The 60,948-nt window shown below is 38.7% G+C and overlaps 1 protein-coding gene across 2 annotated transcripts; it reads left to right on the forward strand.

Annotated features, from left to right (window-relative positions):
- The first annotated feature begins 9,174 nt into the window (after positions 1-9,174).
- On the forward strand, positions 9,175-59,709 carry ARHGAP29 (Rho GTPase activating protein 29). Of its 2 annotated transcripts, none has more exons than XM_050901209.1 (23): positions 9,175-9,504; positions 31,813-31,956; positions 40,718-40,814; positions 41,168-41,240; positions 45,140-45,200; positions 45,682-45,819; positions 46,096-46,160; positions 46,655-46,765; positions 46,894-46,974; positions 47,273-47,461; positions 47,710-47,847; positions 49,175-49,365; positions 50,978-51,144; positions 51,689-51,817; positions 51,989-52,087; positions 53,607-53,770; positions 54,018-54,206; positions 54,359-54,496; positions 56,029-56,261; positions 57,064-57,370; positions 57,544-57,652; positions 58,015-58,134; positions 58,665-59,709. In XM_050901209.1, the coding sequence occupies exons 1-23, from the start codon at positions 9,243-9,245 to the stop codon at positions 59,564-59,566; spliced, it is 4,107 nt and encodes a 1,368-aa protein (XP_050757166.1). In that variant the 5' UTR covers positions 9,175-9,242; the 3' UTR covers positions 59,567-59,709. The 2 variants fall into 2 exon arrangements, with proteins under 2 accessions (XP_050757166.1, XP_050757167.1); XM_050901210.1 differs by having other exon boundaries at positions 51,989-52,084.
- The last annotated feature ends 1,239 nt before the right edge of the window (positions 59,710-60,948 follow it).

Here is a 60,948-nt window from a genome sequence, read left to right on the forward strand (position 1 = left end):
TCAAACTATTACACTTAGGTTTGCCAGCATCAAGGCAAGCATCAAGGCAAGCATACTGGCTCTCTTGGCAAAATGATCCCAGTGAACTGCAAGACCTTTAACCATAGGGGTTCTTTTAACCTGGATCATTTTGTCAGGACTGGAGTTGGACAATCATGCCACAACATCAGAGGCAGGAGAAGGAAGGAAGAGGCAAAAGCATAGATCTGGAAGTAGAAACCACTTAATCACATGTGGTGCATTTAATTGCTGCTTAAGGACCTTACCTGCTCTCCCAACCTGAAATACACTGTTCTCTCTGGCAAAGAAATACTTACACTCTATTTTTCTCTAACAATAGTTATGAAACTATGGAGAATTAGGGGGTTTATTTGCTACACTTGACTTACTGTTGTGTTAGTAATTATGCAAATGGGGGGAAGGAAAAGTTTCTAGCCACACATTTTTTTTTGTTTTTCATCTGATTTATCAAACACTTAAGCTACTAAAAACTGTTAAGAACATATAAAGGAATTTTTGCTTTACAGCTGAGAGCAGCAATGGTCAGTGCTTTCAGAAGGATTTTGGCATGCTCCAGAGCAGCACAAAATCCAGCGACAGCAGGAGCCCCCGCAGCACCCCACAGGCCTGGTATCCTGAGGACTTTCAGAAACTGAGTAACACTGTCTCTGCATCTTATAATCTACTTCCAACCCTTAATTCAAAACACAAAGCCAACAGAAGCTACATCGCAACCCCCTTCTCCTGCAAGGCAAATCCAGCACCAACAGCTTTGCTTACCACCTCTCTCTCAGCTGGCAGGCAGTAATCCTGCTACCCAGAGCACATGAAACCAACAGCCCGGCTGACAGCCTTTGGCAAGATACCACCTACAAGCAGTTACCAGCCAAACCTCCTGTTCCGTGTAGAAACAGCCTGTTTCTCTGCTAACCCTTAATTGCTGGGCTTTCTCTCCCTTAAATCCAGCTGGTACCGGTACAGCAGGTGGGGCTAACTGAACCAGGGTGGTTAGCTTCAGGCCTCCTGGCTCCCAAAGCAGCAGGTCTCTGTGCCGTAATTACTGTTGGTTAATAGTGCATTTGGCAAGCTGCAAAGGTTCTGGAAGTTGTTTCCTTCATGCAGACTTTCCTCTCATTCCTCACCACCCACTGTCCTCCTTGGCATTTGCTAGTTAAGGTGGAAGTTTTTTAAGAAACTGCTTGTTAAAAGTTAGGAAATGGGGTGCTGCCTGTGGCAGTGGCAATCCTTTTCCCTGTAGGATTAGCTAATGGAGTTGTTCTGTGTCCAGTTGCATTTCTCACATCACACTTCCAGCCTTGCATCATTTTGGGGGAATAGTTTATGATGGTATGTAGCTCATCCTGAGCAGGGCAGATTGTTACATAAAAAGAGGAGAGACCAGGGAAAGAGTTTTAAATTAGATCAGTTGATATAACTGAAAAGAAAAAGCCATCAAGTTTTGGGGCATCAGATTTGAGAATAACTGAGAATAACTGTTGTGCTTTACGCTAAGTATCAGCTAGATCATCTGAGAGAAAAAACAGGCAATAATTGTGAAATAGAGGAGAGATTAGTGGACAAGAGGACTATTAGCAGGGGGAGAGGTGATTAAGTGATTATCTTCTATATAAAAGAGAGAGGCCTCGTTCATCACGTTAAAAAGCATGGAGCGATTATCTTGGGGGTGAATTGTAATGAGCCGATAAACAAAAAATACAGTTTTTAATACCTACTAAAGCTATGAATTTCATTTCCCTTGCTCATCTTTTGAAGTGTTTTGTGGTCTGCCTTGAAGAGCAGGACTAAGAAGAGATAGATGGCTGATCCCTGGGTGAGAAGCATGTCTGCAGGAGGTGGGGTGCTTCTCTTCTCTATCAGTTGGCTCTGCAGGTTCATTCCAGTGCATAGTGGCTGCTGCAGTTTCACCCACGTAGCTCCCCCAAGGGCATTTGGTGCACTGGCTGAAATGTAGGATGTTCTAGGAAGTGCGTATGAATCTAGGTATCTTGATGGGTTCTCAGGTAGGTGGGTGGCATTTATTACAGCCAAAATGGAGATCTCACGAGAGAAAAAATAAATTCTTTTGTAAACCAGCAGTAGATGCAATGGGGCTGGGGGAACAATTTTCTGAGTTTTCTCAGACTTTATAGAAATAATTTTCAGGTTTGAGTTCTCGCTGTTCTTCATTGACTGTTCATTAAAACTTAAAATGTAGCTGTGGGCAAGGGGTTTTTGTACCAAAAATGTCATATTATTTCCTTTAACAGGAGCTGAGTCTTGAACTGTTTTCTGATATACAAATGATGTTGGCCTTTTGCAGGAGCCTATATATAAGATTCTTGGAAAGAAATGGTTTATGGAAATACTTCTTGAGAGCAGAATTCTGCTCGCTGGAATGTAAGCAGAAGGTGGAAACTTCTACCAAGTTATCTTTCTAAGTAATTTGTTTAAAATTATTTATAGTGATGCTCAGTGTGTGGCTAGAATTGGATTCCCTTCTCAGCTGTTGCTTCCCTTGATGACTGGGCAGTTAACAATAGTAACAAATATCCAGCTCTATATTGAACTCTTATTGCTCACAGTAAGCTATATACTCATAATTTATGTCTTCCAACTAGTCTAGAATATTTGGCACTTCTGCAGATACATAGAATAGAGACAGTATTTTGAAACTGATTTCTTAACAAATGTCACTTTCCCAGTTCGAGTTACATTAATGCTGCTACCTAGAAATGTTTCTTCTCTTAACAGTGATTGGAAGGTGCAGTGTAGAGCCACTTTCATCAGGCAGGCTTTTCCTTGGATTTCAAAGGGACTTTGTGTGAGTAAAGTAGTGTTCAACACTGAGAAGGGAGAAGCAGATACTTGGAGTTTACTCCATAGATTGGCTTTTTTGTTTGGGGTTGGGTTTTTTTTGGTAAAAGAGGTGTGCTGTAGCTTTTATTTCACTGTGTACACATGCTCTATCAGGAAGAAAAACCTGTTAAAAGAATCACACAAGTGGCTCTTAATAAGTTAGAGATTTCAGTGGCTGCTCACAGGAAAATTCAGCATTTTTAATGAAAACAAATTTGATTTGGTGTCTTTTCTTGGAGAATATATTATTGAGACACTGTACTATTTTTATTGCCCCAGTCATCACTATTTGCCTAATAACTTGATTGTTCGTTCCAAGCAAACTATGATAGTTGGATGAGGTGCAGAAAAAAGATGACTTTAAAGAACCTTTCACCTGCTCAACTTCTGTTGCTTCCCTGAAGCCTGCATTAGTGATGTTGTAGGTTGTACTAGTCTAAAAAGGGGCATTAGCCCTGTAGACTAGCAAAGGATGACCACCATACAGCAGCTGTCAGACCCTTAATCCTCCTTCCAGTTTATCAGCTGCAGCAAAAGTTGCAAGCTGCGATGTACACCTGGCCTTTTATGCAAGCCATATTTTCTTGAAGGTAGATCTGTTATTTCCATTTCTCTTTCATGTAATATTTTCCAAGGCAATTTAGGAGGTAATCAGCACTGTACAATCTGGGACACGGTTGGAGCTGTTTTGTGCTAGTCTTGATTCAGGGGAAATGCAGAGGACTATGTATTCAATTTGGCAGCCAAACGCAAAATGGGGAGGAAAGAAGCTCTGAACAACTAAAATGAAAAAGGACAATTGTTTGTTGTTTTATTTTGAGGAAAACCCAAACCTTCACTTAACATTCACATAATGTGGCAGATGTGGGCTCAAATCCTTTTTTCAAAAGATGTTTGAAGCTAGACCTCCCACAATGTAGAACACTTTTATGTTTTAAATCAAAAGTGCCTGAAAAAAAATATTTCAGAAGCATAAAAACATGTAATCCTAGTATTTCTATTTTTTGTTACTTTCACTTTGACCTCTGGATCTGATTTTTTTTGCAAATAAATGATTCACCAAATAAAATTTGCTGAATTCTTGTGTGGACACAGGTTAGCCTATGTGGGAGCCAAGATGAGAGAGAGGACTAGCGCATGGAGGGGTTGAAGCATAACAAAACGTACGTCTACTTCAGAAACAGGGAAAGGACTAGACCTGGGTATGTATTCTGAACAGCTGAGTTTATTCTTCCTTGCATTTTCTAAAATGTGCCTGGGAATGGTGTGATTATGGCAAGATGAAGCCACTTCTGTTTTCAAAGAGTGTCTGTAAGAGAGAGAGTCTGCTGTGGCTATGTGCTTTTCTTTCTCATGAAGGTTTGGCAGACCAAACAGTATCCGTTGCTTTGTATTCTATCTATGGATAAGTATAGGTGGAATTTCTTGTTTATCTTTTTTATTGCTACTGGACACTTATCTAATGGTTTCAATGACTTTTCCCACAATAAACCTTTAATACTTTTTCTGATGATGTGATTGTTGATTGTACTATTTAACTTGCATTCCCTACCATAGTTCCTTGCCTTCACGTTAAATTAGTTTACAATTGTTTACTCTAGCCTGATTTTGACATCTGCTGGATCAATCACCTGAATGATCAAAATCTTTTTGAAGCTCCGGGCATTGTTTTCTTTGTTTGCTTTTCTCCATACTTAGAAGACTTGAAGAATTTATAACCATTTGCTGGATTTCTAAATTTACATCATATTTTATTTAGGATTTCTTTTAAGGTAAAGAAAAGTTATTGAACAGTGCTTAATATTGACACTAGAGATAAGTAATGTCACAACTTGTTTTAGTTTGGTTGCTTAGTTTCAGGCTTTATAAATTCCAATGGAATTATAGAAATGGAATAAATTTCTTCCAATAGAAGAAATTATGGCATATATGGAGAGGAAGAGTGGTCCAAAGAGAAGGTTGGTGCTCTGACACAAAATCCTGAATGGGTAGTGTGCTGGAGTGGCTGGGGAAGGAGACTGGAGCCAAGGATGGGGAATTTCAAGATGTAAAGCCTGAAACTGCTAGGGTTGAGGACCTGGGCTAAGAATCAGATGCTGAGGACTTTGACAGGTTATCAAAAGTATGTCCCATACCAGAGCTTGGTCATCGGATCTAAGATTGCTGAATTTAAATGGCCTTTTATTAGTGAGGAATAAAGTGTGGGTTTGTAGTCCCTGCCTCTAGAAGATGGAAAAACCACTGCTGCCATCAGTCACTGTGAGCTGACATAACAAAAGTCTGTACAGAGGTCTAAAGGTCCTGATGCTGCTGGGAACTATTTGAGTTTCTGTATGATGCTGCAGATTTCTGCTTTTCCAACTTCTTTTTCTTCTTAACCAGAAAAATGTGCACATATGTGCACATGCAACTAAATTTAGAAGCTAAATTATGCCAAAATTTGGGCCGTCTGGGTAGCTGAATCCGCTGCCATCCCGGGGGTATAGTCTGATGATGTTACATTTTGATTTTGTTACTGCTTTTATTTTCCCTAAGTAGCCAACAGAGCCCATCCAGAAATAAAAGCAAGCTGAGTATAGTAGAAAGGAAAGTGTGTGTGTGTGTGTGTGCACATGCACATCTTACTCATAATGATACTGGAAGCTGTACAATGAATTACATACTAGATTCAGGAGTAGAAAGCGTGGGAGGTTGAGTATGAGAAATACATTCTCCCCTTTGCCACTGTGTTTTTGTTTCTTGTTGGGCAAATCACTTAAAAGTAAATCCTGTTTGCTAAACACCACGTAGTCTGAATTTGGACTTTTCCTCACTTCTGAAGCTTGTTTTGTGTACATCATTTATTCCTGTGCAGCATGCTCCCCCTCTCTCCTTTCCCTGAGCCTTGCATGCACACACGCTAAACGCCCGGCAGTTGTGAGCTCCTTTCAGGAGGAGGTACGGGCTGTGCCTTGCACTGAAGCGGCGGCGGCTGAGCGGGCGTTGTTCGGCGGGGCTGCTGCCGCGCGGTGCTCCTCGGCCGGCTGGCTGTCGGCGCAGCGAAGACGATGCGGCGGGAGCGGGAGGGCGAATCCTCCCTTCCCGTGTCCCACCGGCCATTGTTCGGCTTATCGGCCCGATCTCGCCTCTCCGCTCCCCAGCGCCCGGTCGCGCTGCACGTTGGCCTGGCCGCGCACCGGGCGAGCGGCCACTCCCCCCGGGCCGCGGCGCTCCCCGGGGCTCGCTGCGCGCCCGCGGGAGGGAGGGCGGGTCCCCGGCCACCGCCCCCGGGCGGGGCACGCGCAGAGCCCCGCCCCCTGGCGCGCGGCCGGCCAACGGCGGGCCGCGAGCGTGAGGGGGCGGTGCCGGGAGCGGCGGCCACCGCGGGGGCGGCGGCGGCGGCGTGGGCCGCCCTGTGGGGAGGGAGCTCCATGGGCAGCGGGGCGGGAGTGCGAAGGGCCCGCGGCGGCTCGGCCGTCGCTCTCCGGTAAGGGCCGTCGCCGGGGGAGGTGGGACGCGCCGGGGCGGGAGGGTGGGGAGCGTCGCCTGTCGCCGCCGGGAGGAGCCGCGGGTGAGCGCGGGGCAGGGCGGCGGCGAGTGGCCGGTGGAGCGGGTGCGGCTGGAGGGGCCCGGCGCCGCTCTTCCGCTCCCGTCGGGTCCCCGGTGCGAGTCTCGCCCCTCCGAGCCCACCTCCCCGCCGGGCGGTTCCCCGGAGCGGCACCGGGCGGGGGCTGAGGGCCCACCCCCGCCCTGCCCCGCACCTCACGCGGTCTCCCGGCGGCGCCCCCGCGGCCTCTGCCCGCTACCTGCCGCGCCGCCGCTCCCCCCGCGGCCGGGTGGCTGTGGGGAAATCCCTGGCCGCGGAGGACGTGCGGTCTGGCGGCGGCGGCGGGCCGCCAGGAATGCGCGGCGGGGGCAGGGCGGAGCGCCGACCCCCGCCCGGGGCACGGGGAGCGGTTCTGCCCTCGGCCGGGGGCTGGCAGCCGCCGAGCGACGTGGCCCCTTCGGGAGCGTCTTCTCTCTTTTTTTTTTTTTTTTTTTTTTTCCTTCCCCCCCCCCCCCCCCCCGCCGGGGAAATTGTGCTGGGAGAGCAAATTTCTGAAATATCTGGCGCTTTATTTTTTTTTCCTTTTTCCGCCGGGACTGGCAATGGCTCACTCTCAACCAGCGGAGTCTGGAGGCGTTTATAGAAAAGCTGGTGGACGCTTTTCGTTTTCAAAGCCAGAATCTCCTGAAGAAATATGAAACACTTCTCAGTAATGAAAGGCATGTGTTCTGTGAGGGAAAGTTTTCCCCATCTGTCTTGTAACGCAGGAGGAGCAGACGTAAGGGCTAATATTTACGAGGAAAAGGTGGCTGTTGTACTAAACTGTTCAGTTTTGGTTCTGCTGCTACTTTACAGCAGAAGTTTCTCTCAAGTTTTTCCCATTCAGAAACACTTTGTCATCACTTTTACAATTTCGAAGTGGTGGCATTATTGTACTACTTGTTGCTCGTCTGAATAAAAAAAATGCAACATATCTCTAAAAGAACACAGCTTTAAAAGCATGGACCTGCTACGGGAGCAGGTCTAACACATCATGCTACTTAAAGTTGACTCTGAACCTGGCCAGACTTAAAAGAGGCATGTCTTTTAAATAATATGAAAATCTCTGTCTCGATATAAATAGATATCACGCTTGTTGAAAGGAGAGAAAGTTATGTGGCTTTTTTTTTCTGTAATTGCAAGGCAGAATTGCAAAGTAGCTTTGTAGCCATGAGAATTATATGTGGGAACAGAGAAACTTGCTTAAACATTGTTTAATGTAAACCTCACTTCAATCTACTTGAGGTGTTTGGAATTGCTTAATTATCTGCATTATTTGTATAGTCTCATGTGTACTCTTATAGGTACTGACTTTAAACAGTAAACAGAAATTAGAGCAGTTAATTTGTGTTAAATTCTGAAGTTTTCTTCCCCCTCCCCCCAGCACACGCTCCCTGGAAGGCCTGCCAGATTAATTACAAAAACAACTGCTTTGACCACACTTCCTCTGATATTTTTAAATTGCAAAGAGAAATAAAGCAGAAATAATGGAAAAATAATTGAAGTGCATTATAATAACGCCTGTTGAAATACCTAGTGGGAGTGTTCAAAATGTTAAAGGTGCTACTTCTTCAGTTGGTGTAACCAAATACAAACATACGCAGGATAACCCGTCTCAACATGCATTTTTAGATCGTAATAACTTTTATTTTTAGCTAAAAATAGTTGAATTTGAGATTTGGCTGCAGATATGTCTGCAACCCACGTTAACTTTTTAGCTGTCATGTTCAAATCTGGGTTTTTTTCCCTGCAGTGTTTACCATATAGTGTAAACATTGAGAATTTCTCCTGGTGTTGAGAGAATAATAGCAGACATTGTGCGAGCTGCTGGAACCATACCTGACTCCGCCACCTGGAGTTTGCTGCTTTGAAATGAATTGCTTAACCTGACTTGGGGAAATTTGCAGTAGCATTCCGTTTTTCCTAAACGAAAGGAATGCAGTTGCTTAGTTATACCAATATAATCTCCCTCTAATTTGTGCATTTTTATGGTGGAACTTTTAAGGAGAACTGAAGTAGAGCAACACCCTTCAAGATAACTGCGCTAAGATTTGCAGATAAACTTTGAAACTAAAATATTTTTAAATCTCTTCACTTTTCTATGTCTTTCCTTTGATTGCCTTTCGTATTAAAAGATAGCACGCTGAAAAGCCCACATAACTTCTTTCAGGATGTTTTCCTTTCTGAGATGAACTGTGGTAGGCCACGGTTTCTTGCTTGGCACAATCTACACAAAGAAAATTCATCCTATCAGATCAAGGCTGTCTATTATCTTAAGAGACAGGATGCTGAATGCAGCTTGGTGGTTGATGCAAGTGGGGATGTTGCTCATGGTCTATATCACATCGAGTGTTTTTGCAATTGTATTCAGTTGTAGTAACATTTCACAGTAAATAACAGGTCTCAGGGTAATGTAAAGAACTTGATTCTTAAGGTTTCCAGAATATATATTCAGGGAAGAAACTTTTCTCATGAAATAAGATGCATCATAATTAGGTTTTTGAAATAATTTTTGCATACCATTGATTTTTATGCAACACTGTATCTGCTGTACAAATTAAAATAACTTCAAACAGTTAAAAACCTTTAGAATACTTCAGTTAAGCATTGTAATGTAAAGCAGTATCATCTTGAAAGACGTTTTCGATCTTGTCAGTACAAAAGTATTACTTCACATACATTTCTATACTAATCAGCATTTTTCCTTCTCCACCTCCCTCCCCCCTGAATTTTTAAGGGTTTCATCTTTGACTTGTCAAATGGACATTAAGCGACAGCGAGTGTTAACTGCGAGAGCTCCATAAGCACAGCGGCTGCTGGGATGTTGCGACAGAACGCTGGAAGTAACAAGCGTGGTTTGGGATTAGCCCGACTGTCTACCTCCAACTTCTTCACCATCTCTAATTCAGGAAATTGGGGAATGGGGCGCAGCACCAAGAGCAGCTCTCTGAGCAGCATTAGCTCCAACTCTGACTGCTATGATAATCCTGTTGTGGATCCAGAATATATCATGCAACTGGTGAATGATGTCAGAAAATTTGCAGATGTGCTACTCTATTTGAAGGAAGCCGTTCTTTCAGAAGGTGTGTCAGTTGTTTTTTATTCTTAATTCTTAGATTTTCTGAAACTCCCACAACTCCACTCGTATGTTTTTAACTAGTCTTTACTGTGGTTATTCTCCCTTGCCCTTTACCTTCCCCGTTTATCCCCCCCCTCCTCCCCCCTACCCTCCCCCAGCATGATGATTACGGGAAATGGTGGTTGTTAGTTTGGGTTCTGTATTTCCTCATCAGAACACTGTGCAATCTGTTTCATAATCATAACAAGGGAAAACAGGCTTTTAGTAGGCTGTCTAGGCTGACACTAAAAGTTAGCGAGACCATCAAGTGATTATTTTTTAATCACCTGAATGTTTTTTGTAATTCCAAAGAATTCTGTTAATATTTTGGTGATGTTTCAGTTTTCTAGGCTGTTTTGGATTGGTTTTTGAAAGTCTTATACGCTAGTAGTTTGAGTTTTAAGGTAGAATGTAACTCTTTGCACTTTCTTCCTCTACAAGATAGGTATTTACCATCTTTTGCCAGCAGGTGGAAACTGCAAATTTTCCTGCTTATGGGGAGTGTGCATTATTGTGTGTACCTGTTCCTTTAGGGAAATGGTATTAGTCCATTTTTGGTCATCAGCAGGAAAGCTTTTATCTAACTTCTGCAGAAATGTTATCATGTTAATAGCTGAAATGACATCCAGAGCAGTAAGATGTCCTGAGTGCTAAGCATTTGCAGTCACCTCTGTGTTTCAAGTGAGTCTGCACACAGCTGAAATACCTCTGCCAAAAGCTGTGAACAAATTTTAACAGAACAATAATTTGAGACTAGTGATCACTTCATGTCTACAGTGTTTTTGCTGAGCACGTAGGATAAATGTAGTTATTTGTGAGGTGGGATGTCTGATGCCTACTGACGCTGAAATGGGCATCCTGTGGGAAAGGACTATTAAAATACTGAAGTGTTCCAGTTGCCACGCAGCAGTTGTTCATTAATGTTCAGTTTAAAATTTTGGACTCAGAAGATCCAAAAAACTAACATGGAAGACGGGAGTTGTCTTGGTTTATACTACATTGTGGAATTAATTTGTGAAACAGTGTTGTCCATTTAAAGGATTGTTAATTTATAAAGGAGACGTGTTTCTTTACCACAGTTCTTTACCAGAACACTCCTGTGTTCTTTTTGACCTCTGTCCCCAAAATCTCATAATATGGCGAGTTCTGTAGTATTGGGCTTGCTTACTGCTGGCTGGAGACAACCTCCTGGAAGCTGTGTAGTTTGGATTGCATTTCTCCATCTTATTTATCTTTGGAAATGTTTACAGTTGTCTGTCCAAAAATTAACAAAAACTTACTAAGGTGATTGAACAGACTTCTTACACATAAAGTTCTGGCTCGTAATGCTTGCAACTTACCACCATCCTGAAATTAATTACATGAATTATGCCAGGGATTGGGATCCCAATTGCAGGGATAGGAAATTAATTTCTTCCTTTTTGGATAGCATTCATCTATTGACTTGATGTAGATTTTGTTGGATAGTAAAACTTTGCTCTACAGTTTATGAAATAAGAACTAAAAATAAATTCTGCTACTAGCTACAGAAGAAATATTATTTTGATGTGTATATGTTGCATGCATCTTCAAGCAGTTCAGAAGTGGCAAATATAAGTGGTGCAACAGGGTTGCATCAGTGAGCTCTTGTATTTGCCTGGTAAGCGTTCCTAGAGTCTGCTGTAGGTCTTTCAGCCTCTAACCACTATTCCCTCAGCTTGTACATCTACTGTTAGTCATAGTATTGCCACTTTGGCAGATTTGTTTAAAAACTCCTTTCTATGCACAGTAACTTCGCTCTTGACCACGCAGCTCCCTGTTTGCCAGGGCCAGCCATTCCACTGCTGGGGTCTGCATCAGTAGGTAGGCTGATTCCAGTGGGTGCATGCCTTGAATTTTGTACCGACTGATGGTTGTATTCCCTGCTTGTGTTATCTGAGCTGCCTTGGAAGAGCCTAGCAGTTATTCACCCATGGTTCGCTTAACATTCTGCTGATGTAGTGATACTATCTTGGATGAAAAATCTAAGCTATTTTGGATTATAACATGTATTTGTGTCTAAACTAGATCATAAGTGCCTTTGGATTATAGACTTGTACTGTGTTTTGTATGGTACCAATGCAAGTTGATATATAACATGAATAATAAGTTGAGATCTCTTTTAAGGGGAGAATGTTATATAACTGAAATTTTCTGTAGATTTCAAGGCTATTTCTCTTTGCATTACTTTTGCTAATATAATTTAATTTTTTACAGTAGTCTCATTGTCATAATGCTGAATAAATTTTGGATATTACTTTTCAACAAAGGTAAACCCAGCATTGTAACTTACTTTGATTATTTTCAGACTCTCACCCAACAATGTTTGTTGTATAAACTGAAATCTAAAAAACTTGGAATGTCCTTGCTAGCACCAAGTAGGAAACTTGTTTCTTAATGATACTTTGCATAAAAAAACAAAACACCTCCAGCCCCCCCCGCCCCCCAAAACCCCACCCCAAACCCACAAACAGAAAACCCTCTGAATATAACTGTAGAGTTGAAAAGTTTGTCAGCTGTTTGGACATGAGGGAGCTGCAGTTGCCTATTCTGTTGAGTCAAATACCATGTGTTCCATACACTTCAGTTCTTGCTGTCTGTCTTTAAATTCCCTTTTGAATCTAGGCATTGCACTCAGTTGATGTAATGATCTGTTATTAGTGATCCAACTTGAGGCATAGGATCAAGGTACTTTACCAATGTCCTCATTAAAGAAGAGGTCTGGGCATTTTTTGAACCTAGGTCAATGAATCCAGTGCTGTTTCACAAGGAATTTTTTATTTAATTCTGCTTGATGACAGGCTGAACTGTAGTGGTTGAACTGCACAAACAGTTAGTGCATCAGTCTCTTGGTCCAGTCTTCAGTTAAATTTCCAGATGAGCGAGATTGTGTCATATGGCTGATATTGGTAAGGAGAGTTACATTGTCATCATGTCTTTGTGTTTGAACTGAAAGGTCATCTTCTTTTGTAGCATTTGTATTTTATGAGGTCAGAGATAATTGAAATATATTGAGGAGACTCGAAATAAGTCAATCTTCTTTTCTTTCTGATAAGAAGAAAATGAAAACAGTTCCTCAGAAATCCCTGCCTGGAAGGTCAAACTTGAGAGTATATGTTGAATTAGTACCTAGAAGACTCAGATCATTACCTGCAATCTGTGGGGCTCTTAAGACTCTTCATTTGAGTTTTCAGTTTTATTGATGGCATTCTGTATTCTTGATGTACCCCAGGTTTAGTTCTTCTTTCAGTTTTAATTACATCCTAAGCACAAACTGTTAAGACATAATGGCTTGAACGCTGGTGAGTTTTCTCTTTGTGTTTTGAGTTCCAATAGTAACTTTTCAGCTATCGGTTGAGAGTGTGAGAACCTAATAGTTGCCTTCAACTTGCACCCCTCTTTGAAAAGGTAGGACATACAGTGAAGTACTATCTAAAGGCTGGAGCTATCTGTGATCTTCAGAGGTAGTGGCTCTCAAGAGGAGAAGTAACTTTCCATGGTAGAGAATGTTTTAGGAACTGAGAAGTGGTTTATCTCCCACGGAGACCTGCTGGGGGCTTAACAACCTGACCACAGTATGGAAAATACTTAAGAATTTGAAGTGTGTGAGGTGTCCTTAAGGTAAATCCTGTAACTTGAAGAGGTTAGTTCTTGTCCCAAAGCATGGGTTTAATGCGTCTGCGAGTAACCACTGTTGAATTTTGAGGCTGGGTGACTTCTACATGCATAATATGTTCTTTTGGAGAATAGGAGATATGGGGTAACTGCTATATACTGTCCAATCTTTTCAGAATACAAGGATGCCTATACCTCATAGAAGTTGTATAGAAAACATATAAGCCACTTTTTGGGACAAAACGTGCAGGACTTACCTCTTACAAACTTCTATTAGAGAATTTATCAGTTCAAAAATAGTATTGCTTGTTGCATAGATATGCAAAGTTGAGAATCTATTTAAGAATAGGTATTTATGTATGAGATTGGTGACACTACAGTCTGTGCTGCTACTGCATATAATAAATTCCACTGTTGCTTTAAGCAAATGATGCCACTGTGTGGTGTTTGCTCAAATGAGATTCATTTACTCAGGTTTAAAAGGACCACACAAAAGAATATTTAGGACACAGTCTGAGTTCCTAATTAGAAGATACTTTACTGTTTCACTTTTAAACAGTAAATAGTAGCTTTTACTGGGGGGGGGGGGGGGGGGGGGAACATTCCTGTTTCCCTAGTCTGAAGATAATTAGCTACTAGTTTTGTGACATCTGCTATTTATTTTCTTTTTAAGGAATGTAATGTATGCTTCATACTGTAAGGTCTGCCCTTGGGACTGTGGGAAATAGTGTGTTTCATTATGAATAGCTGTAAGGGTAAAATTTGCATGTGGTTTAAAAGTGCAGGAGTAATTATACTTTAATATATAATCTTCTTGACTGTACTTCAGAATATATTTTGGAATTATTGCTTGCTTTATCACGAACTTTGAAGTAATCTTCAAAGTGTGATATTGTGTGCTTCATGTGGGTAATTGTGCATCCTTTTCATGGGTAAAAACTTTTTTCCTCAAGTTCATCCTGTCTTCAACTAATGTAAATTGTAGCTTATTCTAAAATGTTAATATAGCCCTTTTTTCCAGGTATCTTAGAAAACAGAATAGCAAGATAAAGCTCTTACCTTTCATTGCAGATTTCTCTTTGAGGATCAGATTTTGCTGTCTAGTTTCTCAGAGTTTGGTAAGATTTTTTTTTTAAACTGAAGCAGAGGGAAAAATACTGGTGAAGCTGGATGGCCTGGTCAGGAATGTCTGCATCCTCTTTATAGTAGCACCAATACTTTCAAAAGGATCAGGAATGCTACCTAACTTGAAACCTATCAGGTCCTTGTTTTTGAAGGATAAGATATTCAGCCCGGTGGGACAATTTTAAAGGTGTGTCAAGTTAAGTAGTTTCCTCAAAATAAGGAACTTGTAATCTCTAGTGACTTCAAAACCTTGTTTTAGCACCACGGAGATTGGTATTAATCGCATGCTACACTAAAAGCCAGAAGCTGCCTACTGAATATAGTGCCTGAGGGTCAAAGAGGAATGATTTCTCTTCAGCCCTTCCAGGCTTGATAATGTGTGCTTTTTTAGTACTGTCCTTATTTTTAGTATGATTAAGGCACTGTAGTATTTTTAGCATTTGATTTTTATTTCTTTATTTTCTTCTAGTGTAAAACATTTGTGTCCTTTTTCTGAGGCAGTATTTTTGAAAGTCAGTTTGTCCTGTTTTGCTAGGGAAATCTGAAGTTCATTAGCTATTACAGTGAAGATTACAGATTGAAATTATGATAATTTATAATACTAGGTATGATTTTTGCTGTTTGTTCTTTATTCCAATTTTGGTGTTTCTCAATGAAAGGTGCTGTCTTTGATACACCTTAAACTGGATGTATTTACCTGTCTAATGACACCTCATAGTATGAATGCTTGGTAGGTGGGCAAACTGCTCTAAACAAGGATCTGATAAAGTGTTTACCTTTCTTTGCAACAGTCTCTGGAAGGAATGTTTGGGGGTTTTTTTGTTTTGAGGGAAGTTGGACTGATTTCTTTCAAATTTTTGTAGAAGATGGTGCTGGTTTTCTGTTTGATAGTATTTTGTGTCCTAAATAAAAAACCTTTATGGGAGAAAAAGTAAAATGCTGTCAGGACAGCTAACTTTCGGGGATCATGAGAACATAGTGATTATCAAATGCGTAAACAATCTGCTTGTCAATTGATTAAATGACCTTCAAGAATCCTCGGGAAAAGGCAGAGGAATTCATGTAAAGCGTAGCACATTATTTCTCTTATTCTGTGTAGCACAAAAAAAGGGGAAAACAAACTGTCTAGTAGATAAAAAATCCTATTATAGAAATCACAACATTTGAGGATATTGACAAATATTCTGAAATGGAATTTTAGTGTTAATCACTTCCAGGATCTACCGAAGTGTTATATACTTGTAGTATCTGAAGAATAATTCTGTAACTTATTATTAAAATATGACCTTTTTTGTACTTTGTAGCTCTACTCAAACTTGGTCCGCAAGGAACTAACTGCATGTTTTAAATGTATTAGCCTGCAATAACATTGTTCATACTCTTGCTGAACCAAATAAGGTGTTAAGAGGTGAATTCTGACAATTTGTATTTGCTGTTTTGGATGTTATCGTTCCCATAGCAGAGTTGGCAGAAGTGACCTTGTGAGCTGCAGTAGCAGGGAAGCTGAGACTAAACCAGAGTGGGGCAGGTGTAAGGCAGCTGGAAGGAGTAACTTCTGAAGGTACTCCTGCAGAAATTACAGGTTTTTCTTCCCCACCAACACCTGAATTGATGGTATAGTTCTGTAACTGTTGAAAATCTACAAGATGCATCTAAAATTGTTGTTTTCTTATTATAAAACTTGTTATGTTTAGGGGTCTGTTTTAAACCATGCTAATGGTGTATTTTCACGGCAGCTTAGAGAAGAAATTTAAGTGTGATCTGCTGTGATCTCACCACTTCTTCCTAGCACTGGCAGTAGTTCTTTGGTGACTGCATAGCAAGCCAGTGCATGGGGCAGATCTGCCTGAAAACTAGTCCTAGGAAGAAAGGAACTCGTTTTCAGCCAGATCAGTTCCATGAGCTGACTGTAAGGTTGTACTGAGTACTAGCAAAACAGGGAGAAGGGGGCTGGCAAAGGAACGAGTGGCCAGAGGTTAAAATGGAACAAGAGTGTGAGGGTCTAGGCAGAGTTGGCGTGGCACTCCACTGTGGCATTGCAGCATACACTGCTAGGCCCTGTACCAACTCTTTTGTCTCTCCTATGGAATGCTAAGTTTGACAGGGGTATATGAAAGGGGCGGGGGCGTGGGGAGAGAAGAGGAGGCAGAAAATGCCCTTTGTAGATGGCAAATTAATCAGCTTTCTTAGCTCTGAGCTTTTGGCATATTTGAATTTGAGAGTCATCTTTTAAACTTGCCTTCCTAAAACCTGCTTCTTATATGCAAAGACATATGTGCTTCTAGTCTTTCTGACCTGGAAATTCCTTAGTACACCCTTTCACATATATCCAAGTAGTAGTCACTTCTAAATATTAGTTCTGTCAATCTGAAATTGAAACTGTTCTTTGACAAATGTGAAATAGTCTTTCAAGCTAAAAGATGTAAAGGATGTAAACAAGGATAAGAACAAAAGAAATATTTCCTTAAATTTTTTAACAAGTAAAATTATTGCTAAGAACCCAAAGCCAATAGTAGTGATTTTTTTTTAAACAGCTTCTGATGCTTTTTATGGCAAAACTCAGAAGAAAAAAAAATAGACAGGCATGCAAACTCCTTCTCTTAGTTGAACTCTAGGATGACAGGAAGCTAGAGACCTCCTGGTCATTTTTCCATGCTTCCCTTACTTTCACACTGTCCTTTCTTCCTGGTCTCTCTCATGAGCAGAAAGCACTGAGATCCCTGGCTGAGAGTCCTGTTCCTGCCCAGTGCCAGATTCCTCAAACCTGAGAAGTTCTGCAAAGAAAGCAGAAGTTTGATGTACTCCAGAGAACTCTGTCCATAAAAGAACTAGTGAAGCCTGAAGGAAGGCAAGCCCACAACAATCCAACGAAAAGCAGTTTACAGTCAAAGTTTATGGGAGACAGCCATAGCTACGGACCATGTTTTTCCCCAGGAATGTTACACTTAAGCCGGGAGAGAGAACTTCCCACCTTTCTTTCCATTTTGCTCCCAATCATTCGACCACCTGTTTTGCCCAAGCTTCTTATTTTCTACAAGTCTGCCATCTTGCAGCCTTTTGTTAGGGAGTCTTGGACATTCAGATGCTGTGACCAGAGGCAGAGGAGCTGGGCATTTTCTTTTGCTTTGCAGGTTTGCAATATTAGAGCACTGTTTAATTAATCTGCAGTCATGGAACAACTCTGCTGTTTCCAGTACTCTGAACAAGCACGGGAAAAAAAACAACCTCCTCTTGAAGTTCAGTTCAAGCAAAGCTGTGTTCTTCACAGTCAAAGTATAAGCTTCCTGTTAAATGCAGGTTGCTAATGTTGGATAGTAAATACTGTTTCTTCAGTTTCAGGGAAGATTGAAGTTAAATAATAACTTAGTGGACCAGCAGATAAGTTTGTGGCTGATAGTACTACCCCTCCCCCAGTTGCATACTCCGCATTCCTTCTGAACAAATGTTCACTTGTTGCTATAGTGTCTAAGATCAGCAGTCAGGAGGGGTGTGTTTGTGTCTTGAAGGCCTGTGAGTGTTTAAAATGTAAAATCAACCCTTATGTGCAGTCCGGATATTTTTGTTGACTTAAATAATTAGCATATCTCTCTTTAGGAAAACTCTGAACTCTTTATAAGGGAGCACAGGCATTTTCCATTTTTCTGTTGGTTTTGAAGTGCAAAAAATGTAATAAAAGGCAAAATTCCATTCTTCCTCCTTTTTGCATTTCTGATGTACAAAAGAATCTCAAAACACTTAAAGAGCCTTAGCTAGTTTGTTAATTAGAATTACCTTCCCTTTCCATCACAGCAACTAGACCAATGAAACTGAAATTACAAGATTAGCAAGATGAAAGGTGAGTAGTGAGGACGAATAGTCAGATTTTCTTTTTTGAATGTAAATGTAAAGTTAGGCCTTTCAACAACAAAAATTATTCTAATACAGTTTGTAGCTTAAGAAACAGGGAAACACTTGGACACAAAAACTTGTATCTCTCAAAGAACTCTGCCCCAACACCTGAAAGATAATATTTGATCCATATCCAGTGTGAAGTCTTGTGTTCTTAACAGCAATTCTTGTGTACATGTAGGAGCTTTTGTGTTTAAAAACAAAACCCCCTTGCCCTAAATTAGTTTCCTACTCTTGGCAAAATGTATTATAATGTATCCACAAAAATATTCCGTTTTCTCATTTCTCTGATGCATCAGTTTATCAAAGTTGCAACATAAAACAAGAACATCAATGCAAGTATTTTTTGTATGCCTAACAGCATAGAGTTATGAGTTGTGACTATCATCTTAATGATCTTGACTTCATGAAGATTTCATAGACTAAATCATTCCTTTTCCACCAGTTTCATTGGGAGTGTTTGTTCTTCCTATTTATGTAGCTAGGTGTCAGAACCGAAGCTGACTTGTTTCTTAATTCCAAGCAAGTGCTCATCTAATCTGGCAGTTGCAGTGGTTTGGTTATGTTAGAGCTAATGTCTTATTAATGGATTGGAGTTAGAACTGCATGGCAGGGGAGGAGATTTGATACAGAGCTTAGACCTTGATCTTTGTAGGTAGCTGTTTCCCTTTTTTTAAGGAAAGTAGGGATTTTATGGGGACTCATTCCTTTGTCTCCCTAAAATGCCCCTTTTTATAGAAGATTGAGGTGACTCATGTAAGGCTGTAGAAAATTGTTGTTTGGGTTAAACTTTCATCTTAATGACATTCATTACAGAACAGTGTAACTGAAAAACATAGGACTTGAGCAATTTTTTTGTAGAGTCTGTGATTTAGCTGAACAAAGGTTTTTTCCTTTTTATCGTTTTTTTCCTTGTTTACTGTTTGAAGGTACTTTTTTGGGCCAATTTTTAAAAATATGTAGGAATTCTTATTTGCCAATTTGGGTTATCTTTATTTTGGAGACTCTGTCAACTTAAGATGGAAGTTGGTTTACCAAACTTACCTCTTCAGAGTTGTGTTCTCTGTCATGACTAAACTGCTTCAGATATTTGAGCAAGTCCAGTTATTGCTTAAATCTGAAGTGACAATGAAAGCCCCATTATTGTTTAAATTTCAAATGGCAATGAAAATGTATCTAATGCAAGGAGCAGTGAAAAGCTTTTAAAGGAACTTACAAGACTTGTTTCTGGGGTTAGGGCACTCAGTTACATAGTCCTTTTGCTTGGGAAGCAGCATTTAAAATGGCTCTGGCTGCTTTGGTCTAGAATGATGATCAGGGAGTGAATGCTGGGACTTTGGTCTCTCACCTTCTTCTGTATGTGTAATAACATACAGACTTTTTTATTTTTTTTTTAATGTAAATGGGTGTTGGAGAATGTCTGGGAGAAATAAGAAAGCTTAAGGTTCAAATTCTGATGACTTAAACAGTTCCAAAGAGCTATTGTAATAATATAGCATGTTTCCTTTTTCAAATGTGTTGATTCTTTGTGCTGTGTTTAACTTGGGTTCAGGGCCCACAGGTGGGTGTTGCAGCAGTTCATTACGTTTTTAAAAGTTCTGTTAGTACTACTTATCTATGAGACATAGAACAACCGTGATATTACGTATGTTGCTATGCGTACTGTGAATGCTAAAGGGAAATGGAGGCTCTTATTTTGGAAAGAATAAAGTGTTTCTTGTAACTCTTGTAATGTCTTAATCCTTTTCTAGTTTTAGGAATCTGCAAGATGGGAAGGCCTGGTGAGGAGGTTTCAGCTAAGATGCATTGAAAATAATGTTGTCTTTGATTTAAAATGAATTGCAGGATTGTAGATCAATAATTTGCAGGAAGTACATTTGTACAGTGGAGTTAAACCACAAGTGTGTCCTCTCTCACCCGTTGCCTTTTCAACAAGAGGTTTTGACATCTTTAGGATTTTGGGCCAAATTTCAGTTTTGTAGCACAGGATTTCCAAAGGGTGCTCTTCTCTGAGCACTGTATTGAAATCTTCCAGTTCATGCAGGTGTGATCTGTTATGGGCTCTGTGTTGTGAACAAATTTAACATGTTGGTTGATGTTCTGCTTTTGGACTACAGCATATTCTTAGCTCCGTTTGTGAGATCAGATGTTGCTGAAACAGTTATGGACAAGAAATTCCTGAAGCGTTAGCTTAAAGACTGCTCAATGTTTACAAACTCCTATTGCTGTTTTAGTGTTGATAGTGATATGAATGGCTTCTTTAGGAGGATGCTTAAGTTATTTTGAGTTTTTGGTTTTTTTCCTGGGGATTTTTTTTTCATTCATTGATTGTATATAGGGTATACGAGGTACTTTGTTCTAAGTGCTACCACAACTATGGAACTAAAAAGTCTGTTCAGAAGTTCTTCAATGCTGACAACAAGTGGAAAAAAAATGTTTACTGGAGTCACTAAAGTGGAGGTGCAGAGAAACAGAACAGTACTGGTCAACAAAATGGACCATGGTCTCAGCGCACAAGGAGTTTAACCACGGCCAGCAGAAGAGCAGTTGAAGGAGGCAGCTTTTTGGAGGGATAGTCCTATATGTTTTGTGCTTCATTTGGTAAGGTGCAAGTTGTTTATCTGAAAGCTTAGCAGCATACATGCATTGTGATAGTTGAGTGAAGACAGTTTGTGAAGGGCATTGAGAAAGTGACCATGATAAATAGATTGTGCCAGTAGTGAAGAAGAGGAAACTAATAGTAGGATTAAGATTGCAGAGAGGTCAAATTAAATGCTCTCTGGTATTCATGTTTAAGCCCTTGTGTTAAGAACAAGCAAACAAATTCGGCAAGGAATGGAGAACTCTTTCTAGCTGTACCTGGCTTTGGCTGATGACTAGACATGAGATTTTAGAGAAGGTGGCCAAGAACTTAATTTGGAAAGAAAGCAATAGGTCTGGAGTGTATAAATCAGATTCTTAACAATGAGAGAAGCTTGTTATACAACATCAAATGCTGCATGCCATTGGATGAAAAATTAAATGCATGGGGCTACTACTCAAATATGTAGTTGACCAAGTTCTGCCTGTTTCTACTATAATGTTCATATTCTGTAGCTTTTACTGGCTTGCACATCCTTTGGTTGTTTTTTTTAATTTAGCATTGACTAGCTGGAATGACAACTTCAGTGGTATGGGGGAAACAGCTGTGTAAATCCAGAATCATAAAGCAAACAGAATCTGTGGTTTGTCTTTTTCACCTTTCTATTGCAAGATATTTATGAAGAAATACTACTCAATAAAAAATGCATAGTGAGCTGTGCGGTGGGTTACTGTTGTGTCTTGGGGTGCGCAAGTGCCAGTTTGACATCAGTTACTGCTATAATGACAGTGTTGTAGTGTTTTCTCTTCATACAAAATTGTCAAAGATGTTTTGGTGTGAAATATCTGATACCAAAACGTTATATTGCAGAGGTGATTGGCTGTTCCTGAATCTAGGAATTGGGAAGATTTTGAAAGTATTTGCTCTTGAGCATTCAAATGGCTCATCACTCTGTCACCTGTGCAAGTTATATAGTCAGGCTTTGCTCTTTTGGGTGGTTGTTTCAGCAGGACTTCGATGCTGGAACTTCAAATAATTAATCCCTTATGTTCACTATTTTCTGGAGAACTCATGGTGCTCGCTGCTGCTTTAGTGATTTGAATCCCACTTAAAATCTAAGTTGCTTTTGCATAACTTTTTTCTTTTAATCAACAAAACGGAAATGGAATACTATCACATCCTATAGCAGTCCATAAGTGTGTTCAAAAGATCCTTTAAAAGACATGCACAAAGTAATGCATCTCTTGTTTAACACCATATAATCTCATAATCCTGGCTTTGTGTGGTCTTTTGAAAACTAGGTGGGCTGGCAGCAATAAAATAGCTTCTTCGCTCAATCAGTAACTTAGGCTAAAAGTGATAGGAGCAGCCATGTAGAACAAATAGTATTTTAGAATAAAAGTAAAATGAGTTAAAGGTTAAGTATTTTTTTTATAATCTCTTGATGTGGGTTAGCAAAGGTTAAATTTATTTTCTTTTAAATGAATAAAACCAAACTTTCATGCTACCCCTTCTGTGTGCCAGTTTGATATGGTAAGATCAACTTTCTGGGGATAGTCTTTCCTTTTCCAACTTGTTCTTTTTTCAGAAATTTGTGCTGTGAAACTTGAGTGAGTATTACCTCATATGTTTTCAGAACTTGAACCAATATGCAAGGAACATAGTTGCTTAAAGCATAAAAGTTTTCTCATTTTATTTTAAGTATCTTCTATTTGCAGCTGTTCAGTCCAGGGACTACTTTACTAAGTTTCAGTGAAATACCCTTGAATAAGAAATAAGTAGCATACTACTAAAAGTATAGTTGCTAATCCTGATGGATATGACTTTCTGGTGAAAAGTGAATGATCAGGCTTATTGCAAATGTATTCATCATAAAGAATGTAGTCTTATGTCCACTTGACAGTTTACAGTTCTAACTTAAAATGTGTTCTGAAAGTGCTGAAGCATTATCCTCACCTGGTTTTACTCTTAAACTCCTTGAAGACTCAGGGAAGTGATATGAACAGTGGCTAAAGTGGCCATGTAGTGTGTTCACTCTCATTTGTCAGAAACAGGTAAATAAGGAAACTCCAGCAATTTTCATTACTGGTTTCTGGTCTTTAAATTTTGGGTTAATAAAAGATTAATGTATTCTAAAGATTAAACTGCATGGCTGAACACATCTAGGTTAGTTGACTGGAATCTCAAGGCTAGTAGAATACAAAAGTTGAAGGAATGTAGTGTACAGCATATTGAAATAGATTAATGAAAAGCTGCATTGTGGTAGGTTTTTCCAAAAGGCTTCCCCACATACACAAATGGGGAGTTCATCTATGAATTTCAATGTGAAATGAATGTGAAGTAACAACTGTTCTGCTGATGTCAGTTGGCAAACCAACATAATGAAAATATTTAACTGCTTTCAGTGTAGGCAGAGTTATAAGATTTTTATTATTCTGATGTATTTTGCATGTACACTATTTTCTTGACTTTTTGAAAGGATTTTTTTAAGACATCTTGATTTTTATAACTTTCCTTTAGTTTCTGAAAATTAATCTAGTCTTCATTTGCTCTGTTTACGTAGGCAAGAAGGTCTTTTTACATAAGCTTTGACTTTTCAGGAGTACAGAATTGGTCCATAATTAAAATGGGGTAGGAATGTTAGCGCAGTTTAAAAACAAACAAAGAAAACCCACCACAGCTTAAGGTCACATCAGAGGCTAGTCAGCATGCTTAATGGTCGAATCTAAATGGATAGACTGATGTATTTTGGCCAATCCCTGATAGCAAGTGACAAATTTGAAAGGGCTGTTTAGGTATTTGTGGTACACAACAAAAGCTTATCACGCTAGAAGTCTTACCTGGAAGGCTGGACTAACAGGATAGTTTTGTGTTTTATTCAAGAGCAATTTTTCTGCAAAAAATGCAAGCCTACACTTTCACCCTGTTTATTTCAAAAGGTCAAGAGAGAATTTCCCCCCTTAAAATATCAAAAAACTGTAAATATCAGGTGCTTTTAAATTTTAACCTAAATTTGTACAACCTAATTTTAAGATCAAATTTAGTAGTTTAGCAATAAATAGGCAACTGACTTGCCAAATGTTAAATCCTTTCTTGTCTTATAAAAACATTATTTGCATATAATAAATGAACTCAATATACTGTATTCAATAAGCTATTTGCAGGAAATTTCAATGCAGTCTCACTGAATTGGATCTGTATATTATTATTCTCAAAAAAAACCTTCCCAAACTTTAATGCTTTTATGTCAAATGTAGGGGTTTGGGTTACTGTTTTTATGCCTGCCTTTTCCTCATTCCTAATGAAACTTCACATGTCCTTAGATTTTCTTCATTGAAATAATTGCTTAACTGTTTATTTTGCATAAATTGTCACTTTTTCTGCAATATAATGTGATTAAAACATTGTTTGCAGTGGATTCTGGAGCACATGTTGCCAAAAACTGTATGAATTTGGTGTAGTGTCTTTTAATGATGCCATGACAAGGGTTGCCATGATACTGATTAACAAAAAAGCTAGGACAGGCTATCTTGCAATTTTGAAAGCTTCAAGTACGATGTTTCTTGACATAGGGATGGGTAGGTAGCTTCTAATTCTGCATCATAACACAGGGTTGAAATGTGATGACTTCACTAGTGACTTTGGCGGATTCCAGCCTTGTTAGAGATTTTACAAGGATAAATTCTTCCAGAAATTCCTTGAGTTTCTGTTTTTCAGTGAATTAAAATGTTTCATTCCTTACATCTGCAGCATGTTTATACAGCCAAATAAAGGAAGAAATATGATAGCTAAGACAGCTGTTTTCTTATCACTCCTGAACTGTGGCCACCAACAAATAAAATATCTACACCACCATTAAAGGAAAAAAGTTTTGTTCATTTTATATCTGTACAATTGATGAAAATCACGTCTAGCCCATATGTTTATTGCCTTACAAAAGCTTCCTTGAGACTAGACTAGACAGCAGTGACATAGGTCAACTTTACTATGGTCAAACCAAAGTGTAAAACATGCTTTCACTGTGTGTTTGATTAGTTCTTGTTGTGTTTTGAGTGTGATAGTGACCTCTGTCAAATCAGACAAATATGTTAATCATGTTAGAATGGGGCTTATAGGGGAGGAGGGCAAAAATAAAATGATGGGTTAATCTGGGACTGTTTCCCAAACTGCAGATGTAGGAATTAGGTGATTTCCACACAGTTCGTTGTATGATTGTTTTGCCTACTCTGTGATGCTCACTGGGAAGTCTCATACTCTGGATCAGGTTCAGAACTGAGTGCTGACAATTTCCTAGTACACAATATGGACATTGATGAAGGTTATAGTAACATGATTTTAGTTTAAAGTTGTTTTACTTTGGATCAGCTTCATTCCAATGCTGACTTTTGTTTTTTTCCCCCCTGACCTAGATGGCATAACTACTGATACTGTATAATCCTTCTGTGTAACATAATGGAAACAGGATGTAATTTACCTTAATGCCAACAATGAGGTTATTAGTAAATAAGAGTTGACAGTCTTTTAGCCAAGATGTTGCTCTTGCAGATTGAAATGTTGGTTACTCAAATTTATTTCTTCTGAATCCTTCCAAGATTGAAAGCGATGAGGAGCTGACTGTTCGCATTCCATAAGGTGAAATTTTAATAAAAAGTTCTGGATCCGGATATTCAGATATTGGGGAAATTACTTCCCAGTTTGTGTGCTTGTTCTCACCACCAGCCTGCAAGGCTGTTCTGTCTGGCTTCTCCCTTTCTCCTGAAGGAGATTGGGATTTATGCAGAAGATGTGAAGTGGTACTTAAAACCAGAACTGAGGCTTCTGTATTTCAGTGGAAGTAAAAGAGGAGCTGAAGTACACACTCCTCAGCTGATCCCAGGAAAGCAGCAATTTACAAAGGGAGTTCTCAAAATGGGGACTAGACCTAGCAAGGGTGATGGTTAGTTTCTGCCACTGGTTATGTCCACGTAGCTTTGCACACAACTGGCATTAAGTGTTCTCATCCAGTTGCATTTATTCATCTTCTTAAACTAATGGTAACATCCATGGAGTGAGTTAGTTAGTTCATGGTAGACACTTACCAAAGACAAGGCATTTAATTGTGTTCCTGAGGGTAGATGAAGAAACTATTTGTGCAAGAATACAAGTTACCTTGTTTATAGTAAGATTTTCACAAGTGAGATGAGTTTATATATATTCACCCCCATAGTCAAAAGGCTCGTCTATGTATATAAACTTGTGGCTGTAGAGAGTATACACGGCAGGTTGTTCCACACTGATAGTATCTTTCACTGTGTGTAACATTCTTGAAAGCTATTGAATGCATGAAGTAAATAATCACATCTTTCTGCTTGTAAAAAGGTTCTTATGGAAAGCAGGACCTTATTAGATGGTGCGAACTAGAATATTTGCTTTGAAAGTCTCATATGTAATCTGACTTCAAGAATTTTTCACAGATGTGTTACTTTCCAGTTGGTTTATCTAGATTGATACCCTGTCTTTCCTTTTCATCAGTGTGACCAACTTCACTTCTAAACAACCTTTTAGCCACAGCAAAACAATAGTTGTATTAGTGGTTCCCCTTCTTTTATGACGGGTGAAAATTGGGTAGTAGAGGGAGAGTCTGCTGCTGTTAGAAAGCGTTGATGTTCTAGGTGGAGAAGCGGTAAGCAGAATGGTGCATGCATCTTCTGTATGGGTCTGAACAGCAATGTAGGATATGCGATGGCCATGGAGGGGAAAACTGTATGTTAGTCTGTATTTAAACTTGTCCTGGCAAACATTTGTTGAAATAGACAGCTTCAGAAATGTTTGGGCCAACAATAAATCAGGTCAGACGAAAGAATACCAGCCAACTGACACAGCAGCGCCTTTCCCAACTGCGTGTATTGTGACCAGCCCTGACTTGGCAGGGAGGGTGATTGGCGCTGACAAGCTTGATGAGCACATTTTATTTTGTTTTACACAAACAGAATCCATAGCTGTAAGGCCATTATTGCTTGCTAATATTTACTAAACAAAGGCTTCCTGTTGAGAAATAGCTAAAATTAGAGAATAGGTAGCTTATGCTGTTTTTACATTAAAGATGGATGAGTGGTTATAAAATGTGGTGACCAAAATAATCGAGGAGTGGGATGCTAATGACAATAGTGTGCTGCTGAGATGGCTTGGCTAACACTGACAGGCTTCCCAGCTGCTTTGTTATATCATTCTTTTGCATTAGGTTTGTCAGCTTTGAATACACGCTTTTTCACCCTATTCTTCTTTCTCAACTTCTCCTACAGAGTATGCTTTCATGTGGCTGCCTACACATTCTGGAAGAGGTTATTTTCAGCGAATGTAAATGACAGTTTAAACCTCAATGAAAGAAGATTCACAGATAGGCTACTAAGTTCTCTCCAAGCCTTTTTTTTTTTCCTTTTTTTTTCTTTTTTTCTTTTTCTTCTCCCAGTTTTAAGAGCTCTACTTTTTTTCTTTTTGGGGGTAGAGGACTGACCGATTCTTCCAGGAGATTCCAGGAAACTGTAGTCACCTAAGCAAACAGCTGAACTCACGTGCCTAGAGAGGTCCTCTCTGCTGCAGGATCACTGGCAGTTGCAGTCCTCTGGTCCCAAGTACTAACTAGGCTTCTACAATATTGCAATTTGTGTTATTAAGCTTGAGAAAAATTTTTAAAACCGATATAACATCCATTGCTGGAGGAATTTCCTGCTTGGCTTCATGTAGATAAATGAATGTGTACAGCGAGACAAGGGACAGAAGAAAAACTGAAAGTAAATATTAATTTTTATGACTGCTTAAGTCAGATTGAATTGCTGCAGGAACTTGTTGGAGACACGTTTCCTCATGCATTCTTTTCACTGTAAACAGTATTTGCTCTACCTTTGTTTTGGTCTCTTAGACGTTTTCAGACTCCTTAGTATTAAAACTGTGTTTCTGTTAATCTGGCATATTTAGATTGTTTTGCTACCTGAGGTTTATAAATCTGTCCTGAACAGGAAATCTCTGTTTTAGTGTCTGTTTGGTGAGTATCAGTCGCTGAATGCAGTGTAGTTGTGGTTCCTGATGGCTTCTGCCCCCACCCCTCCCCAAGCACTACTTGTGTCACAGACCTTTTGTCTTCTCGAGGCACAGAAACAATGTTTCAGATATTTTGTAAACAAATAATACAGTGATGGAATGCAAAGAAATCTCAGTTGGGTGTAGCTGGACCTTTGCTTTTAAGAGTACAAATAACCAGTCTCATGCTTGAATGCATTATTTTAGTGATAGTGTTCTCCTGGATGGTATGATAAACATCTAATTCAACTCAGCAGTTGTTTTCAACTTGCATTTCCCTTCAAAGCTTACTGCTTCTGTTTCAGACTTGAAGAGGCTTGTGTCCCTTAAGGTTTTTTTCCTCTCTCTCTCCTCGCCCTCCCACTTATTTTGCTTTTTTCCCCAACTCTGTTGGTCTGGTAAGATATTATCAAATCTTAATACTAAGAAACTGCATTTGGGGATCACATAAGCTTTATTTAGTCTTCTGTATGATTTTTTTTTTTTTTTTTTTTGCCTTGACCTAACCTGTAAGGAACCTGAAGAGGCTGTTTTATCCTGTAATGACAAGCCTGTAGTTGAGGGTGACACTGAACTCCCCAGAATAATTAATGTAGTTTGTCATATGCCTGTGATGCACTCCTTCCTGAGGACTCTCAAAATGGGAGTCATCTGTAGATCGGTTTGGCTGCTTTCCTGCCTCGTTTCCCTTCCCGTTCTTGTTCGGGGTCCAAAAGTCTACCCACCATGTCACCAAAAGGACCTGGTTATGGGGTATGTGCATGGGTATTCCTGATCACGTGATTAGGAACTCTTTTCTCTCCAGTTGCAAGTGGACATCTGTGCATCAGAAGACAGAGACACCATCTTGGCTCAGCAAGAAATGCAGTTCTGGTCAAATGGTGCACTTGTGCAGACCATCTCTAGTCAGTTGACCACAATATTCATGCCCTTCGTGTGAGAACTGCATATATTCTGGTTAGACAGAGACAGCTGTTCTGTCTTCTGTTGGGGAAGATTTGTGGCCTATAGGCTTTTATGGAAGCATTTGAAGGCTATCTGTCCCATTCCTGCCAACATAAATCATTAGTCCCAATGAAGTATTGTGGAATATTTGTCTGCCTCTGGAGGTTTGTGAGAAGAGATGAGACATGACCTCCATAGACTACCTCCTCCTTAAGTATTTCAAAACTTAAGTCTACACACGAAACATATTTCGTAATGAACTAATTGGAATTACCTTTAACTATCTAATATCCTATTTCCTGAAAATAACATGTTACTACAATTTTCAGATATATTTTCTGTGTTGTCTGATCCACTTTGGGTTTGTGGGCATCAATACAGCTCTGCTGTCTTTCCTTTTCCCCATTGCCTTTGCCTGGAGCTGCCTGGTACTCCCAACAGCATTTATTCTTGCATTGATGGAGTACAATTGAGGCTTTGATGGATTAAAGCCCGAAGGGACCATTAAAATCATCTGGTTTCATTTTGACAGCTATAGAATTTCTCCAAGTGTTAGAAGGTGGCAATGGCCATGCTGGCTTAGACTGAAGCTGTGTCTAACTCGGTGTCTGAGCTCCAATGACTGCCAAAAGTGAATAGCTAGAGAAAAGTAAAAATGGTAAGTTGGACATGTCCTCTGAACCCTTTCTGCTTAGGGGAGTTCTTGAGCTGTTGCAGGTTGCATTATTTTGGTACAATACTTAGTAGTTCAGTAGACTAAAGAGTGGAGTAGTTGAGTGAAAAGAAGTTGTGGAGGCAGGTTCAAAAGGAATTAAAGGAATTCAAAGACAGCAGATCTGTAAGCAGTTACTGAAGTGCATAGAACAACTGTGGTGCAGCAGTTGTGGGTGCTGGGGGACTGGACTGCAGAAAGCTGCCAGTCTTGTCTAGTCTCCTAAGCAGTATCACCCACTGGCTGTGTAAGGCACAGGCTAGCTGGACCCATGGCCTGACCCAGTAAGGCATTTATTGTCTCATTAGTAACCCACAGGGAAACTTAGAACTTGTCCAGTCTCTCCTTGTTTCCATGTAAACTTCTTGTGTCAATGCTGTGTTTTGGCAAGAAATTCCACAGGTCTCTTACATGAAGAATCACCCTTTTCTGTTTCGAATCTGGCTCCTGCTTGCTCTGTTTAATCATCTGAGGTGTGTTATATTTAACTGAAAGACACTGGTAAGCGGTTGATTCTCCCCTATTTTCATGCTTTTCATGATTTTCTGGTATTCTTTCGTAACCCCTATAAATCATCTCTTACCCAAGGTCCCAGCTTCCGCTATTGTTGCTTGCATGGAAACTGCTTCAAGCCTGGATTGCTTTCCCCATTAAGTTCCAAACTCTGAGCTATAATATGCCTTTAGATCAATGTGTGTTTATCATAAACTACCTCTGCTACTAATGTGTGTGTACTGAATCATAGTGACATTTAGTACCAGCCTCTTGACATTTTTTTGCCTTTGCTGTGTTTGAGTCCTCAGTTAAAAACCATTATGTATACATGGAAATGAAGATAAAGCCACAACTATGTTTCTTTAATAAATTACATAGAGCTTTCTTAATTTACTGCTGTGTAAGATGGGTTTTCCTAGACTTCTGTGTGTCCTGTTACGGATAGAGCTTCCTACTCCCCGCCAGCAGGAAAAAACATACAGAGTGCCGGTGAATGGTAGATAAAGTTTTTGTCTTAGTCCACTTCCTCAGTCACAGTTTTTCCTTTGACCGTGTAGAAGCTAGTCTGAGTTGAAAAAAATCTCCTGATATTTGACATCTAGGGAGATAAAGCCTGAAGCACAGTGGTCCTTAAAAGGCTTGCTTTTGCACTCCATACAATCGCATGTAATTTGTATGTAGTTCCCCCACCTACCCACCTGACAGTAGTGATACACTATACTGATGTGTCATGTTGTACTTTGAGTCCTCAGAAAAATTTAGGTGCCTCTAGCCTAAATATAATGTCTTGTAGCCAGAACAAAATGGCTCAGATTTCAAACTGTTCTCTCAGTAACACTGGATCAATTTGCACTGTACTGTAATTGTCTGTATTGACCTGCTTATCATGGCCACAGACAACACAGAATTGCCATTCCTTTTTGCTTGGTGGGGAAGTGAGTCAGCTTGTATTAGATCCTCTTTTTCATAAGCTAGACTTTCCTGAATTTGAAAGCTTTTTATCACAACTTGCAACGCAGCACTCTAGTGCATATGAAACTTTAATTCTGTGCACCAGCACCTCTTCTGTAACAGAACGGAAGAGCTTGTGGTTTAACCTGTGCCATGTATGCAACAAGAACTATTTGTAAAAAAAAATGGGGGGGGGAAGCGGGATTTAGGGGCACGTAGCAAGAGGCATATGCTGTAAAAACCATCGCCCTATATGTGTGCTTGTTTGAGAATTTTTCTGATTAGGCCTAATTCCACAAAATAATTTAGGTGTTCAACTTCTTTATCAGGACTGACATGCTTAAAGACAGACCTTTGTAGATCTAGGTTTATATACTAAAGATGCTTAAGATTTGACTGACACTTGAGTTAAAAGCTAGCCAACATTTGTCAAACACCTTTGTTTAATTCTATGAATATACAGAAATGGTGTTGAATTTGTATCAGGTGAAGAAATATCTAACGAGCAATCCAAATCTGCTTTTGTTGATACTCTTTTTTGAATATATGTAATTATCAAAATGGTGGTTGATGAAATGTCATGAGAAAAAGATGATTTAATTCAGAAACCTTAGGGTATTGGTGTAGAGTTGTTTTTTTTTCTCCTTTAAAGTATACTTGCTTGACTCTTTGGGAGAAATGAGTTTATATGTAAATGGCATACAACATTGCAAGTAAACTGTTGGCAAATGCTAGTATAACTCTTTTTTTAACAATTTCTTTGTTCTAAGCAGGCCCAGCTTCTGTATGGCCTAGACTTCAGTGCAGCTGAATACCATCAAAGTGGTTTGTAATGTGATTGGTGTTAATTCACTGTTTTAATGTAGTTTCTCCTTTACTCTTTTCAGAAAATCAAGATGGCCTGCATCAGGTAGTACATGAACGCCTGGGGGAGTTGCTACGTGTTTTAAAAGCAGTGATAAATAAACATCAGACTCTAAACTCAGTTGATATTCTTAGTGCTGCAGGAACAGTTATTGCAAAAGTAAAAGGTAAGGAATTACTGCCTTTCATATTCTTGGAAAATTGTAATTAGTGACTTGATTGACTCTGGCTTGGAGTTATAGATAGGATTCTATGTATACAGAAGAAACAGGGTTTGTTTGGGGGTTTTTTAAGGAGTAATACCTCAACGCTTGTTTAAAAATACCTTCTCTAACTGAAAAGTAATATTAAATAGCTTGTTCTCTTGTTGATGTAATAAAATTCTGGTTATAGGAAGCTAGCTGCAAACGCACACTGAATTCCAAAAGCACAAGCCTTTGACCTTGAGCTTTTCTTTACCTGTGTATCGCAGAATAATATCACAGCATAATAAACCTCACATTTATCCATTTAGAGATTTCCCAAAAATCTTTGCTTAATTCTATGAATTTGTAGGGATGGTGTTCTATTTATATCAAGTGAAGAAATATCTAAATGAGCAATCCAAATCTGAATGGCCTAACAGTTATAAATTCGACAAACAGATCATAAGCATGGTAAAGGTGTCAACAGCAACAAAAAAAGCCTTGTAGACATACACGTTAATACTTTGTATTGCTGGCCTTTGCTGCTGCAGTTCTCTGCGTGTCAGATGAATGCAAATGGTGAAGCACACAATTGCTCCAGCCCCATAAACCATAGCTGTTTCCTCTCTGTATAGCCTTTGACTGCAGCTCTCCCTACTCTGGAATAAGTCCAATATATTACTGTGGAACCAGTACAGTTTCTTCCATGTGGCATGGAGAACGCTTTGAGTAGGGTTAAATCTCCACCTCTAGCCTGTGTTAAATCATGTGGAACATCTTCCTTCAGAGACACATAATTTAGTTTTCCTCCTTGTTCTAGGGTTTTTCCCCTTGTTTCCTAGTTATCTTAGTATGTCTGAACATACACTGCTGATTCAGTAAAGTAGGAATATCAGTTAAAATGCTAACGTGTTTAGCTGCCTGATTCCTATATCTTGGATTCTTCCAAGCTTCTTATGGATTCTTCCTATTGATATATAGTTTTGCCAGTTTGTTTGATCTTGGCAGGTACTAGCAGCCCACTTTGCATTTTATTCCTGCTACATGTAGACTTTCCTGTAGATCTGTCCCTGGTATTTGAAATGATCACAGGATTATAACTGCAACTTCTGAACTTGCTTTAGACAATCGTACGTAACAGTAGAAATGCAGAGGGTATCCCTGAGAGGTTGCTGTTTGTCTTGTTGATCTCGGGAAGAGTTAAGTACGCGTGTATAATGGTAATCAGATACGTAACATGAGAACAGGTTAAATGTTTAGTGAACATAATTCTACATCCACCTTAGACAAGCTGTTACCATGCGTAAGTGCTGTGGTAAGATTACTGTGTGTCTTCCACTCCCCCCTAATTTCAGTGAACACAGGACAATGTTCAACTGCTCTTTAAGAAATGTGGAGGAGAACTGACTTAAGGTATGCAAGTAAATCAAATTACATCAACCTTTGCTAAATCATGTTTCCAAAAACTATTGCAATAATATCTATCCTCTCTGGACTACATAATTTATCAAGGTTGTTCTTGATATGCAGTGCCCCAAACTGATCACTGTCTATACTCTCCAAGTTTACCATTACAGAGTAAAGCAGTAGAATTACTTTTCTTGTCTCACATGGTAACATTGTTGATTGATTCCATAATTATGTTGGCCTTTTTGTCAATGTTTATGTTCGATTTAAAGTCCATGATAAGTCCAAGGGCACTTTCTGTAGTTCTAGTGCTGAACCAGTTTTCCAGATCTAGATTTATGTATTCTCCCTCCTACCCTTCTACTTCTGAAGTGGAGAATTAAGCACTTCGTTGAATTACATAATCCATTCCTCCAGAGTAGTTGCAGCCTTCTGAATTTGATGCCATACATATTTTTTTTCTCTTCTTGGTGCACACTGTTCCATCATACAGTTTCAATAGCACTGAACCCTGGGCAGCTGCATTGGTATTTCATACATTTTCTTATATGCATCTGTTTCTGCCTGGTTTGATGAGTAGCTGTTCTTTGAATAGTTATTTTAGGATTCATTCATTTCTCTTGATAGTGAGCAGAAGAAATAACTTTAGTACTAAGCCTTTTTTGGCAATACAGATATTCACAAATACTTTTTAGCGTTTTCCCCCGAACAGATGTTAGTTCATATAATTAATATATTTGCACTTGAAATAAACTACCTACTAACACTTGCATGGTAGAGTTCACTCACTGTTAATATGTTGAATTTATGAGGAGCTGCAGTCATGGAGAGATTGCATTATTTTCTACATGGAAAGAAAAACTACTATTAAGAAAACACCGTGCATATTGTATAATTACAGAATTTTGAAAGTAACTCCACTCTGTATTGTTGTAGGAATGCCACTTGAAACAAAAGCAGTACAGTCATGTCTTCCAGTTTTCTGTCAAATGTGTTCAAGTGGGTCAAGTTGTAAGACCGTAGTTCAGGTACATCTGAAAAGTCTGTGTTCAGCTGTAGCTCACTTGAACTATCTTAAATATGATCTTGTATGATGAGAAACCTCTCAAAGAAAAAAGGCATGAAAGGAGTTGATTTTGTTATGGTAATAGTCTTTGTCCTTGAGCTGGAACTGAGCTCAAGTTTTTACTTTTTTCCCCCTCTTGGTTACATTACTCTCTGAATAATTTTCTCATTGGCAATGGTTTGACAGTACTGAAAAATCTAGCTTTAGGACTCCTGGTACAGGATCCAAAGTACAGTGATGATATGGCGCACAGTGCTGATCTGATACAAATGTGTTCTTCCAGCTTGAATAAATAGATTAAAGTGTTTTCTGGTGGAATAAAAGATTATGGCATGCAATTGCTGTTCATAGCATTCTCACTAATTTCTCATTGAGTTATTCATCTGTCTCATAAGCAGCGTACGTTCTGGACCTAGAACAGAAAGGCTGGTGTAAACTGCCTGGTTGTTCTTTGGCTAAAGCAAACACAAACTCACTCTGTGGCGAATCGTCGTTCCTGTGATCCAGCGCTGTGTGACCTGGGCTCGCGGAGCTCCCAAGTTAATTGCAAGGAAAGGGAGCTCCGGATCGCACTAAAGAAGGTGGTCTCGGTCAGTCCTGCCTCAAAATTTGTAGCCTTTGACACAAACAAGTACTTTCATATGAAGACTTTAGTAATGCCAATCAGTGTTTGCTCAGCCATGTATTGTATTCCTCACGTGTCTGGAGATGGAAATGGAGAGTTACAGGGCTTCAGCTCTTTCCGACTGGTACTTAGGTCCTACTTCTCTGAGAACAGCAAAACGTTTGCTGTATGAAAACAGCCTACCTCCCCCCAGCATAACCTATGGTAAATGTGAAGGCAGTTTGTCTTTAGCACCTGTTCGGTCTTTACAGCTGTTTTTTGTGTGAGGATCATACTGCTCCGTGTTTGTATTCAAACTAAAGTGTACAACTGCTGGAACTGTGGAAGCTGAAGTAAAAATACAGCATGCTGTGGTGAATTGTAAGCATATCAGACCTCAAGTTTGCTTACAGTGGCCTGTCAGTAACACATGCGTTCACAGGTTTTCAGCTGTGGTTTTTTCACTAGAAGTAATGTAACTTTTGAATAAACAGGAAGCTACAAGAATGTGAGGAGCTGGTAGGACAGAACCAGTATCCTTTTTCCTCTGTCTTCCCAGGCTGTGTTAATGTGACATTATGAAAGAAGTTCATCTGACTCATCTGTTTCTTGTCATTGGAGGACAGAACTATAAAAAGACATGGAAGCACTCTGTATCTGTAGTCAGATTTATGACTAGGAAGAAGATTAACCTGGCATGGAAAATTTCTGATGTTTATTTAGGGGAGGATGAAATAGAAACAAGCTGGGATTTACACATGATTCCCTCCCTCCCCCCCTTCAGAAATAGAAGCATAACTGGTTTAGGTTCTAGAAAGACATTTTTGAATCTTTGCATAATGCCGGGGTTTCAAATCTAGTTTGTATTTGGAACTTCATATAGGGACAAATGGTTATTTTAACAAATGACTGCCTTTGCTTTTGATGAAATCAGCTACAATAAGTTTGGAACCAGTGACTGTCAGTGACTCTGGCTTGTGAAGTGTTCTCATAAGTATGACAAGTTGTACTGTGATTTAAACACAATGTCCAATGCAGACAGACCACCCCCTATAAATTACTGCAAGTGGGAATATTTTGAATGCTAGCAAAAATTAGAGTGCTTGTGCCCCTCCTTCAAGCCTCTCAGCCATTTCTCAGGTCCTTCAGTGGTAATGATATGAATCTTGTGCTTGTAGTTCTGCTTTGGATGTCTAATGCTTTTACTTTTGGACAGACTGAAAGAAAAACTAGCTATAGCATGTCATCTTAATCTTGCTACAGAGAATGATGTTTGGCAGAACAGATGATGTCAGACTTCTACCATTTTAGACTGAGGTTGCAGGAAGATGTAGGGGAAAAGAAACTTGATTTCTCTGGTTATATCTTGGACATGACATGGTTCACCGGGCCTCTTTGCTTGGACACTTCTACTTATACATGCTTACTCGAGTGCTTCATGAAAAATGTCTTTTAAATGACACCTCACTTGATCTGGAAGAATTGAGACTTACTGAAGTGTCTTGCCTGGAACCTGTTTAGACTCCTATTTCTGGAAGTCACTTCCCAGTCTGGCACACCATCATACTCATAGTTGTTATTTTCCCACTTGCTGTCTTTGAATAGTTGATGGCCCCAGAGTACATGGTTCTCCTGATCCCATGCTGAATTCAAGTTTGTACTGTTCTTTTGTCCTAAATTGCACCTTTTGACTTAACTGAATCACTAGAATGAACACAGATTCCTGGTAAAGCTGAAAATTGCGCTTGTCTTGTAGAAATTCCCTTTTTAGGTATGTTTTTTTCTAATAGTTCTGCATCAAAGTTAAATACCTCTAGCAAGGTGAAGTAATTTCAATTTTGTTTGTGTATCTGTGATGTAAATTCAGAGCAAAATTTATTATGGAGGGAGTAGGAAACAGGTCCTCAAACTTGTCTTGTTGGCATCCAGCTGAAGTTGGGGAGGCTGCCAAACTTGGTAGTAAGTACAGGCTGGTGAAATTATATGGCACAGAGAACTAAAAGTAGAACAGTGGGGCCTGGACAGCCTGCTGATCCTCTCTAACTGTGAGATCCCGAGAATAGTCATCTGCCTCTTTCCAGTCTGCATACTACTGCTCTTTACGCAGGTTCCTCCCCCCATTTTTTTTTTACACATTTTTAAAGATGAGAGGTAATAACAAGAAGTATTACAAGTCTTCACTTTGGGAGAGGGAGTATTCTTTGATCTTGGTTGGGTTTTTTGTTTGCTTGGGTGGTGTTTTGTTTTTGAAATAGTTCTGAAAGGTTCTTGAAAGCATTGTTGGGAGTTTAAGGACAGAAAATTGGTTGCAAAGGTATTCAGTTCCAACAAGTCAGCCAGTTGCTTACTGCTTAAAAGTCAGCTAGTAAAGTATGGATTGAAGATGTATTCCTGTCTAAGGAAATAGATGGTCGTGTTACTGTATCTGTCTATTAGGTACGAGAAAATTGACCTGCAAAGAGTAAATTCTGCAAGCTGATGTAGTTTAGACTTGTCCAGGCTCTGCAGACCGCTGGCAAGGTAGCTTTACTGCTGCCAGTCCTGCACGTGTCTATCGGGAGCGGGAAGGAGGAAGCAAGCAAACTCCTGCAGACTCCGGCATGGCTGTTTCCCCTGGGTTTCCTGGGCTGTGCTGTCTTGATTTGACTGGAAGGGGACAAGAGAGCATCGCAGAAGCTTGTGTGCTGTACTGTGGTCCCTGTGAGCTGTCTAAGCATCATCTTTTAAAGGCCCTGATTGCACTTTGGTCTTGACAGCTGACAGCCTCTTCTTCATAGTTTCAGAAGCATTGCTCAAATGTCCTCAGGCACTGCTTCAGCTTCTGGGATTCTGGCTTCCAAAACTTCCATGGCTGTTGCTGGTTTCCCAGCCTGTTCTGTGCTTGATTCGGAAACCTTTTGATGGCATGATGCAAGAGTTGAAACTTTGCAGTGTCTTGCAGCATTTTGATGAGGTTGCCAAACCCACCTCAGTTTGAAGACAGCTTTGCCAGCTTTGGAAATACAGATCCACTTTAACGCAAGCTAGGCTTGCATTTCAGGTACTGGATTCCAGATTTTAATGTATTGCTATCATATGATTTTTTTAAAGTTCATTATGTGCCATCTGAAACCTTACTTAAAAGCGTTGTTAAGTTGTATGCTTGCTTTGAACTCTGTAGAACTATAGATAGACAGCTGTCATTTCCAGACATGGAAAGATTACTATAGTTCATTGTTGTCAGTAGCTATTGTGTGCAGTCAGGATGTCCTGGGGAAAGAGCGTGCACGGTTTAAAGTTGATGTTAAGTACATCAGCATTCCAGTGGTAGTAAGCTAGAAGAAAGCTGTTTGTATTCCACTGAATTACTAAGAGCTTGGACTAACCTTTTTTGGGAGAAGTGGTAATTCTGAAAAACTTGAGATTGGTTATTCCATTTGTGATGGATCCTGAAAAGAAAGGAATTCTCTGGTATATAAAGTGTAAAGCTTAACAAAACTCTTCCTGGAACAGGAAGGCAGAGTGAAACAGATGGCATTTCTTTAGGGAGAGGCTATCTATGTCTCATTAGCAAAGTGAAAGAAGTGCTCTTTCTCTGAAGACACTGCTGCTAATGGATATACGAATGTTTCAGTGGTAAGTGCTTTGAATATATAGACAGTTTTTGTTGGTTCCTTTTAATTTTGAAACAGTTTGCATTTCATGCCGGCACTCAAATGATTTTTCCAGTCATTAGTGGGTGGTAATCAATAGATCTCATAGTAACTGTTGTTGCTTAATGATTTGGAATGCAAAGTTTAGATTATAAGCAGTGTTATCTCTGGAAAGCTGAGGTTTTCAACTAACCTGAATTTAAAAAAATAAAGAAATCCGCTGCTATCTACAATGTTGTTTAAAAAAAAAAAAAATTATCATCTGTGGACCTTTATTGAGTCTCATTTCAACCAAAGGTGCCAGAGGCATTTTTTTATGTAATTACGAAGTATAGAAGAATGAACAGGTAGGAGAAGCCTTAATTTAGCAGTGAACTGTGGCAACAGACACTGTTAATATTTTTGTAATACATGGCAATTTTTTTTTTTGCTGTAGGCTTATTACAACACATTCTTCCAGATCTGCAAGTAATTGTGAAAATAGCCCATGAGAAGAATACATATTTTCCGTAATAGATTTACATAGAAATAGTTGTTATAAAAATGTTGATCAGGCCTGTTGGCATGCTGTGTAAAAAGGAATGGATTCAACTGTGGTAATTTGCTGGTTAAAACTTTTCCTTTCACAAAGGAAGTCTAATGGGGGAGCAGATTGCTGTACTTTGTTTGTTACCCACTAGTGTTTAGGCACCTGGCAGGAAGTTTGAATACTTTTTAAGATTAAAGTCTGTTACTTTAATTTGCTAAGAAAATGTGTATAGAATGGGCAACATTTTAACGTGATTTAATTTTTGCTACTTCTAGAAGTCATTGTAGTCCATTATTTCCATATTTGTACTTGAAATGTAAGGAGAATACATAAATTAACATTGTCACAGGTCTTGCAAAAAGTGATATAGGGGTGAATAGCTGTATGTGTGTCACTGCAGTATCTCTGAAACAGATGAGTGTAAGTGTAACTTAGGCATCTAGATAATTAAGAATATTGCATTGCTTAAAAAAATTAAACTTTTTAAAAATAAATACTAATGTGAAATTGTCACTTCTCACAATGTAAAATTGGGAGAAATTCCATCCAGAGAGCTCAGCTTTGGCTCAAAGGAGTGTATGCAACTTCTCTACAAAAAAATTCCCAGTCACCAGTGATTAAGGAGTTAAGTTGGAAACAGACAAAAATGGTTGTGCTTTGTCTTTTCCTTTCTCCCTCCTCCCCCTTGTCCAATAGTTGTTAATAGAAACTCTGGATGAATCATTCTTCTTGTCTCATTATTCCAGTTTGTCATGGAAGCATGGTAAAGGCTCAATGTTGAGTGGCTTAAATACTTGTCTCGATCACCAGTTTAAACCATCTAGCTTGTCCGGTAACGCTCCTCTTCCTATCTTGGAACAACAATAGTTATGCTGAGTTTCTTCCCCACTTTTAACAGGCAAAACTGAGGGGCTTTTGCCAGACTAAGGAGCTAATAATTAAAGGGTTTTGCAATAAACACTACCTTCTGATAGCTTTCTATTTGTCTGTACTCAAGCCAGAAATCCTGTGTTCTGGATGGATACACAGGATCACATACAGTTGCAGGGCGAGGGGGGGCACCCCATAAACTACTGCTCCTGTTCTGAATTCTGGAATCTCTACCCAGAAAAGAAACAGTTTTTCAAATATTTGACGGCATTTGTGAGCTGCTTTGTGATGTTGCTGCTGCTGTGTGATTTGGCTCTTGCTGGTAAATGACTGTTTTTCTCTTCCTCTCACGTTACCATCATGTTCCCACACAAAGCTGCTTCTGAAGTGGGAAGGTATAGGAAGTGAAAGAGTAATCTGACTTCATCGTGGGAAGCATCTGGATTGTATTAATTTCTTTCCTTTAGTGTCTGCTTTCTTACTAATCTTCTTTAAAACTGCGTTTTTTAAATTGTTCAGAAAAGTATGTTGCATGATTTGTAGGAGACTTTGTGTATAAAATTTGTCTTTAGGCCTAGTAAACTTGCTTGATTGACCCCACCTCTCACCCTTTTGGTTTTCATTTTTTTCCTAAGCGGTGAACTTTAAAGAAGTTAACGAAGAAAACAAGAGAGAACTCTTCAGTGAAATATTTTCTTCCATTGAAACATTGGCGTTCACCTTTGGAAACGTGTAAGTTGAAATCCAGAAGGAGTTTTTGAAGAGCTCGGTGGAGCCGAATCAAATTAAGACTAAAGAACAACAGAAACTTTAGTTTTCTTTTGGACAAATATTAGCTGATAAACTAATTTAAATTAACCACATCCAGAACAATTTTACGGCTTTGTTTGGGTGTTTGGGTTTTTTTTCTTAACAGGAAAAATGATGGTATAGAAATTGCAGGGAATATAAGACTACTTCTAAAAATTGTTTGCAGAACTTTCAAAGGATATTAGAAACACTATCTGAATTTTTGTTCTCAGTGATCTGAAATTGCTTGATAAGGTAAAGTAATGAAGTAACACAATTCTTTGTTTTTCTGGCAGTGTTTCAGACTTCCTTATGGGAGATGTAGACAATGGCTCGTCACTGGGACTTCCTGTATCTCGGAGAAGTCGGGTACGCTAAACACGTTCTCTTGGAGTATGGAATGATATCTTTTAAAGGAGATTTTCATTTCCACTGGAACTGTGTGTGTCATGGGGCTGGGACACTTGGAGTCTTCTGAGTGTTAAAACGAGATTAAACCCATGAAAAAAATGCATTCAAGGTTTCAGATACTTGAATGTATTCTCAGTTCTAAATGCCAGTGATGACTCAACAGGTATAGTGCTCAAATATGTAAATGATAACCTGCTGCAATTGTATTTGAGATTTTTAAATTGGTTAAGTGAAAAGGACTAAATACTTAAAAGGAAGATACTTGAATGATTTGCATGCTGGAGTAGTTAGAATAGACCTGTTAGACCTAGAAGCTAAAGGTTTAGTGACTTCTTTTTGGATTTTAAAGACTAATATTCATTACAAAATAACCTTTTCTTCTTCCAGAGCCCAGTTTGTGCTGTAGCTGTTTCAACAACAGTTCACTAAGAGAACTGAAATAGCACTGTCGACTTGTAGGTAGTCAAAGAAAAACATTAGTGTTTTAAACTCCCCTTTAAACACTTTGAAGGTGAGATTAAAAAATGCTCAGTACCAAATCCTATTCTAAATTTTTGTGTATCTAGAAGCAGACTTTCAAGTAAGTCAAGTCAAATTAAAAGTTACGTGCAAGGAAAATGCAGTTGATAATTGGTGTGTCTGACAAGCTAAGTTGTAGCAAGGTGAAAAATTTTAAATTGTGGTGTTTTTTTAAAGGCTTCATTGAAATGTGCTTAAGGCTTTAGCATTCCTTCACACAGGCTTGATGATAGCAATGCTGTGCAGCTACAGCTGAGAAGTAGTCTTTTTAAATTTTCACTGTGTTTGATAACACACGAGAGAGATGTATGATCACAGAAGTTCTACTCTGTAGCTGCTACAAAACTCATCTTCGCAAACAACATGGAGGGGAAGGAGGCTACTCGGAAAACTGGTTCCAGCAGACTTAGAATCAGAGGATTAGGTTGCTGATAAAAAGTATGAAATAAAATAGCATAGAAGCCAGCATCTCATGTAACGTAAATGAGATGATTTGAACAAGTACTATTTCAGCTAATCAGTTCACCAGCAGAAGGAAGGTGCTGAATTTGCCAACATTTTAATCTTGTAATGGCTTTGCAATGCAAAAATGCGGTCCTGTGGAATGAGATGGTCCCATATATTGTTTTGTGAAGTGAATGCTTGGCTGAAAGGTCACCCTTCTGAACAAGGGGGTGGTGGAAGACCATGGGGAAATTACAGTATAGCAAAATGAAGAAGGAATTCTATTCCAGATGCTCCAGAAGTCACTAGCATATATTAAAAAAGCCCTTTTTTGTAGTGTCATTTGCCTTTCCTAATGTGGAAGGGAACAATTATAAATTTTGGAGCAGGTAGGATAATATGGTTTAATTTCTTGGAAATCTGTCTTAAGTGAATTTTCATTCAGGCAAATAAATTCACATTTAACAGATGGATTTGCAATTCAGAGAGCAATTTCGAGGCCAACTAGGATTTGAGTGTTAGGAGAAGTTAAATGCAAAATATTTAAGTAGCTGTATTAACTTTTCGTTCCTGTAGATGTGTACATTCAGTGGTTGAACATAGCAGCTAGCTGTATCCTAAAAAGATTAGAGCATAACATTTTGGTAGAATTTAACATGTAAATGCTTTGAGGGTTAATTAAGGCGAGAGACTTTAATTGCCTGTTAAGTTAGGGACCTCCCTAACTAAGCTATTGAGGATTGCTCTAAGGTGGGGGTCGGGGGGAGGCTGATCTTGCTTCTCCTGGCTGCAGGGGAGTCTGCATTCTTTAGTTCAGACATTCCACTTGGAAGCTTAAGTTAAATGATATGTATACCCCCTCTTAGCAAATATAATTGTTCTCATTTTAGCCCATGTAGTACAACCAGAAGTACAAGGTGGAAGCAAAGATATTTCTTAATTAAAAACAGAAGAGCTTTAGAATACATTGGAATAGATGAGACAGGCATGTCTGACCTTTCATTACTCAACAAGGTATTTGAATGCTATTCGACACTATGTAGGTCTGAGAGCATAATAAAGGAGAAGGATAAAAATTTCAAAACGCATGCAGAGATTTGCCTCTGTCAGGGTGAGAGTTCTTGGGTAATGGGAAAAAAAGGCAGAAGAGACTGGTTAAAGTTGAGAAGTGAAATCTCTCTAGAAGTCGGGGGGGGGTATTTTTTGCTGGGCTCACTGGGATGAGTCATTGGATGCTTGAGGGAGCAAGCTGTATGGGTCAAGTTCTGATAATAAGTTGTAGGACGTAAGTAAAAGTAGTTGTCCATGTACTTGTTTTTAAAACATAGATGGATGAATGAGCATTGATTAGCTGCCCTAACTAGACTGTGTGCCTGAATTACTGGAAAGGAGTGAACAGTTCTCAGGACTGAAATTATTTTGGTCTTGTAGAATGGGAAATAATTTTTAGGACCAGAACTTATAAGTACCTCCTGAGTTAATATAAAGTATGGGTTTTTTTCTCTTCTTATTTGTTCTTCCCTAACAACTGTAGGGACAGTAATGCTTTATACCCAAATCAGAACTAAATCTAGGAATGTTCAGGCTTTCTGTGCAACCAAATATTGATCCATCTCTAAATTCAGATGTGTTTTAATTTTTTTTTTTTTTTTTTTTTACCGTTTGGTTGATAGACAGCTTTGGATGATTTCCTACATGTTCTGAAAAAGCCTTCAATTTTACTGAAACTCTCTTTTATTAGACAGCAATTGTACTAGTATTCCACTTTCTTAGGAATGGAGCTGTTCTTTAGACTGTAGTTTGATTCTGTTCAATGTAATTGATGATTAATAGCTTGCATGTTTTGGTATATGGAAAAGCTGCTTTTGCTGTGAAGTAAACAATGATTGTTGAGGGATTTTTGTGTGACTTATGGTCAGTTTCCATTTACACTTAAAAAAAAAACCAAACAAAAAAGTACTACTTGCATCATTGTTACTGTGCTCCATTTTAGCTTTAAGTCTGAAAATAAAACAGCGCCAAAGTCTAAAATGGAAACAAACTGTTCTTGTAAAGCTTAAGGCCACTTTGCAGCTATTTCTTGGCCTTTGTCTTCTGCCTGCTCTCTGCTTCAAAGTTTTCAAGAGTAGTTTATTCTTTTAAAATGATGTAGGGTTGTGTTGGTTTTTGTTTGGTTTTGTTTTTTTTTTTTTTTTAAAAAGGGGGTGGTGGTTACTAGGTAAACTATTTATTCATTTAAATTTGTTCAGCAGCCTGGTTTACAGCACAGTCCTACAAATAGTGCAACTTGCATAATTAAAGGGGTAGCAAAATGCAGCATGAGGACAAAGGTAGGGATGAAATCTTGTGCTAAATCCCTTCTATTATTGGATTAAATTCTGTCTGGTTGTACTGATTATCAGGGCTTCATTAGCAAGTGCTACTGGTCAGCTGTTGTGCCTATAGTGCACACCTGCAAGTAATTTAGGAGAACTCATAACTTTATTCCCTTGAGGAAGACATACAGGATTCTAATGGCGTGTAGAATGGTGTCTGTTACATGTATATGACATTAGGTCTGTATGAAATGCTTTTTAAAAGATAGGTAGGGATCTAAGAAAAACTGGAGGTCACTTAATTGTTTAACAAATCAGGTTGATATTTAACTCTTTCATCACAGCCTTTCAAGAGCGTTGATTTAAAGGTATATAATGATTCCTTGCTGCTTGTTACGTCTCAGTTGGCAGCTATGGGAGCTTAGAAAGTATTGTGCCTTAGATGAGAGGGAGTTATAGTACAGTTTGTTGCTTTATCTGCAAAAAAAGAAAGGGGCAGATGCCATTTATTTTGTCAGCCTGTCACTTCCAGTGAGAGCTTTTCTTCGCTAACTTAATGTTTTGTTTCTTGTACACCAGTCTTTTGAGAATCTTTCTGTGGAGTCTGGGGGTTCACTGCATGAAAGGGATGATATTCAAGGTAGGTCATTCATTTAATATTGATAAACACCATTCTATATCTGTGCTTTCATCTTCTAAAATGTTATAAGTAAGTTGCTTGGTCACTTTTTACACCTATGCTGCCATTAAAACTTCACTGTAAAAAATTTGCTGTTGCAGAGGTTTTATGCTTTTGTGAATAACCAACCTGAATTGCTTTTTGGGGGCGGAAAAAAGAACCAAGGCCTGAAGCACTTCTGTATGTCATCATATGATTGGTGTTTTGTTGAGTCACTTTCTTAAAGAAAGTTACGCTGACCATATGACTACTCCAGATAAAGTACTATAACCCTTTAATTTGTTCTAAAACCTCTGTCAGTCATGTTTAGAATCAAGTAGCATTAAAGACCAACTCAAGATCAGAGCTGCTTAAGCATTCACAGTTGGCTAATACTGGCTTTGCTCTTAGTGTGTGGTCATGTCTAAAATTCACTTCTTTGTGTCTGATGCTTTATTTTCAGGACATCTTCGAGCAGAGGACGTTGATAGCATGCTCCTAAGAAATGACAGTGGAATTGAATCAGCTCTGTCCTATGCTAAAGCATGGTCAAAATATACCAAGGATGTAGTCGCATGGGTAGAAAAAAAGCTTAGCTTGGGTGAGTGGCTCTTTCTGGCATTTAATCAGCTTTGTCATGATGAAATTCAATCTGTTGTCAGGCCTCTGTGCTGCAGACTGTCAATAATGTGATTTCTAAATTAGTAGCTGTTCTGCTGAAGTGGACAGAACTATCGTGCGTTTCCTATAATTAAAGGCCTGTAGCAAAGTGAAGGTGGTCCCCTCTGTAGCCTATCTGTTAGAGGAAGAATGTAAAAAGCATTTAGCATGTGGTACAACTGTTAGTGTAAACACTAACTGTGAATTTTTTTAACAGAATTGGAGTGTGCTAAAAACGTAGCAAAAATGGCTGAAACTGCTAAAGCTGTTGTTGGGCACCAGGTGAGTACATCTTAGGGGCTTTATTTTAAAGTCTTAAATATGTGTTGGATGCCTTGCCCAAAAGTGAAACTTTGGGGATGTCGAGGAATGGATTTTTAAGTTGATACAGAATTGATTTATACTGTAAATCGCTGGTTAAAAGTTCTGCTGAATTTTATGTCTTCCCATCTCCTATGGAAATTTGGATATATAAATTTATTTTTGTTGAAAATGCAGAATAGCCCTATATTTTTCACAATATGCTTTTTTCTAATATCTTGTATGCTTTGTGATTTGGACTTGTAGACTTCTCTTTCAGCGTGTTTTCCTAGTAAAATGAAACATAGCTGAGAAATCAGTCATTTTCTACATTCATACCTAACTCAGACTTCCACACACATATAAATACCTTACTACATTTAATTGAAAATCTAGTTCTATTATACAGACATTTAGAATGTCAGTATACCTCTACCTTACCTAGAACATTAATGTTTTGTTGTGTGTAATTTTAGGATTATATGCCATTCCAATCAATATTCATTAATGCTTTTCAAAATGATATTGAGAACAATCAACTTTGGCAACAAACAGCTGCTGCTCTCCAGTCTAACAAATTTGTGCAGGTAAGCTTAAAGAAAGACCAAGATATTGTTTAGGTTTTTAAGAAGTTTTGTAACAGCACAGATTATTTAAAAGAACAAACTTGCAGCCTATAAGCCTTTTATATACTCTATTAATGTTTCCTATCTAGCCTCTTCTCGGAAGGAAAAATGAATTGGATAGACAAAGGAAAGATATCAAGGAGCTTTGGCAGCGAGAACAGAAAAAAATGGTTGGTATTTCTTTCATATCTAACAGTGTTCGATCTAAAATTCTTCAAAAGGACAAAACTTTCAAACTAGGCTGTTATGCACTTAAATTCACACATAGAATCTATAGGGCTTATTGGATGTAGTATGTAACTGTCAATTTCATGACATACTTGTATTTGTAAGAGGTTATCTTTCTATGACTATGCACTTTGAACTGCAGTGTACAGACCTGTGCATAACAGCCTCTTTAAACATCATATTAACTGGAAAATTAAAATCGTTAATTCTTTTGCTTTTTTCTTTTGTTGCGTTCTGTAGCAAGAGCTGGAAGCTGCTCTAAGAAAAGCAAAGTTGCTATATACACAGCGTCAAGATGAGTATGAAAAGGCAAAGTCCTGCACTGCTCGTGCTGAGGAGGAACATCTTAGCTCAAGTGGAAGCTTTGTGAAAGATTTCAGCAAACAACTGGAAAAAAAACGAAGGCTAGAAGAGGAAGCTCTTCAAAAAGTAAGCGGTTTTGTTCCTTGCTTTTAAAGTTAAGCCTGCGCTGGTTTTACTCATGCTTTCCCAATGGGAGCATCTGAGCAAGAGTTCTATTCATAATTCTTAATTCTAATCATGCAATGCTCTTTCAGGCTTTTATCCTAAATGGGAATCTCCAATTTACAGGCATCTTGCGTGTGCGTTTTTTTTTTCCTTGCTTCTAGTATCAAGGCCTGTAGTCCATCAACCCTTTATACTTGTGTTTTCTCTAGGCTGAAGAGGCCAATGAACACTATAAAGCAAGCATGGCAGAGGTTGAAGAAAAAAGAAATTATTTGGAAAGCTTTAAAAGTGATGTCTTAACACAGCTTCGGGAGCTTATTTACCAGTGTGATCTTACTCTTAAAGCTGTAAGCATGCTTTTTAAAATACATTTGGCAGATATATAAATATTAAGACTTAAGAGAAAGCTCCATCTATAGTGTTAACTGCTTAAAATAGAAAGTTTTCAAAGGACAGAGGTCAAGCCAATAGAAAATGAAGGAAAACTTTTAATATGTTTGCGGTGTTCTCTTTCTGTTAGGAGTTTAAAAAAAAAAAAAGAGGGGGAGGGTGTTATATGTCTTGAATGTTTTGGGGTTTTTTATGAGCTGTTGCCTTGCAAGAACTCTGACTACATAATTCTTGTAAAATCTCTCTAAGAATACTGACGGCAGTAGTGTTACTCTGTTGCTTAAGAGTACAGCTCCCATTCCCATTATTTTCTTTAGTGCATTAGTAAAGATCTTTGACTCAAGCCCAGAATGGACATTAACACTCTGCAGCATGGAGCCTGCTAATCTTGATGACAGTCTCAATTACTACAGGATCCATTGCAACTAATTTAATGTATTAATTTAATGCACGTAAATAAGCAAAGGCTTATCAAAACAGTATATCTACATACACAGTTTTTAAAAAAGCTTTAAGAGCACATTCTGCCAATAGATGTGTACTTTTTTAGATGAGACATAGACAACTTAATGCTGGGGCGGGGGGTGGGGAGGGAAAATAAAAAACCAAACAAACACACACTCCCTTCCTCCTCAAGCAACCCAAAAACCAACCCATAAGACCAGTAGAAAGCTTAGACAAACTTGTCAGTTCAAGTATACCTAAATTGCTAACTACTTTGCTTCTTCAGCTTTGGGGTTGCAGCCATGCAGTGTCCCCTTCCCTGGTCTCTGCCTTGTGATAAAATATTTTAGAAGTTTTATGTAATTTAACAAATAAAGTGTTCAGTTAATCTGTTCTGTTGGGACAAGGAGTTTTGTCCATTTCTTGTCTCAAGGTGATATGGAGCTCATCTGGGTTTGGAACTCCAACTACTTAATCATTGTAGTGGTGACTAAAATTCCCTCCAGAGCATGAAAAATGCCTTTCTGGTAGCAAAAAACGTTGCTGTTTGTCTTGATCAACCGAAAGTGGGAAGGCATTGGAATTGCCTTTGCTACCTGGAGGATTCAATAACCCAGAGAGAACAGGAACACTAGTATCTATACTACAGATGAATTTTTTGCAGTTGACTTTCAGGAATCTTGCACGAAGTCCATCCCTACAAACGTTACTAACTTCTAGAATTTTTCTAGTCTCATTGTTTAAATAATTTCTGTTGGGATATTAATTTGGGTTGAGCAAAGTGCAAGTGAAATACCAATTAAATAATCTACAAATATTGACTTTTTTTTCTCCTAACAGGCAACAGTTAACCTGTTCCAGCTGCAGCACGCTCAGGTTGTATCTCTTCCAGTTAACTGCCAGTCCCTCTGTGAGAGTGCCAAACTCTATGATCCTGGTCAGCAGTATTCAGAGTTTGTGAAAAGTTTGCCAAAGGAAGGTGTTCCTATTGAATCAGGTTCTTTTGAAACCCAGAGTTCCCAGGTTGATGGGTGAGTCCCAAACTACTTGCTAAAACATTGACAATTGCCGTGCAAGAATTAACTTGTTACTATCTTAATGTAGATACTGGTTAATATGAAAAATGTAAATTTTGAACACTGTAGTGTGGTGTGGCAGTAGTATTTGAAAATCAGTTTAGAAAGTCTGAGGAGGTAGTTTTCCTTTTCTGCAGGCCTTGCTGCTATAGTACCTTCTTTCCTATTGTTTACGTTGGGCAACTTTTTGGCAGGAAGTGTTGCTCAGTTTCTGTGTCATGCTATGTGACTAAAAAAAAGTTTAGAGTCCACGTGTCCCTATGTCATAACTTAATTATTTTTTTTCCAACCTGTGTGAAAGGCAGTTTTTACTGTTAATCTGTTAAAGATACAGCTAATGTGGAAGTAAAGACTACAAGACAAAAAGACAACTCCTCGGGTCAGTATGCCAAATGCTTTTCCACCTTTAACTTGTTGTAAAATAGTCATCTTGGCCCTAAAGCACCAGAATATCCATTCCAATCTGTGTGTTTCACAGTTCTACAGGAAAGTGTCGTCACTGTCTTTCAAAAGGAAACTAAATACAAAAAACCTAATGCTTGAGTCAGACTTCTACCAACAAAAGCCAGGAAATTCAAAGTTAAAGCTGAGATTCTTAGTTCTTCTCTGTAAATTTCCTGCCTTTTAAGACTGATTTAAGCTATACTCATAAACTTTGACTTAGGGGGATTTAACTATGCAGCTCCCTGAGAAACTGATGAGCATGAAATTTCAAACTCTTTGTGTGCTCTCCCAGCTATTCACTGCTTAAGATTTATAGGAGTGTGTTTTTTCTCCTACCCTCTCACCACCTTTTGTTTTCTTTGACATGGCTTTGTGAGTCTTCGTGTACTTGAAGTGATCATTTTTAGTGTTTAGGTCTGCATTTATTTAAGGGACAGTAACTTGGACAAATGCAAATTTTAATGTTTTGAAGTCTTTATTTCCTTCAGCTGGACAGGGTAGAACTGATTAAGGAACAGCTTCCTGACTGCTAAACTTGGCTAGCAGGCCATTTTGCCCACGGGGTGCTTCAGCATTTTGCATTAATTACTGTTAACAGTTTTCTGTCCTTATCTTGAGAGAAGATTTTCACAACGGACTGACTATAAGCTCTCTGGCAGCTTCAACATATTTTCTGTGCTTTTAAAAAAGCACAGAGTTTTAACACCTATATGTTTATAGGTGAATGGTCCTGATGGCTGGGCAGAGAATCTTTTGGAGGAAAGCATAAAAGTAGGATGCAATAGGCCCTGAATTATTCTGATCTTTAGATGAACAGATTAGCTGTTTTTTCAAAGTCTGCAAAATAACAGTCATAATACCATGCAGAGATGTGGAAAAGCTGATTTACAGGGGGAGGGAGGAAATACTGGGAAATTGCACATATTTAATTAAAAATAAATTGCCACCCTTCTCCTTTTTATTTTTTGTTTTTAATTTGTGCTTTAATAATTACATGTCAAATATGTATGTTCATGAGTAGTAATTAAATGAAGCATTTTTAGTGCCCAGAGATAAAAAAATACGTTGCTTTTCATTTAATTCTGTCTTATTCACTCTTCAAATTACTTTCTTCTTTCTGAAGGGTTTTTAATAAGCAGTCAACCAACAGTGTCCATATGTCACATGGTAACCTATCTCAGTGTTCAGGAGATTTTCCTACTCAGATGTTAGATGATGCGGGAAGCCCCATTTATCATCGTTCACAAAAGATTGGAGAGAAAAGATCTTCCAGCAGCACAGATATCCAAGGTAGTTCTTCTGTATTTCATCTGGAGTTCAGTCTCTAAATAAAAATACCAGAAAAAAAAGGTGCTTGATGTCTCACTGTCAGAAATGTAGCACTGAAGGGGTTAAAAAAAAGTATTTTAAAGTTCGAAGCCTATAAAAACAGTTATGTACTTGAGCGTAAGGACAAATGGAAAACTGCCTGTATGTATACCTAGGTTCTCTGACAAGAAAGGTGAGATGCAATTCAAACAGCAAGTACTGTCAAGCTCAGTGTACTAAACTATTTCAGATAACTTTAGCAATTTAAAATCCATTGTTTTGTAAACACTACGTTGATTTCGGGTCTTTTGCAAAAGCACAAGTGTCAAGTTTCTGAAATTAATTTTCTTACATCCTGAAGCTTTTACAGGAATATATGCTGTGGTTTTTTCACTATATTGCATGTTCGTGTAACTTTTGCAATATTTTCCTATTTTGAATGTAATCATAGTTAGTCTTTAAATAAAAAGAAAAGAATGTAATTTTGTCCTTGACATTTGGAGTTTAAGGATTTTCTTTTCAAAAGCAATGCGAGGGCCGCCACCATTCAGATCATGGTCAGTTGGCAACCAGAGTGGAGGAATGTGCAGTGATTCTGAAAGTGCAGGGGGAAGCAGCGAGTCACGATCCATGGATTCTCCATCTGCTAGCCCAGGTACAGCTACACTCACTGCTATACTAATTTGAAGTCTTTTCTTTGGACTGTTTTACATTAATGAAGACATCGTTGTTAGTTTAGCAACTGTTGGACAGAGCCTCTAATGAAAATGAGCAGTTGGGTGGAACTGATACTTACAGCTTCCTCAAAATTTTTCTCGTCTGCTAGGGGACTTTAAAAGACGACTTCCCCGAACACCTTCCACTGGTACTATGTCATCTGCAGATGATCTTGATGAAAGAGAGCCACCATCTCCTTCAGACTGTGGTAATGTTGTTTCCATACCTGAAGTCCCCAGAAGATGCTTTTTGTTGTAGAGTGTGGCTTTTCTTTTTAATGTGCTTAAGAAAAGTGCATTAACAAGGCTGTGATTACCAACAGCATTGTTTTTCAATACAGTGTGCATCCTCTTGAGGTTGAGAGCTGAAGAATAATGTTCAGGTCATTTTAATGAAGTGGTGCAGAATTGTCTTCATACATTTAGATTAACTGTATGGGCAGCCTTTGAACATTTCTAGTGTCTTCACACTCCTGAGGTAAACATAAATGACCCACTAACCATTCCCTCCAGACATTTGCATTTAAAATTAGCTGCATGGCACTGAGGTATGTAAGATCACTTCTAAACTTTGAAGTGAAATGCACAGGTACAGAGAGTTGGTAATTGGCAAATTGGAAAACAGTTAATCCAAATGTTTAACGTAATAACTGACATTTTACCCTTTTCAACTTTGATAAGCAAATTTGGTAATGTCTGTCCCAGATATGACCAGATCATTTCTAATTTTCAAATGAATTTTGACTATGTAAAGACAATGTTGCCACAGGTACTGAAGCCTGAATAACTGGATTATCAGAAATAGTTCTATGGGATGTCTGCAGTACTTACAAACTAGTTCTGAAATATTTGTGGCACTTGCTCAGTAAAGCCTTTAGGAAATTCTTCAGTTAGTCCTTGTTTCCTAAATGTATACTTTGCCTTCTAAGAATGAGCCTGTAGTTAACAATACTAATTTAGATCCAGGTTTAAAGCATGGCAACATGTTAATGGATGTAAACTTTCACTTGGAGTTGTATTGTTTAATCAATACTTGAGCTTTTAAGAAGCTTTCTGGGCAATTAACTGCATGTGTTAATTTTAAGTTTTTATCTGTAAAACAAAAGATTTTGGTTCACAGAGTTGTTGATAGCATTTTAAGTAAATTGCTTGAAAAAAATTGGTCACAAAAAGCACCAGTTGCTATTCTGTTTTAGAATAGTCTAGAAAATATTTTGAGGTTATCATAGGAGCCTGAGAGTCAGTGATTCTTTTCTATTTTATATGGGTTCTGCTGCGAGTGTGTGCTAATTCTTCCCTGCTGCAAAGTATTCTTTTTTAAGTATTTCAGAAAACTCTGCAGGCCAAACCATAATGTCATCTTTCATCCTCTAGTACAGGATTTTGAAATACATAGAATGAAACTTTCATGAATAGTTGCCTCAACTGCCTCAACTCCTAATAATATTTCCACATGCCATTAATACAGGAGAAAATTAAAATACTTAAAAATGCAAAACTGATTGTTTGGTTCCACTTTTATGTAAGATTATTTGATAGTTAATGTGTCTGTCATGTCAACTGTAATGTTGTTTTGCTTCCTTGTGATTGAAATGTTTTTGATTACTTTGATAGTTGCTGTTACTTACAGAATTCTGTGTTCTGCATCATGGTTCTAAAAAAATCAGAATAAATACCCTATCCCAATAGTAGATATTAGAATGACTGTAACAGAGAAATTCTCTCCAGGTTTAAATGATCTGACATCTGAAGCTGCAAATTCTCCAGGACCTTTTAGAAACGCTAATATGTCCAAAGCAGCGCAAACACACAAACTACGGAAGCTGAGAGCTCCATCTAAATGCAGAGAATGTGACAGCTTAGTGGTATTTCATGGAGCTGAATGTGAGGAGGTAAGTTGAAAAGTAGTTTAAATTGCTGCTTGGGATTTATGTAAAGTCAGGAGTTTTGGAAACTTGCATTATTTTTCAATATAAAAAGTACGGATTTTGTGGCTCATAGAATTATCATGAACGCAAAGCAAAAGCACAACAGACTAGAATCTTTCCTTTTGCTAACATATGGGGTGACAAACAGCAGAGAGATTTGTTATAGTGTCAGATTGTATCAAACCATGTGCTTTTTTTTCCTCCCCTGTAGTGTTCACTTGCATGCCATAAAAAATGTTTAGAGACTTTAGCTATTCAATGTGGGCACAAAAAACTTCATGGAAGGCTTCACTTGTTTGGAGTGGAATTTGCCCAAGCTGCTAAAAATGTTCCTGATGGCATTCCTTTCATCATCAAAAAGTGTACGTCAGAAATTGAAAGCAGAGCGCTGAATGTCAAGGTATGCTCAAGTTTGTTTATAAAACTCAAGTATGAACAATCTTCTAAGAAAAAAAAATCTCTTAAGATGTTAATGCTGTACTGTTGATATCATCTGTGTTTTACACTTGCTTTTCAAATTAAAATGGAGTTGTGCTGGTCTTTTAATTTCAGGGCATCTATCGTGTGAATGGAGCCAAATCAAGAGTTGAAAAGCTTTGTCAAGCTTTTGAAAATGGAAAGGATTTGGTTGAGCTCTCGGAACTCTATGCACATGATATCAGCAATGTTCTCAAGTTGTATCTCCGCCAGGTATGTAGTTGAGAGGTCAGATGGAAAACCAAAGTAGTGTAGTTTCTTCAGTACAAGAAGAAAAAAAATCCTTTTCAGCAGTCCTGCAGCAGAAGATTAAATGAGTGCCTTGTATATTTGCAGTAGGCTTCTTTATTTTCACATGGAGCCTGTGACAAGGTCAGGGAAAGCTGTGAGATTACTGACTGCTGGTATTACAATCTGTATTCTGCATGGGCATAATGTCTCTTTAAATATTAGTACCATGCGCAGAACAAGCTTTTATTTATCCACTTGTAGTGAAGCTTTAATTTCTAAAACCTTTTTGGTTACTGAATTTGCCTGTCTTATGTGAAGTTTAAAACATTCCTATGTTCTTGCCTCCTCATGCAGACAGATGCTAATATATTGCTGTTAATATATGCTAACAAAAATTTCATGAAATGCTCATAATGGCCATGATGATGTGTTCGTTATGGGGGGATTATCCATCTTTTTCTTTCAAAATGGAGCTTTAAAGCAAAGCTACATGATTGAGTTTTCCAAAACAGTTTCAGTATATATCTGAAAAAATGAGGCTGGGATGTTGCCCAGGGAAATTACTGAGTCACTCTGAAAACTTGTTAACCCTGAAAGGAATAATCCTTAGCTGCATGGTCCTGTCCTCTTCCTTACACTGGCTGTCAGAGATGAGCATTCCAATCCTATGATCATCACCATTAAGTTAAGTGCTTTTGAAAAATTACAAAGATATACTCTGCCTACTTATTCAAGTAAAAAGGTGGCATACATATACATCATACTGGGATACCGGTTTCAGGCACTGTGCTGTATTTTGAATAGGGCTCATAATTAAAAAAAAAAAGTCAAATAACATGCTTTCTTCTGGTCTTATTACTTCCTTTGTAGTTGATCTGTTGGTGTGGTCTCTAGGTAAACCTGTTCATTTTAAATGCAGGAACAGTGCTAGAAACATGCAGTTAAGACATTTTTAGACAGAATCCTGAATCCCTATTTGAGCCTAGTTATGAAAACTAATTATTTCGAGTTTTATCTAGTCTTCCTACTTTTTACTTTTATCTAAGCTGGGGCAATGCAAATAGCCAGATCAGGTTTGAGGTTTTTGTCTTTTTTTGTATTTTTTTTTATTATTAACATTTATTTTCATACTGAGAGAATACTTAAATCACAATTAAAAATGAATGTCACATAAATAACTGCTCTATTATCATGGTATTTGTGCATATGCAGTGTAACACCTTCCCTCATAGCAATCACTTTCTTGAAATCTGTACCTGCATTGATAAGTGCTCCGTCTTGAAGGTATTGCAGGAAAGGGCTAGCAAAAGATTTCCGGAGAAAGGTGTAGGGAGGAGTCTTTTTGTTACCTGGGATTGGATTTGGCAAATTGTAGTTTGAGCTAATGAACAAGGATTAAACAATGTCATCATCTAAGAAAAGATGCTAGACCAGTCAAAGTTGAAGAAAAACAGGAAGGAAACAAGTTAAAATTCAGGCTTGAGTATGTTTCTGAAATGTTCTTATTTCTTCAGCTTCCGGAACCCTTGATTTTGTTTCGGCTTTACAATGAGTTCATTGGACTTGCAAAAGAAAGCCAGAACATTAATGAGGAATTGGACGCTAAACAAGCTAGCCCCAAATCAAAGAAAAGACAGTCAATCTGTATTGAACTGAATAGGATCATCATTAAAATTAAAGATCTTCTGAAACAACTGCCTGTACCAAACTATAATACTCTTCAGTACCTTGTTGGACACCTTCACAGGTGAGAAAAGACTTTAAATGCAAACTGATGTTGAAAAATAAACTGCTACATGCTGCATACTAGGAAACTCTTGTACCCTTTTGATGACTGTAGAGAAAGAAGACACATATGCCTTAGAAGATATTGTTCTGTTGCTGTTTCTTTTTCCAATGTAATGAATTCTCCGGTGAGAGAAGAATATGAAATGGAAAGAAAGAAGGGAAAGAGCTGAGCTCCATTATTCTTGATTCTCTGCTAGCATTGGGGTCAGCAAGTAGTAACTAGTGGCAGCTGCAGGGACCTAGGTGTGATTTAAATCAGGATATGACCCAGATAGGGCAGTGATTTGGTGGCTAGTAACAGAAAATTGAAACTTGTATCATGTCTGTTAATAACCATTCTCCAGTTACACTTTACTTCCTTGTCCTCCAAATGCTGGATTGTATGATGATGTGTGGTGAGGATGTACCAAGCTGATGACTATCAATAAAAATGAGTAATATTGGGCCACAGCTATATTATTACTTAGAATGAGAGAGACGTTCTTTTTCCCAACCCCAGAAATGCCAAGTAGCCACAAATAACATTAACCAAATAGGACATAAAAACACCCTGTGTGGAAAGCGCTTAGTCCAAGCTGCTGTTAAATGCAGTCTGCATGGAAGATTCTGCCTGCCTACCAAACCCACCTTCAGGTTTTTTTATTGTCTTTTAGCCTCTTTAGACATAAGATAATATTTTACTATCTAAAATATTTCTGAAGTAGTAAAACCCTCTAACTCTTGGGGTTTGGGGGTTTGGTTTTTTTCCCCTCTTTATGCAGAGTTACAGAACAGTCTGATGAAAATAAAATGTCAGCCAGCAACCTTGGCATAATATTTGGCCCAACTCTGATCAGGCCACGTCAAACAGACGCTACGGTTTCTTTGTCATCACTTGTGGATTACCCTTATCAGGCCCGGGTAGTGGAGCTGCTCATAACATACTACGAAAAGATATTTGATGTTTCATTGAAACCACTTCTGAGCACATCTCAGTCTGAAGAAACTGCCATTACAGTCAGAGTTGCTTTATCAGCAGAAGAGAGGGAGCCACAGCAGCAGAGGAAGTCGTTTGTTGCTGTAAAGGAAGTGAGTGACTTTTCTTGTGCTGCCGCAATGTTACCCGTGCCATCTTAACTTCTGTCTCAAATGCTGCAGCGTTCCAGAGCACATTTCTATTAAATCTTTGTGAGTTTTTTTTTGTTAAGGAGTGCCTTTCCTCTTGAGTTCTCATTTACTTTTGCTCTGACATTTGTTTACAGACTATTCTGATAGCTCCAAGTGAAAGCAGAGCTTCAGAAACAGCTGCATTGTTTTTGGAATCGAACAATAGCAAGAATACAAAAGAACAAGTAGATGCATCTGTAACTGGTTAGTGCGCTTTTATTAAGTCTTGGGGTGGATGAGTAAGCAGTCATGGATGCATTAGATTATAGTGCATGCAGCTCTTCAATTTAGAAGCAAGTGATAAAACCTGCTTATCACTACTTGATATACTCTTTATCTTTGTAAGAGGAACAGAGAATTAAATCTTTCTAAAGGCTTTCAGGAAATTCTGTATTTATGGAATCGGAGCTTAAAGTATTTGGTAAGAGAATACAAGTGTTTTGGTTTCTCTCTTTTTTAAAAAAAAAGATGATCATTATGCTGTGACTGTGGATTTCTGAAATCCACTATGATGCTGCAAACCAATATCCAGCAATTAACATGTTTTGACCGTTGTTTTCTCCCAGAATGTGTATCATTGCCGCTCACTGGAACTAAACCAGAAGGCTCTGGGAAGAATAATTCTCTGACGGAATCATCAGCTACCAGCATTTTGGATATTAATATTTTTGCTCCAAAAAAGCCAGGTTTGCTAACCTAACTATAAATCTTCTGTAAGATTTTTTTTTCTGTTTATCTGCCTGTGCTACTACAGTGGTTTGCTTGAATGTAGGTATGATTTCATCTACTTTATTTAGGAGTAATTATACGTGATCCCTTTTAATTATACTGATTTTCAGCTGGCGTTACCAGTTCAGTCATGTCCTGTACATTAAAAGTGCAACATTCTGAAACATATTAAAACTGAAAATATTCAGGGATGGGAAAGCACCAGCCAAAAAAAAAAAGTGCAGTGTCTCTTTGCCTGTTTTCTCCTTAGTGTCTTCCTTGGTTACATCTGTACAGGATGTGTTTTACTGCTATTGAAATGCTAACATTTGGTTAGAGTAGGATACTCCTAGTATGTATACAAGGTATACCTAAAAACTGTTATCCTGTTAAAATACCAACCGTCAAGGGATCGTTAATAAAGTTCATGTTCTGTTGGCAAAAGTCTTGCTGACTTCTCTATATATTTGGTGCAAAGATCCAGTCACATCTATTTGTGTGTTTCTAGGTGACGCTGTGAGTCCACCTTCAGAGAGAGACAACGAGCCATTTGCTTCTCTAGGTGAAGGCAGCTGTAAAACTAACTTGCTTCCTGCAAAACCTAATCGTCAGATTACCAAAGTTCCATTGCGGGTTCCAAGGACAAAACCAGCTACTCGCCCCGTGAGCCTACCTGTAGACCGAATACTTCCTCCATGTGTTTTGAATGAAAGAAATTCACGAAATGCAGGAGCAGCAAGTCCAGAGAAGCTTGGTAGGAGCCTTACTATTGAAGAAGTTTCAGAGGTGAAGGCACTCCCTGCTGTTAATACCTGCTGCAGACTTCCCTGTTATGACACCCAGATGCTGCGAAAAACTTGGGACAAGCAATATAAACAGTATGATATCACAGCAAGGACAGCAATGATCGTGACTAATGTGCCCCAGGAGAACCGAGCACTTGAGAGTGGAACTGCAGGTGCCTTATCTTCATCATGCAGCATTGGTAACAATTCAGCTAATGCCGTTCTTTCTAGTAAGCCATATTCTGTTTCTGTCAGGTCAGGAAGGACACCAACAGAAGGCAACAGTCCTGAGGCCAATCCTCTTGCTGCCTTCAGGGCACCAAGAACATTGCAACCACCCCCAGGGACATTTTATAAGCCACCCTCTAGCAAATCAAAACAAAACGAAGAGGGTTCTTGTGCTAAAGCTTGTGCACCAACCAGTGCTAGCTCTGTGCCTCACCAGGATGATACTGTGAAACTGGCTAGGAGCTCCGCACTTCCGTCAGGTGATACTGAACAAAACGCAAATGAACAAAAAACTAGCTCAGAGGATATTCACCCCACAGATCTGAAGCCTACTTACCAGAGACTGAGACCAAAAAGGATCCAAGAACTGGAACACAGGGAAGCTCACTTTGTATAGGGTGCACATTCCTCTTGAACTGTATGCAATTTGTTGATGTTGCCAATGGAGGCTTCCCTTTGCCCCTTTATCCTTTGCCTTCCCTTGAGAATCCCACTTTTGTGCCATATTGGAGTTATTTTTATATATGCAGCGTTTTAAAAATGGGGGGGAGGGCTGGGGAATTGTGAAGGAAATAAGTCAAACTTTTTGTAATTTAGTAGCTTTTCATAAAGATTTAATGCATTCCCAGTCTAGATACAGCTAATGGGTTCATTAAATAAGACACTGAGCTTCATTTCATTGTATGGAATGGAGTGCTTATTCATAGAGAAACAACTATTGCATGTAGCAGTGAAAAGAGCTATTTTTCATAATAGATGTTATAATAAAAATGGAAGGTTTAGTGTTCACTGTCTAAGCATAAACCAAAGCTTGCGCTTTGCTCTGTAAAAGCGTTTGTTCAGTTTTCTAATCTGTGCAATTAAAGCTTTGCTCCTGAACAGACTTACGTACTGGCCAGCATGGCCCATAATTATGTATCATATGTGTATATTTTAGGCAGACATGGTTATCTGTTGCCAGTTTTCTATGTTGTCACTTTAATTTTTTTTTTTTTTTGTACAGCAAGGATGCACTTACTGAGCTTTACTATTCAGAAGTAGCAATCAGTCCACATCTGGTTTCTTGTATAGCTTAGCGAGCGGGGCAAATGTGCACAGCCTGTTTTGTTTGGATGCCCTTCTGGAGAGACTATCAGTTGCAATGGTGCTGTCTTTCCCAGGTGAATGAAAAGGCAGTGATTTGCTTGCTATAGATCAGTTTCACCACTTAGCCTGGTGTAACCGAAATGAAGAGCATTGTTTCCAAGTTTCAGTGAAAGAGCTGAAAATAACCAAAAATCTGCATTAGTAGGTGCATCTAATGGTTTTCACTTTGTATTAAATGGTTTTATGTGTACACTGTGTTGTATTCGCTTTAAAATACATTAACTTGTTAACATTTCAGTGACTCTATGGCTTCTATATCTGGATTTCTTCTAACTTATTAAAATACAGACATTTGGCCTTTGCAATAGTATAGTACTCTGCTGCCTCTGTCTTCCGGGGATGGGGGGCAGCACGCTTTTCTTAATGAGATTACAATTAGCTTGACCCTTTCTCACATACTATAGAGTACAGTTATTTTAGCATGGTACTTTCTACTGATACAAGAACCAAGAGGACTGTCAGAGGACAGGAAAAGCAAAGAATCACTTTTTTGTTTTTACTACGTAAAATATACTGGACTTTCCTACTCCATTCCCTTTGCCCTTCTTCCCAAAATATACCAAATAAAATCTCACGCTGTATTCAGTGGACGTAATCTGATTTTAGTTTCCAGAACAAAAGATATTAAACTTG

Source organism: Gymnogyps californianus, chromosome 8, assembly GCF_018139145.2.
Source record: "Gymnogyps californianus isolate 813 chromosome 8, ASM1813914v2, whole genome shotgun sequence".
Lineage (NCBI taxonomy): Eukaryota > Metazoa > Chordata > Aves > Accipitriformes > Cathartidae > Gymnogyps > Gymnogyps californianus.

Bases quoted from the DNA above. Each gene is read 5' to 3' on its own strand.
- ARHGAP29 (XM_050901209.1), top strand. From the start codon at position 9,243: ATGTTGCGACAGAACGCTGGAAGTAACAAGCGTGGTTTGGGATTAGCC. The intron at 46,975-47,272 runs GTTGGTATTTCT...TGCGTTCTGTAG, and splicing joins AGCGAGAACAGAAAAAAATG to CAAGAGCTGGAAGCTGCTCT. The intron at 57,371-57,543 runs GTGAGTGACTTT...ATTTGTTTACAG, and splicing joins CGTTTGTTGCTGTAAAGGAA to ACTATTCTGATAGCTCCAAG.